The following is a 71,518-nucleotide window of genomic DNA, read 5'->3' as shown; positions in this document are numbered from 1 at the left end:
TCCCTGCCGCCTTCTCGCCTTGTCCCTGCCCAGCCGTGCTGCGGAGGTGGCCCCAGGCACTGGGGAAGCCCGCTCTGGCGAAGGCGTTGGCGCTGTGGGAGAGCTGAACGCCCGAGCCAAAGGCAGGCTGCTTCCACCCCTGGCCCGTGCTGGGATCCCCTTCCTCACAGCCCATGTGCCAAGTGAGGCGATTATCGGTTGGTGGCATCGATGTGCTTGCAAGCCCAGCCATTGTGAAAGGCTTGATGCTTCCCAGAAGCATGAGTGGCCATGGCCAAGCCATTTCCAGGCAGGTCGGGGGACTCACCGTGCTGCCAGGGTGGGGTACTGAGCCCACACTGGGGCTGCCAGTGCCACCCTGGCTCCTTCTGCACTGCAGTCTCCAGCTGTTAGACGTCTCTGTGGATGTTGTCACCTGGCCGGGGTTGTGAACCTTTCCTCTCCTGCTGCACGTGGCTGGGTCCTCATGGGGTGCTGGAGTTACTTTGGGGGTGCAAGTTGCCCATCCTTAGCTCCCTCCCCATCCCCAGCACGGCGAGGGCTGTGCTGGGGCGGAGGCTGTTGTGCACTGGCGGTGGTGCTGCTCGCTGCAGGGCCGGGGCTCTGCACTCTGTTTCTCCTCTCTATGAGGAAGAAGGGGTGCAGGTGATCCCACCCCTCGGAGCTGGGGTACCCCGGCTGAGGGATCTGTGCAGGAAAGGCGGCCTTGCCAGGGCAGAGGAAGGCAGCATGTGTGCATGTGCTGGGAGCAGGAGGGATCTGGCCGCAGCTGGTTTCTGCGAGAGGGGAACAGAAATCCGCGGAAACCTCAGGCATCCCATGTGCGGCTCCAGACCCCTCTGGTGCCCCTCCTCTCACTGCTCCGTGCCGGGGGCTCTGTACTGGGGGCTCTGCGCCGCCAACGCAGCCACACTCCTCGTCGGCTCCCCACACACCTCGGCTCCACAGGAGGCTGGCGGAGGGGCCGTGCTACTCCCCACCCCCTTCCCCGGCTCTAAAAGCAAATCTTTGTTCTTGTGGAGCCCTGGCTGCCGGCCGGCTGTCCGCCAGCCAGATGGAAAGGCACGGGGGCTCTCCTCCCTTCCCTGCTTGCTTGCTGCAGACGTCCTCTCTAGGTCTCCTGCTGGAGCTGTGCCAGGCACTTGGGGTGCGTGGTGCAGGCTGGAGCTCAGCTCTGCAGCTGGGCTGCTCCACACATGGCCGATGGGTCTCCAGCCCTGCCTAGGTTCCCCGACGGAGTCGGTGTATGCAGCCATGCTGAGCACAAGGGAGGATCTCCATGTCCCCAGAGCCTGCTGTGCCAGGGTGCCTGTGCCCAGTGCCGCTCCAAGCCTGCCCACACACCTGGCAGGCTGTGGGGTCTTGGAGCTGCAGGAGGAAGCCTTGTGTCCCCAGGGCTCTGGGGGCCCTTCTGTCCTCCAACTAGCCACACTTGCAGTGTCACTGAGTGCTCCTTCCAGCCCGGGGGAGGGCTAGTATCCAGCCTGCCACAGAGGAGCTGGAGAGCAATGAGCCCTTGTTCCAGGCAGGGTGGGGGCTGCAGCGTCCATGTCCACCTCCTCAAGGGCAGTGGATGGGTGGGAGGGACATGTGCCTTATGCCAGCCCCAGATGCCATCCATTCTCCAGCTCTGAGCTCATGGTTTCAGCTGCTTCGCTGCCTGGATGAGGGCTCTCATGCCGAGCGGGTCAGTGGGGTGGGTCAACAGCTCTCCCTCTCCCAGGGGCTGGCTGTGCCTGGGGCCCATCCTGAAGGTCTAAAAATGATGGGGGGGTAATGCATGGCCTGGCTGCCTGCAGCCCAGAAGTGTCAGGGCTCGGGGGAGGGTACAGGGGGGCAGCCGGAGGGCAGTCCTGCCCCAGGCTTGCCCAAGTCTGTGGGTGCCCGGACGCACCAGGCAAGTCGTGGCCATACAGGTGGACAGGTGCCTCCGGTGCAAAGTTATCTTTTCCTTTGTGTGCTCGGTGGTGCAGTTTCCTGACCCCAGCACGCGCCTATCTCTGGGGCTTTCACCTGTTTTCCTAGCACCTCCTTTCCTGTGCAATGCTTTGCTCGTCCTTCTTTGCTTAGTGCCAACTGTGCTGTGCTGATGGTATGGGTGAGGGCCAAAAGCTGTCTGTCGGGGTGTCCTGAGGTGGCTAGTCCTGTGAGCTGTGTCTTTTGCTGTGGCAGAAGGGCTCCTGGCTGCATTTTGGCACTGTGCCACCACATACCCACTCCAGACAAAGAGTATTTTGTGGGCACGGCATTGCCCTTTGAAGTTGCCTCACTTGTGAGGCTCCGTGGCTGTTACCGAGCAGCACTATCAAGGGAGCTGTTGACACAGCTGGCTTCCTCCAGCCTCTTATCCCCAGCTCCCATACCTGGGCTGAGCCATGGGTGCCGAGCGGGCTGGCCCTGTTGCTAGGGGACGGACCTCTGTCCCTTCCTGCAGGGCTGTGTGCCAGCCCAGGGTGTGCAGACCCCCCTTGCTTTGACACCTGCAGGGCTGGTGGCAATGGTGCTCCCAGCCTTGCTGTGATGCAGCCCTTGTTTGTGCTGTGCCTGCCTGGGGCTGCTCTGCCCTCAGCCCCTCGGGAAGCGGCTTTGTTCCCTGTCCTGGATCGATAGCCATTACCTTCCCCTGTGCTCTGGAGCGTGGCCAGGAGCTCCATTATCGCTGAGGGCAAGTGAGCGGGTGGCTGGGCTGGGAGGGAAGGTGTGCTGCCGGGGTCTGCTCACCAGGGGTGCGGGTCCCTGGTGCCATCTGTGCTATGGGCGAGCAGCACTGGGTTTGCTTTATGAGCAAGTGGCAGAGGAGCAGCAAGGGGCTCGCCTTGGGTACGCTGCAGGGGTGGGTGCTCCGACTGCTGGGTTCTGCGTTGCTACCCGGATGGCAGGGTCAGAGCTTGGGGAGGAACTCGGGGTCCCGGCTGCGCCACAGTCATGGTGGTCAGGGGCATGCTGCCTCCCCAACGGGCCCTATTGCCTTGGAGGGGGAAAGGGAGCAGCAGGCAGCCAGAGCTGGCTGGGGCACCCCTCCTGAGCTGCTGCTCCCTGTGCCCTGTCCTGCTGCAGAGGAACACAGCGCCTCATTCACGCCCCAGCTCCAGGGCCACTGCGGGGGCTGCATGGGCTGACATCAGGACTCCAGTCCCGGGGCGCGGGAAGGTGCAGCCATTGTGCTGCCCACTTCAGCCTCCAGCACCCAGCCCCTTCCCCTCCCTCTGATAACCTCCTGACACCTCCTTGCCTGGCCCTTGGGGCCAGTAGGGCGTGGTGGGTGCTGGTCTGGGATGCTGGCTCGGGCCAGGGAGGGGTAGAAGCATGCTCTGGGGTGTGAGGGGCTGCCCTGGGCTCCAACTGAGGCTGCCGGCAAGGCGGTCTGCTTGCTCACTGGCTGTGGGATACAGCCCCTTCCCATACCCATCCCCAGGCAGGCTGCAGCGGCTCTCCGCCTTGGTGGTGGTGGTGGGAATTTGGAGACTCAGAGGCCCATTTCAGCAAGGCTGGGATGCCATGGCAAGGGCAGGTCTGGCAGGGACTGCAGCAGCAGTGAGGTGGGTGGTTGTCTCCAGGTGTCCTGGGAAAACTGGCAGCGCAAGCACAGCGTGCCACGTCCTCCCTCTGGGAACAGGGTTGGTGGCCTGATCCTGAGGGCTCTCTGTGGACGCAGAAGGCAGCGTGGTGGCAGGAGTGGGACCGTGTTCCTGGCTGGCACTCCCTCTGGGCTGGGACACAGTGCCTGGGGGATGCCAGCGCAGGACACGGCTCTGCCCCGTGCCCTTTGTGGGGTGGAGACAGGGACAGGCCGGGGCTCAGTTCCCTCGTCGGCTCAGACACGAGGGCTTCCCCATCCTTCCTGCCCTGACTGATGGGCTCTGTCCCGCAGCTGCAGCCAGCAAGCTGGAGGTCTCCATGCCGGCAGTGGTCGAAGTGGAGAGTGGGGGCACAGCCAGGATTGAGTGCAACTTCTACATTCCTGGAAATGATTCCTACACCTACATCAACTGGTTCTACGTGAGTGCTGACCTGGGAGAGGAGTGGTGGGTGGTGGGCTGGGGTGGCAGCTACCTTGGGGCTTTCTCCAGGGCTCCCCAACAGCCTGGCCTTGGTCGCTCACCTTGCAGATTGACCACCGCAACAACCGTGTGAGGCTGTGCCACATCACAGGCAGCGAGATCCTGGAGGAGAACGCGGACTACAAGGGGCGGCTGTCGGTGGGGGAGGACAAAGCCCTGTCCATCAGCAGGGTGACGGTGCTGGACGCCAGGACCTTCGTGTGCCAGGTTGGGGCAGGCAGCCACGGTGAAGGCGAGAACCGCACTGAGCTCCATGTCTACAGTGAGTGATGGGGCAGGAGGGTAGCATGGCCATGCATCTACCCTGAGAGACTGGTGGGGCATCCCATCCCATCCCATCCCATCCCATCCCATCCCATCCCATCTAATACGCATGAGGTGGCTTCTCTTTCCAGAGGTCCCTGAGGCCCCTGAGATCACAGCGAACCCAGGAGGCATCTCCGTGCAGAGCAGTGACATCCCACAGGTGAGGAGAGGCTCTAGCTGTGCCAGGCTCCCCGCTCCCCTCTCACCATGGGGGCACCCAGTGCCCAAGGCTCTCTCTGACACCACAGATCGCCCAGTGCGTGAGCAGGAACAGCTTCCCACACCCCAACATCACGTGGCACAAGAATGGGGAGAAGCTGCAGCCAGAGGACAAGAGTGAGTTGGATGTGGATGGGGGTGGACATGAGGAACTGCACCTGCCTGCTGGGAGAGGGGCTGGGGCACTTGTGCTATCCAGGGCCTTATTGGCTGGGGACTGGCAGCCCGTGGCCACCCATAGGAGCCCTGTGCTCCCAAGGGAGCCCTCCTCTGCTCTTGTGGCCTCCCTGCGGGCTGGGAACAGCGTCTGTGTCCCCTGCAGTGGTGAAGATCCCAACCACTCTGACTCGCGAGTCAAGTGGGCTGTACACAGTGAGCAGCACCCTCTTCGCCCACGTCACCCGGGAGGACCGCAACTCCCTGTACTACTGCACCGTGCACTACTGGCTGCGGGGACAGATCCGCACCGTGGAGTCACAGCGAGTCAACGTCACTGTTTTCTGTAAGTCAGAGGCTGGGGGCCCTGTCTGCTGCCTGGTGCTGCATGGCAGGGCCCCACACCAACCCTATCCGCTCCCTTCTCCCCCAGACCCTGCAGAGCACGTGAAGCTGCAGGTCATGCCGTCCTCGGCGCTGGTGAAGGAAGGGGACGACATAAAGCTGGTCTGCGAGGCTGACGGGAACCCAGCGCCTGTCTTCAGCTTCTATAAGAGGGAGGTGAGGCCGGAGGGGACCTGGGCACCTCTCCCTTGGCAGACGTCTTGTATGGTGCTCCTTAGCCCCTGCCTGGAGGCCTCTGGGGAGTGGGATGCAGCAGCTGGGATAGAGGGTGCCTGTGTGGGGCTAAGGGCTCTGCTTCTCCCCACTGCTTGCAGCTGGAGAACAGCTGGCAGGACCTGACATCACTGGCAGACACCAACAGCGGGGTGCTGAACCTGCATGGTGTGAATAAGAGCAGCAGCGGCCTGTACAGATGCCAGACCCTGGACTTGGATGATATGAGACAGATGGAGAAGGATGTAGAACTTGTTGTGAACTGTAAGGCGGGGGACGGGACCCTGCGCACCTCGTGGTTGGTGCCCCGTTCCTCCTACTCACCCTTCCCTGGTCTCCATCCCTCTCCTAGACATTGAAGGGGTCCGTGTGAAGATGGAGCCATCCTCACCCCTTCAGGAAGGTGATAGCGTGAGGCTGAGCTGTGATGCCCACAGCCCTGTGGCCCTGGACTACCAGTGGAGGGATGAGAAGGTGAGCAGGCATTCGGGTACTGTCGCGCTCAGGCTTGGCAAGCCTGGGCTTTGCAGCAAGCCGGGCAGAGCTTGCTCCGTCTCTCCTGAGGGAGGCCAGGGGTAGGAGTCCCTCTTGTACGGACCTGTGTTGTCCATCTCTGCCTCTTCATCTCCCGGCCAGCACTGCAGGGTGGTCCTGTGCTTGCAGGCTTCCTCGCTGTGCATAGGAGGGACGGCTGAGCCCCCCTGGGACAGCCGCAGAGCCCGGGGAGCTGAGCGCAGAAGGGCCTGGTGCTCGGGGCTCATTGGTGGGGGGTGTCACTTCCCAACAGGGCAGGAAGGTCGCGGAAGGGAACCAGCTCTTCCTGAGCAACCTCACCTTCGAAACCTCCAGCAACTTCAGCTGCAAGGTGATTGCACCAAGTGTGCCGGGGCTGGAGCGGAGCAAGCAGGTGGCTGTGGCTGTTCAGGGTAAGAACCAGCATGTGTGCAGGCATGTTGCCCTGCCAGAGTCCCGTCCCACCCAGTATCATCCTTGTTCCCCCGCGAGAGCTGCAGGTGGTTGATGTGCCATCCCCACAGGGAAGCCGCGGATTGTGGCCATCAGCTCCCCGCTGTATGTGCGGCAGGATGAGGTGGTGAACCTGACCTGCAAGGCCATCGCTTTCCCCAGGCCCTCTGTCCACTGGAATGTCAATGGGACGGTGAGAGCTCTGGAGGGTGCTGGGTACAGGCCGTGGCCACCCAAAGAAGGGCTACGCATTGCTTCAGGCGCTGAATCCTTTGCTGCTTTCTCCCCTCGCAGGCTCATGAGTACGTTGAAAATCAGCACATCGCCAGCAACCTGACGGTGCGTGTGAACCACGACCTGCTGCGGGCAGGAGCCATGTGCAGGGTCTCTAACGCGCTGGGTGTCAGCGAGAAGCACATCCAGCTGCTGGGTGAGTCTTGGGCACTGCCCTCTGCCCCGGGAACCCAGAGATGTATTAGTGCCCCTCGCACAGGCGCCTGTGTGTGCCGTGCTGCCGTGGCGTGGCTGAGCTCTGTCTCTTTCCCTCCCTTCCTGCTCTACCAGTGGAGTCCATCAGAAAAGGTCAGTCTTGCACTGCGCTGGGTGTGTTTGTCTGTCAGCCCAGGCTCTGGCAGGACCGTGCCACCGAGGGAGCCGTGCTGGCCTTTGGCCGGGGGAGGGAGCCTTGGCTGCTGGCTCTAGCACCACGTCTGTCGCTGCTCCTCTCCCTGCCAAACCTCTAGGGGAACAGACGCTCCACCTGTTTGCGGCCGTGTCAAAGCTGCCTGCTTGTCCTCAGCCTGTAGCCCAGCGAGGCCATCAAATGCAGCTTCCTGCAGCCCAGAGCCACTGGGCAAGGAAGCAAAGGGATGGCCTGATGGCTTGCAGGAAACCCTGTAAGTCATCTTCCAACGGCATGCAGGGGCATGGCAACTGGGAGCAGAAAGCAGTACATTCATACAGAAACTGCTCTCGTGGAGCATTTTTGTACTGACATCTGTGTCCTGCAGGGAGCTGGAGAAGCACTGGGAACTGAAGTCTTCGTGGTGCTTTCTTGGGGGAAGGGATCCTTTCCTTGCCCCCAGGGAGGTGCAGTAATGCAGAAGCTGGAGAGCATCAGGGTGGGACAGGCATTAACTTCTTTCTCTCCCATTGTGTTTAGATCAAAAGACACCAGAGAGCAAAGGGGTGATCATTGTGGCGATCATCGTCTGCATCCTCGTGGTGGCCGTGCTGGGGTCTGTCATCTACTTCCTGCACAAGAAAGGCAAGATCCCATGTGGCCGCGCTGGGAAACAGGACATGTAAGCACTGCCGCCCGCCCTCCTAGGGAGCCCTTGGGGCCAGAGGTGCTTGCCATCACTCATGCTTCCCATCTCATTGCACCAGCCTCTCCCTGCCCAACGCGGAGGGAGGCAATAATGCAGCCTTGGGGGGCACCACGCTGGGGTCTCGGCAGTGCTTCCGGCTTCCCACAGCCTGGGGTCCACACTGCTCGCCCCGTCCACGCAGGGAGGCGCTGAGGAGGACAGCAGAGTGGTAGAGCAGCCAAGGGACCCCTCCCCAGGGAGGGACTGGGCAGCCCAAAGCTTTGTCTGAGCTGGAGCCTTTTTCACCCCTGGCCTTCCTCTGCCCTGGCCCCACTCCAGAGCATCCCCTGAGATGGAGCCCCAGGGCTTGGCCTCTCTCAACCGGCCACATGCCCTCTTTGGTATCACAAACATGTCTCAAAATTGTCACCTCCCTCCCCTAGCACAAAGCCAGAGGCACGTAAAGACAAGATTGTAGTTGAAGTTAAGTCAGATAAACTTTCCGAAGAGGCGGGGCTCCTGCAGGGTGCCAACGGCGAGAAGAGATCTGCCGCAGACCAGGTAGGACAGAGCGTCGTGCACAGCCCTTCCCCAGGGCCAGGGCTGCTCCCGGGGCTGGGAGCGGAGGTGAGGAGCGTAGGGGGGTGCATCGAGGTAAACGCTTTGCTCCTCTCCCGGCACTCCCCACCCTGCATGGGCCTCCATCATCCATCATCAACGCTCGAGAAGGGCCGTGGGAGGGAGGGGAGGTGACAAAGCCACGGCTCTCTGCTCCAAGGACGTAGGAGCAGCCTTCCCCTGCGCATGTGCGGCTCTGCTCCGTGCCAGCCCCTGGCACCTCCTGGGAGCACACTGACCACTGCCCAGCCTGCTCGGCACTGCCTCCTTCCGTCCTCCCTGGAGCAGGAGCCGGGCTCCCCAGGGGGGCTCTGGGAGAAGGAACTACATAAACATCTCTGGCCGGGAGTCAGAGCACAGGCTGCAGGAACGGGCCCTGCTCTGGCTTCTCTGAGCCAAAGCTTGCAGTGAAGGATGAGATGAGTCTCCCGAGCTGCGTGCTTACCTCTCATCTGGGGTCAAGAGCCACCAGGGGCTCGAGCAACTATCGGCAGTATCGGTGCCGGACTGTCACCATGCTAAGGCAGGGCTTGCCACACTTGTGTGTCCTGTGGAGTCACAGGGTGCGGCACCTGAGCCCGCTGCAATTTTATTTGCCTTAGGCCAAGAGATAACACTGCCCCCCACAGGTCCCGCTGCCCAGCAGCTCGCTCTCACTGCCTCTTGCCCTGGGACAGACGCTCAGCCACCACGGGGTGCCCTGGGCTGGCAGCTCCCCCACATCACTTTGCTGTCTGTCACTCAGACACCGGCAGTAGAGGACCTGGTTTCGTGTTCAACCCTAACTGCTGGTTTTTTCCCCTCTTTCTGTTTTGGCGGACTGAAGAGCGAGAAATACATCGATCTGAGAAACTAGAGAGGGAATCTACTAAGTGCTTTCTTCCTTCAAACCTTTCCTGCTCTTGGATTGCCGTGTCCCACCCCTGCTCCAGTACCTGGGGAGCACAGCCAGAGACGATTACTGCATTGCAGTGCTGAGACCCAGTGCGCAGGGGACACCCCCCTGACCCACCCATCCGTTACCTCAACCGTGGGCTTGCAGGTTGTCAACTTAGCAGCAGCAAAGCTGGACTTGCTTACTACTACAGAGAAGCCAACAGCAATATTAGAAAGAAATACCCCATTAAGCTACCTGGTGGAAGGATTTGAGGCTTTTTCAGGAAATCTGTCCTGTACGTGTGTGGGAAGGTTTTGATGCGTTTTGCCCCAAACTTGCTCAGAGAAGCTGGTGAAATTTTACTTTTACTTCTGGGATGTCCCAGGCACCTTAGATGTAGCGGTGTGCAGGTTATACGAGTGAAGAATGGAAGTGGTGTGTTAGAGCAGCATTTGCCAGCTGCTGGGGAGGTGTTAGTGCTTTGCTTTTCCTTTCAGCTGTTCTTGTCTCATTGGTTTAGCCCAGCGTGTCCTGGCGATGCTGTGCAGGCAGGGAGCTCCACGACGGGTAGCTGTGATCCTACAGGAGGAAAGTACCTGGCAGAGCAAGGACAGGGGCACCCATCTCTCGGGCACATGCCAGACCAAGCCCTTAGGTTCTCTGGTTTGTAGCGTGGCCTTGCTGACGTGAGGCGGGGAGGCTTCCCTCTCCCCACTTCCCAGGGAATTGGATTGCTTCTAGGGGGGCTGCGCAGCTGCTGGCAACAGCGGGTCCCAGACACACACACACACACCCCCCCCAAATTTAAAGAGTATTAGGCCAGGGCCAGTCGGCAATGTCTCAGGGTTCTTTTTGTGCTGAACAGTTACCAGCCCCGCGTAAAACTGGTTTGTTTCTGTGCTTCCGTGGCACCTCTGGCCCCACAGCTGTGCCGGTGCTACAGCAGCTGAGTGGTGGAGGGGGAGATGGGCAAGCAGCCTGCCTTTAGCTTCCGCTGCAGCGGCCTGTCCCAGCCCTCTGCCTGCAAACATGGCTCTGCCTCCTAGAGGGATCAGCCCCCGCAGCCTCTCCTTCCTCCAAGTCATGTACTCTCAGTGCTATGCTCTCTGCAAGCCTAGCTCCCCTGGCCCTTCGGGAAGGGGCTAACGCGGGGCGACAGGAGAGATGTCCCCTTGCGCACCCCCAGCATCCTCTGCCGGGAGCAGGGAGCCACACAGCAGCCCTGCAACCAGCGCCCTAACAAGCGGTGAGCTATACTCGTGAGCTACAAGTGTTGTCGAAGCAGAAGCTTTGGTTTATATATATTTTTGTTGGATTGTGTGTAAATTTCCAGAAGTTTTGTCTGAAACTTGCAAGGTTTTTTTTATATATGTGAAAATAAAGTACTAAGTTCAAAGCTGGGTTCCGAGTTTGTTCCCGCTGGCAGCAGCCCCATGGGGAGGGTAAGGGCAGTGTGTCTCCCCCGTCCCCGCTTGATGTCAAGGCTCCCTTCCCCAGGAGCAGGTTGCCAAGGCCAGGTGGCACCGTGGCACCCCCACCCACAGGTTTGCTTCCACAACGGCAGGACCTTCACCTCGGACACGGGCTTCATCAGATGAGTGTTGGGCTGGCGGACGCTGCCCCAGGGTCTCAGCCTGGCTGCTCTCAGCACACGCTGCCCCAGTGCGACTTTTGCCAGAAACGGGCCTTTGCTTCCTGGACAAAGGCAGCAGAAGAGGGTTGGCTCAGCCTGCCTTTGCACCGCCGCCAGGGCAGGAAGATGTGCTGCGTTTGTCCGTATGAGCTGGTGCTGGTAACGGGTGGTGCACAAGTCCGAAACCGAATACTAGGAGGTAATGGCTAACGAGTACTGGTAGCTACTAGTCCATAATCCTGTTGAGGTTCTGACATGACACATCTATACCCTCTGTAGCTGGCAACAGATTATTCTGTAGATTGTAATAGGTAATTGCATTAATAGTTAATATAGACACTAATAACTACCAATACTAGTAAGTCTGCTAAGGTATTCTAATAGATAATCATTGTATTAGATTGTAAGATATAATTATATTACCAGTGATGGTAGATACTAAAAGATAATACTGTCAATAGAATTTGATAGATCCCAACAGTAGAATCTGTTGGGTAGTTGTGTGGGTAGCTAATATAGATAGTAATAACTACTTACAGATAAGTCTATCACTGAATTCTAATAGATATCGAGACACTTATAGTAGATAATTGTATTGATAGCTACTATAGCCATTAATAGATATGAATGGATATCTATTTAATAGGTAACGGAAAAATAATGGATTTTTCCCTTACAGAATTTGAATAGATTCTAACTGTTATTCATATACTAGCTACTCTAGATCCTAATAGATAATTTTTACTGATATATTCTAATAGATTTGAATTGATAATTGTATTCATAGCTACTATAGATACTAAATACAAATAGGTAGTTAATTTCTTAGATGCTAATAGTAATCATAGAACCATAGAATGGTTCGGGTTGGAAGGGACCTTAAAGATCACCTAGTTCCAACCCCCAAATAAGAATAGTTTTTATAGAAATAGTAACATTATTTTGTTTATAATTTAATTTATATTTTTATATAATTATTTATAATATAAATATTGTATATTATAGTAAATAGTAATAATTTTTAATAGACAATTGCAATAATGCTAATACAGTTATGAATAGATAATTCTGTTAAAGATTCTCATAGATGATGGGACAAAATTGTATGGCTAGCTACTAAGCATACTAGTAAGGCATTCCATTCATGAATTCTAATGATTCGAATAGATAATTGCATTTATAGCTACCATCAATAATTCTATAAGTAGATTCTATTATAGATTCTACTAGACTATTGTATTTCTAGCTAATATAGATAATGATAACTACTTAATGAATTATTGTTATTAGATATTGGTAGATTATACAAGCAAATCTTATTACAGGCTATTGTAAATGCTAATAAATCTACAAATACAGTCTGATAAATTCTGATAGATAATTTTAGGACCAGCTAATGTAACTACTATTCTTAGATAACTATTGTTGTGTTCTAACAGATAACTGTACGGGTAGAAATAGCGATTTGCATTACTCCCTACTATAGATACTAATACCTAGTTCGATTATTAGAATCTATAAGAAAACTTCACTACTTGCTGCTGTTGATGCTAATAATTACTAATAGACTTGTTTTAGTAGAATCAACTCTAACAATTGAATTACTATTAGTAACTTAGTGTCTACAGAAGCTGTTATCTGATAACCTTAATATTCTAATCTAATATAACCAATAAACAGAATTCTCTGTTAGCAACAGCTGCTGTAAATGCTAATAATGCTAAAACCAACTCTGTTAGTGAATTCTGATGAATACCAATAACCCTAACAAATAACTCCAGCAGTAGCTTCTGTGGATACCAATAGTTACTCATCGATAATTGCAGTATTAGAATCTATCAAGTTCTACGAGAGAATCGTTTCACTAGCTATGATAGACACTAATAACCACTACTAAATAAATCCATTAGCAATTCTGTTGTTGCACTGTGCCTGATTCTATAACGCAGCTCTGCTAGCAGCTAGGTAGATGCTAACACTAAGAGACAACTCTGTCACTACGTTGGCTTTTGGAAGGCAGCAGCCTGCACTAGCTAACTGTACTAACACCTGAAATAGCCACAGGCCCGACTTAGATTCCCAGTCTAAGACGTAGTGCACGTTATGGACAGCACCACGGGACCCTGTGCACCCAGCAGGCTCCTTTGGCTTTTAATTAGATTGGAGGTGCTTGATACAACTGAACCCCACGTGCCCCCTCATTTGAGACCAGTTCATGTTATTTAACCCCTCATGGCCTCATGTGACACAATTAACCACATTCGACTATACAGTGACTTCTTTGAAGGGGCACTCGACCCAAGTTAACCCCCTATGTCCCCAGGTAACCTCCATATTGATATCTTTGAGGGTTCACTTGACCCCTCGTGTCCTCATTTGACCCCATAGTGATGTTTTGAGGGTTTGTTTCACCTTAAGTGACCCCTCGTGTCCTCATTTGACCCCTGTGTCCTCATTTGACCCCAATTCACCTCATTTGACCCCCACAGTGATTTTTTGAGGGGTCGTTTGACCTCAAGTGACCCCTCGTGTCCTCATTTGACCCCTGTGTCCTCATTTGACCCCAATTCACCTCATTTGACCCCCACGGTGATGTTTTAAGGGGTTCACTTGACCTCAAGTGACCCCTCGTGTCCTCGTTTGACCCCTGTGTCCTCATTTGACCCCAATTCACCTCATTTGACCCCACGGTGATGTTTTAAGGGGTTCACTTGACCTCAAGTGACCCCTCGTGTCCTCGTTTGACCCCTGTGTCCTCATTTGACCCCTGTGTCCTCATTTGACCCCACGGTGATGTTTTAAGGGGTTCACTTGACCTCAAGTGACCCCTCGTGTCCTCGTTTGACCCCTGTGTCCTCATTTGACCCCACGGTGAAGTTTTGAGGGGTCGTTTGACCTCAAGTGACCCCTCGTGTCCTCATTTGACCCCTGTGTCGTCATTTGACCCCACGGTGATGTTTTAAGGGGTTCACTTGACCTCAAGTGACCCCTCGTGTCCTCATTTGACCCCTGTGTCCTCATTTGACCCCAATTCACCTCATTTGACCCCACGGTGATGTTTTAAGGGGTTCACTTGACCTCAAGTGACCCCTCGTGTCCTCAAGTGACCCCTCGTGTCCTCGTTTGACCCCCAGGGTGAAGTTTTGAGGGGTCGTTTGACCTCAAGTGACCCCTCGTGTCCTCATTTGACCCCTGTGTCCTCATTTGACCCCAATTCACCTCATTTGACCCCAACAGTGATTTTTTTGAGGGGTCGTTTGACCTCAAGTGACCCCTCGTGTCCTCATTTGACCCCTGTGTCCTCATTTGACCCCAATTCACCTCATTTGACCCCACGGTGATGTTTTAAGGGGTTCACTTGACCTCAAGTGACCCCTCGTGTCCTCATTTGACCCCTGTGTCCTCATTTGACCCCACGGTGAAGTTTTGAGGGGTCGTTTGACCTCAAGTGACCCCTCGTGTCCTCATTTGACCCCTGTGTCCTCATTTGACCCCACGGTGATGTTTTAAGGGGTTCACTTGACCTCAAGTGACCCCTCGTGTCCTCGTTTGACCTCACGGTGAAGTTTTGAGGGGTCGTTTGACCTCAAGTGACCCCTCGTGTCCTCATTTGACCCCTGTGTCGTCATTTGACCCCACGGTGATGTTTTAAGGGGTTCACTTGACCTCAAGTGACCCCTCGTGTCCTCATTTGACCCCTGTGTCCTCATTTGACCCCAACAGTGATTTTTTTTGAGGGGTCGTTTGACCTCAAGTGACCCCTCGTGTCCTCATTTGACCCCTGTGTCCTCATTTGACCCCATATCACCTCATTTGACCCCACGGTGAAGTTTTGAGGGGTTCACTTGACCTCAAGTGACCCCTCGTGTCCTCATTTGACCCCTGTGTCCTCATTTGACCCCACGGTGAAGTTTTGAGGGGTCGTTTGACCTCAAGTGACCCCTCGTGTCCTCATTTGACCCCTGTGTCCTCATTTGACCCCACGGTGATGTTTTAAGGGGTTCACTTGACCTCAAGTGACCCCTCGTGTCCTCGTTTGACCCCCAGGGTGAAGTTTTAAGGGGTTCACTTGACCTCAAGTGACCCCTCGTGTCCTCATTTGACCCCTGTGTCCTCATTTGACCCCACGGTGAAGTTTTGAGGGGTCATTTGACCTCAAGTGACCCCTCGTGTCCTCATTTGACCCCTGTGTCCTCATTTGACCCCTGTGTCCTCGTTTGACCCCACGGTGATGTTTTAAGGGGTTCACTTGACCTCAAGTGACCCCTCGTGTCCTCATTTGACCCCTGTGTCCTCATTTGACCCCACGGTGAAGTTTTGAGGGGTTCACTTGACCTCAAGTGACCCCTCGTGTCCTCATTTGACCCCTGTGTCCTCATTTGACCCCACGGTGAAGTTTTGAGGGGTTCACTTGACCTCAAGTGACCCCTCGTGTCCTCATTTGACCCCTGTGTCCTCATTTGACCCCACGGTGATGTTTTAAGGGTGTCATTTGACCTCAAGTGACCCCTCGTGTCCTCATTTGACCCCTGTGTCCTCATTTGACCCCACGGTGAAGTTTTGAGGGGTCGTTTGACCTCAAGTGACCCCCTCGTGTCCTCATTTGACCCCTGTGTCCTCATTTGACCCCACGGTGATGTTTTAAGGGGTTCACTTGACCTCAAGTGACCCCTCGTGTCCTCATTTGACCCGTGTCCTCATTTGACCCCAATTCACCTCATTTGACCCCAACAGTGATTTTTTTTGAGGGGTCGTTTGACCTCAAGTGACCCCTCGTGTCCTCATTTGACCCCTGTGTCCTCATTTGACCCCACGGTGATGTTTTAAGGGGTTCACTTGACCTCAAGTGACCCCTCGTGTCCTCATTTGACCCCTGTGTCCTCATTTGACCCCACGGTGATGTTTTAAGGGTGTCATTTGACCTCAAGTGACCCCTCGTGTCCTCATTTGACCCCTGTGTCCTCATTTGACCCCACGGTGAAGTTTTGAGGGGTTCACTTGACCTCAAGTGACCCCTCGTGTCCTCATTTGACCCCTGTGTCCTCATTTGACCCCAATTCACCTCATTTGACCCCACGGTGATTTTTTTTGAGGGGTCGTTTGACCTCAAGTGACCCCTCGTGTCCTCATTTGACCCCTGTGTCCTCCTTTGACCCCACGGTGATGTTTTAAGGGGTTCACTTGACCTCAAGTGACCCCTCGTGTCCTCGTTTGACCCCTGTGTCCTCATTTGACCCCAATTCACCTCATTTGACCCCACGGTGATGTTTTAAGGGGTTCACTTGACCTCAAGTGACCCCTCGTGTCCTCATTTGACCCCTGTGTCCTCATTTGACCCCAATTCACCTCATTTGACCCCACGGTGAAGTTTTGAGGGGTTCACTTGACCTCAAGTGACCCCTCGTGTCCTCGTTTGACCCCTGTGTCCTCATTTGACCCCACGGTGAAGTTTTGAGGGGTCGTTTGACCTCAAGTGACCCCTCGTGTCCTCATTTGACCCCTGTGTCGTCATTTGACCCCACGGTGATGTTTTAAGGGGTTCACTTGACCTCAAGTGACCCCTCGTGTCCTCATTTGACCCCTGTGTCCTCATTTGACCCCAATTCACCTCATTTGACCCCACGGTGATGTTTTAAGGGGTTCACTTGACCTCAAGTGACCCCTCGTGTCCTCAAGTGACCCCTCGTGTCCTCGTTTGACCCCCAGGGTGAAGTTTTGAGGGGTCGTTTGACCTCAAGTGACCCCTCGTGTCCTCATTTGACCCCTGTGTCCTCATTTGACCCCAATTCACCTCATTTGACCCCAACAGTGATTTTTTTGAGGGGTCGTTTGACCTCAAGTGACCCCTCGTGTCCTCATTTGACCCCTGTGTCCTCATTTGACCCCAATTCACCTCATTTGACCCCACGGTGATGTTTTAAGGGGTTCACTTGACCTCAAGTGACCCCTCGTGTCCTCATTTGACCCCTGTGTCCTCATTTGACCCCACGGTGAAGTTTTGAGGGGTCGTTTGACCTCAAGTGACCCCTCGTGTCCTCATTTGACCCCTGTGTCCTCATTTGACCCCACGGTGATGTTTTAAGGGGTTCACTTGACCTCAAGTGACCCCTCGTGTCCTCGTTTGACCTCACGGTGAAGTTTTGAGGGGTCGTTTGACCTCAAGTGACCCCTCGTGTCCTCATTTGACCCCTGTGTCGTCATTTGACCCCACGGTGATGTTTTAAGGGGTTCACTTGACCTCAAGTGACCCCTCGTGTCCTCATTTGACCCCTGTGTCCTCATTTGACCCCAACAGTGATTTTTTTTGAGGGGTCGTTTGACCTCAAGTGACCCCTCGTGTCCTCATTTGACCCCTGTGTCCTCATTTGACCCCATATCACCTCATTTGACCCCACGGTGAAGTTTTGAGGGGTTCACTTGACCTCAAGTGACCCCTCGTGTCCTCATTTGACCCCTGTGTCCTCATTTGACCCCACGGTGAAGTTTTGAGGGGTCGTTTGACCTCAAGTGACCCCTCGTGTCCTCATTTGACCCCTGTGTCCTCATTTGACCCCACGGTGATGTTTTAAGGGGTTCACTTGACCTCAAGTGACCCCTCGTGTCCTCGTTTGACCCCCAGGGTGAAGTTTTAAGGGGTTCACTTGACCTCAAGTGACCCCTCGTGTCCTCATTTGACCCCTGTGTCCTCATTTGACCCCACGGTGAAGTTTTGAGGGGTCATTTGACCTCAAGTGACCCCTCGTGTCCTCATTTGACCCCTGTGTCCTCATTTGACCCCTGTGTCCTCGTTTGACCCCACGGTGATGTTTTAAGGGGTTCACTTGACCTCAAGTGACCCCTCGTGTCCTCATTTGACCCCTGTGTCCTCATTTGACCCCACGGTGAAGTTTTGAGGGGTTCACTTGACCTCAAGTGACCCCTCGTGTCCTCATTTGACCCCTGTGTCCTCATTTGACCCCACGGTGAAGTTTTGAGGGGTTCACTTGACCTCAAGTGACCCCTCGTGTCCTCATTTGACCCCTGTGTCCTCATTTGACCCCACGGTGATGTTTTAAGGGTGTCATTTGACCTCAAGTGACCCCTCGTGTCCTCATTTGACCCCTGTGTCCTCATTTGACCCCACGGTGAAGTTTTGAGGGGTCGTTTGACCTCAAGTGACCCCCTCGTGTCCTCATTTGACCCCTGTGTCCTCATTTGACCCCACGGTGATGTTTTAAGGGGTTCACTTGACCTCAAGTGACCCCTCGTGTCCTCATTTGACCCGTGTCCTCATTTGACCCCAATTCACCTCATTTGACCCCAACAGTGATTTTTTTTGAGGGGTCGTTTGACCTCAAGTGACCCCTCGTGTCCTCATTTGACCCCTGTGTCCTCATTTGACCCCACGGTGATGTTTTAAGGGGTTCACTTGACCTCAAGTGACCCCTCGTGTCCTCATTTGACCCCTGTGTCCTCATTTGACCCCACGGTGATGTTTTAAGGGTGTCATTTGACCTCAAGTGACCCCTCGTGTCCTCATTTGACCCCTGTGTCCTCATTTGACCCCACGGTGAAGTTTTGAGGGGTTCACTTGACCTCAAGTGACCCCTCGTGTCCTCATTTGACCCCTGTGTCCTCATTTGACCCCAATTCACCTCATTTGACCCCACGGTGATTTTTTTTGAGGGGTCGTTTGACCTCAAGTGACCCCTCGTGTCCTCATTTGACCCCTGTGTCCTCATTTGACCCCACGGTGAAGTTTTGAGGGGTCGTTTGACCTCAAGTGACCCCTCGTGTCCTCATTTGACCCCTGTGTCCTCATTTGACCCCACGGTGATGTTTTAAGGGGTTCACTTGACCTCAAGTGACCCCTCGTGTCCTCGTTTGACCTCACGGTGAAGTTTTGAGGGGTCGTTTGACCTCAAGTGACCCCTCGTGTCCTCATTTGACCCCTGTGTCGTCATTTGACCCCACGGTGATGTTTTAAGGGGTTCACTTGACCTCAAGTGACCCCTCGTGTCCTCATTTGACCCCTGTGTCCTCATTTGACCCCAACAGTGATTTTTTTTGAGGGGTCGTTTGACCTCAAGTGACCCCTCGTGTCCTCATTTGACCCCTGTGTCCTCATTTGACCCCATATCACCTCATTTGACCCCCACAGTGATTTTTTGAGGGGTCGTTTGTCCTCAAGTGATCCCTCGTGTCCTCATTTGACCCCTGTGTCCTCATTTGACCCCAATTCACCTCATTTGACCCCACGGTGAAGTTTTGAGGGGTTCACTTGACCTCAAGTGACCCCTCGTGTCCTCATTTGACCCCTGTGTCCTCATTTGACCCCACGGTGAAGTTTTGAGGGGTCGTTTGACCTCAAGTGACCCCCTCGTGTCCTCATTTGACCCCTGTGTCCTCATTTGACCCCACGGTGATGTTTTAAGGGGTTCACTTGACCTCAAGTGACCCCTCGTGTCCTCATTTGACCCGTGTCCTCATTTGACCCCAATTCACCTCATTTGACCCCAACAGTGATTTTTTTTGAGGGGTCGTTTGACCTCAAGTGACCCCTCGTGTCCTCATTTGACCCCTGTGTCCTCATTTGACCCCACGGTGATGTTTTAAGGGGTTCACTTGACCTCAAGTGACCCCTCGTGTCCTCGTTTGACCCCCAGGGTGAAGTTTTGAGGGGTCGTTTGACCTCAAGTGACCCCTCGTGTCCTCATTTGACCCCCAGAATGATGTCTTTGAGCGTTCACTTGGCCTCAGGTGACTTCTATGTCCTTATTTGACCCCTAACTGAATAATAATCAAGTAATCTAATTACTCGATTCTATTAGAATATGTTCACTCTTATCATTAGACTTCTTAGTATAAACTGTATATAACTCTTTCCTGCCCTCTGTTAGTGTCCATTACACGAACTGGAATTGAGCAGCTAATTGTGGTAGTAGTGCAATAGCTCAAGGCAGTGGCAGTCTGGAAGAGTCACAGGTGAGTTACTGACCATCTCCGACTCGGGCGCCCTGACCAAAATGACCGAGACAGGCTTGAGCAGGATATTCTTTATCCAGGACTCACAGAACCAACACGACATAGACGGTATGCTACAACAAAGGAAATTTTATTTAAAAATAAAACTTTGTTTTGTTTTCTTTTTACTGACACAGGTGAATGAAATCCCAAACAAAGAAGCTCTTAGTGGGCAGCATATAAGAATGGAAACAATTAATAAATAACATTAGTATAACCTCTAAACATTAACAATGCATCTGCAAACAAAATGAGGACTTTAAACCAAGTGAACCTTAAAGCTCAGCTACTCTCTGTAGGAATATTTACCTTCTGTTTTTCCTTATTCTTTACAGATCTGAAAGGATTAAATACTGCTATTATATTTTTATATTAATGACACTATTATACTTTTTAAAATATTTTGTGAAAATCTCAACATTTTTAACACTGATATTATACAAATTGGTATTTGTCATTCAAGAGAAAGAACAACTGTTCCTCCCCCACTGGGAATTTCAAAAAAGATTTCTACTAGGAACTTTAAAAATAAGTGTCCTTATTCCTCACTGATATTTAAAGTGGCACCTTTAAGAAAGTGCCCTGGGAGTTGCATTCTTTCTTGCTCAACTGAAAAAACGTTTACAGTAATGACCCTGCCTCAGGATTAGCTACAGTAATGTAATCAGTCTAGTGCAGGAAGCAACACGCTGTACTCCGAGCCTGTCCGGCTCCCCCAGGATAAGGGCTCAGTGAAGGACAGGCAGAAAAGCTGTTTGTAGTGACAGCAAGTCCAGTGGTTCCCAGCAGAGACACTGCATGCCTCAAGCTGCAGCACATGCAGAGACAGACAAGGCAGCAGACAAGATTTACCACACCCCTGGCAGGATATGTCTCATTGCAGATTCCCACGCAGCTACAGTGGCATTGGACACACTAAGTCAGGCGGAAACCCTGTTCAGAACAGATGATACTTGCCTGCTTTCCACAGCTACCTGCTGCTTGCCGTGCAGAGACATATACTGGACCCACACAGCTTGTGCTCAGCTCTTACTGTACAAAGTGTTTTCTGCTTGCTTTGTGTCCGAGGTTGACAGGCAGGGAGAAAACAAGCATTTTTTATGAGCAGAACTCATATTTTGTTATGAGCAAAACCAATCCTGTCCTACAATTCTACTGTCTCCACACCATGCTTAGTACAGCACCAGTCCAGACAAGTCACTGTTAGTAACAGGTAAAGTGGGAAACCTCCACAGTTGAAATGCTACAAAACAGTGTCATAGTAGAAGTGACAACTGCCCATCTTTCTTGCCCCTTCTTTTCACCCCTTTCAAAGCAGTCTCATGCTCAAAGGCAAATTTACAGCTTGTCTAATTTGGGCTCTTCATTTCCACAGAGGGACGGATACTCAGATCCAGCCTAGCGATGCAGCATTCCCTTAAGAAAGGCACTAGACCTTTAGGGTTTTTTTGTTTTTTTTTTTAAAGTAGCGTCATTAAGTTAACTTCTTCAGAATAAAGATCAAGGAGGTGATGGAAATAAAGAGAAATCAATCTTAGGCTTACCTTTCTGAAAGGACAAGAAGAAAAATACAGTGTACAGTGCCTGGATTGACTTCACAGAGCACAGCCACGAGCCATGGTCAGGACTCTGCTGCACTTCAGTGGTACTAGCAAACGCTTACATTTCTAAGGAAAAAAGCCAAGACTTAAATTTCTTAAATCAGTTTGAGACATAAACAGTGCACAGAAAGGACACATGCAGAAAAATTAGTGATACGTGCCACAAAGATTGCTCTCTCTAATCTCTAATACCTGGAACAATACCCATAGGACCCAAAGACAGGCCACTAATAGCTCTGCAAGGCATGATTTAATTTAACATTACAACAAGCCTGTAATAAAGGGCTTGTATGGGACAGGGCATCACTACTCTGATCACGCACACTGCGCAAGACAAGAGTTAAGGCTTTCTAGTTGGCTGGACTTGGCTCTTACGCGGCCTTGGCAGCAGCACCTCCCTCTGTGTGAACCAGTCACACGCCACACTTGGACACACTTGCACTGAGTTTATACAGCAAGTCAGAAATGAAGTAGCTCCATACTCAACACAGTTAGCAGCAGCACTGGAGAGAATATGAAAAAGAGGGAAATAAAACCGTACTGCTACCTTACCAAAGGGCTTACCTGGTTCTCCAGGACAAAGCCAGGAAACTACTCTCATACGCCAGGACTGGTTGCTCAGGCTCACAAGTGTAATGGAGATCCACTGAGAGAACAACCAGAGCTGTCCCCTGTCCCTGTCTCAGCAGCACCAGTGCTGGGCTTGCTTCTCTAGAAGCTCCCACAGACACACTGACCAAGGCTGCCATGCATATTTGGCAGAGCACTTCACATAGCAAGGATTCATGACACCGCTGACTGTTGCACGTGAGGGCAGAGGAACAAGAACAGCTCTTCCCCAAGTGCGGTATACGCTGACATCACCTTCTCTGCAGCTCAGCACCTTCTGCAAGGCCAGACTCCTGGCCTTGCTGTGCCCGACCTCTCTCTGCACCACTGCAGAGCACCGTACCCACTGACATAAATCTCATCACTGTGATGCATTTCCAATTTTCAACCCTGGCCTCAAAATAGCAACAGTGGTGATGGCCTGTAAGTGTTGCAGGAGATCTCCTTACGGTTTCAGGGAACGTTTTCTTTACGATAGAAAGATGGGGAGTAAAGAGAGACAGTTTATGCTTTTAAACTGTCTGGAACCCACTGCATCAATTTATAAAGCTGTAGATCTAGAGAGAAATTTATACCCTACATAAAACAATCATTTTATGCTTAGTTCCCTTTGCTAATACTTGTTACGTCCTCTCCGCCAACTGTAAGCCGTTTCTTTGAGATCTGGGCCCAGCTACTAGATATCCTTTAAAAGGCTAAAATGCATCCAACTGCCATAATCGCTCCAACCAAATTTCAAGTTGCAACCCTTTGCCTGGTGACTACTGCTGCCCTTAGAGAGATGCAAATAAGGTTAGACATGCTTCAAAAGGCTAATAGCCTCTCAGTGCACACAGAGCACTTGTTTGTCAGGCTTTGATCTGTGTATCCCTAACTTGATTTAAATCCTCTCAAAAGGAACCACACACTTCTCTCACATTAAGTATATATGAACAGAGTTAAGTAGCTGAGTATGCAAGTCAGGTTTTTTCAAAGTGACAGCTCAGTACTGACTTTTAAAGCCATGTGATCGTTTTACAAATACAGAAGTTTCCCAGATCTGCTTTAACACAAACTCTGGCAATACCTTAGAGTAATGGAAATGGAAAGAAGAGCCCCCATGTTGTTTGGATAGCCATGCAGAGAACTGCTGCATTTCTTTTACTGCAAAGCAGGTAAGATACCAACAAATACATCAGCTGCATCTACCAGTTCCACAAAACAGCCTGGCACAAAGACAGTTGGCTCCTGCAAAAGCTCTCTGAAGGAGATGATGGAATGTGTGTGAAGGCCACTAGTCTGCAACAGCCACCATGCAATTAAGATAAATAAAACATCATATTTACCAGGTGCAACATTCCTAGAGAAAGAGCACATAGGAGTGTCCAGTGACGGCTGCTCAAGCCCAGCAAGGCTACAACCAAGTTTGAGCACTGAAGCACAAAATGCTCAAGGCTATAAAAAGGAGAAGCAGCAGCCAGTCCTTTGCTCTCAGTCAAATTCTTCCCACCCTCTTCCACCCCTCAAAAACACGCAAAACTTTCAGCAAATCTAGCTGCCTGGAATCCGGTGCTGCCAGTGCTGCCGGCAAGAGGACACATATGAGAGAATTCAAACTCCCAGCACTGCCAAGATAAAATGCCTGACAGAAACTAGTCACGCTACTTCCAGGCAAAAAGGGAGGACTTGAATCATAAGTAATAAATGCTATTATTACAGGCAAAAGGGAAATGCCATGGCAATCAGGAAGCAATCGAAAGATTCTTCCAAGGTCTCCTATTTATTCCCAGCAGAAAGTGACCTCCCAGCTGCTCTAAAAAGCGTGAGCCAGACACACAGCAGCGAACAGATCCAAATCTAGTACCATGAACCACAGGACACACCACACCGACCTTGAGACTTCGTTTCTCAGAGCGTTCACTTAGAATTCACAGCACAAAACACTCCCCCCAGCCTCCAGGGTATCAGCTCGGGGATCCCTTGTTGCGATACCCTTCTCTACCAACACCCTGGAAATAAATCTGTTCTCTCAAACAAGAGGTAGGGGTAAAGGACTCCAAGACATACACTATAAAACACCATTCTGCTCCATTTCATTCCACTGCTTTGAAATCTGGAACCACAAAAACCTGATAACTGATTCTCTTAAGAGGCAAGACTGAACTCAGCACGAAGTCTCTAAAGGAACCCCCTTCCCCTTTGGTGCGTAGCTGGGCTACGGCTGCCCAGGCAGTTGGTCCACAGAAGTTGTAGGCGTGGAGGTAATGTGCTATGTGGCCACATGCGCAGGGGAGGAAATGGAAACAAACTCACGGAGAATATTCTTGGCCATTTCAATATTGTTATGCGCAATGACCAGTGCTTTCTGAATGTCCTGATATGAGTAGCCTTGGCTCATTAGATTCTCGATCTCACTGGAGAGTTGCAGTGACGCACTGGTCCCACTGCTGGCTCCACCTGCTTGGCAGCTCCCTGCTTTCCGCTCAGAATTTATTCTCCGTGGTAGCGGCTTCGGCGGCCTTTCTGGAACTTGAGAGCCATCTGAAAAACCTGGAAGGAGAAACAAATGCATCACATCAAAAAAGGACACGTGATTCTTGCTTGGAACAAAGTGGGAATGACATTAGACTGATAAATGGCACTTCAAAAACACGCCACTGAAAGCTATGCCACTTTCTCCAACCAGCCTATCCTCCCACACAACAGTACGGATTAGTTCAGCTTCCCCTCTCATGTGCAAAAATTGCTCTGGAGATTTTTTTTAATTAGAAGGCCACATAAAGCTCATTTATTAAGATAAGACCATGTAAATAAAAAAAAAAAAAAGCAGGGATGGATGTGTGTGTGTGAGCAGAGCTCAGGTATCAGCCTTAGTATAAGAAGCAGAGACCTACTGGGAAAAAATGACACAGAGAATATGCAACTTTACCAAACATCCCATTTCCTTCTAGAATCAGACAGCAACCCCCAGTTTAACTGTCCAGATGCTGAGCTCTCCTCACAGAACTGTGGTCTGCATTGCAGCGTGCTGAGGGAGTGTATGCACATAGCCAGATCCATCAGTTACAATTCATCCACCACAATCGTTCCAGCAACTGAATTACGTTCTCTGAAGGGTCTGCTCCTCTTCCTCTGCCAGCCCATCAGCAGGCCAGAGCCACGCGCCAAGAGCTCCTGCTGACGCTCACCCTACCTAACGGCTGGCAGCTATGGCAAATCAGTAAGCTCAGCCTGTTCTGCCTCTCCTCTTAGTCATTCGTATGTGTTACTCGGCAGTAGCCACATCATGCACTATTCCTGGGGAGAAAAAAAGAATAGCCAATAGACCAAACACGACACCAAACATTCCAACACATTGCTTAATGTCTTAATCCAACATCTGATCATTTTTGAGTTCTAACCTCCTGTATCATTGCAGAAAGCATTTTTTCCTACTTTGAAAATAACAAGAAACTTTTCTGCAAGAATATTTGACATCACCTTAAAGAAAATTTTATTTGTCTTTGGAGAAACTCCTCAAGGAACTCAAGAGAAGAGTTTTCAAGCAGTAGAACTGGTGTATAACAGACAAATCCATAAGACTAAGAATGTCCAAACAATCCCTTTTTAAGAGTGGGCATTGCAGTCCTCATCAGAAAAGAAGCAGTCACTGCGGAGTCTGTTTGAAAAACTCATACCAAAAGCACTAAGATAGAGAAGGCTCTTCAGGAAACAAATTCATTGAAGCTTCCTCACCAACCACAATGCAGTTCAACTCCCTAATCTTCAAAGTACAAGCTTCTTACACACAAAAAGCTTTTTGTACATTTGAGCAAAAGGACTAGCCACTTCTCTCCCCCAAATTGTCTTTTGAAATAGCTGTTTCAGCTTGAACTGGATCAAATCTCAGAGTCCATGGGGTCAATTTGAAAGGGCAACTATTAGCACAGCTTTTTTGGTAAATGATTAAGAAGCTAAACTGAAGGGCACAACACATGAGAACATAAATCTGCAAAAAGGCTAGTCAGGCTTGCTTAACACCAGGCTTCAGCAGTAGCCAGTACCCAGTGTTTCAGATAACCGCATGTGCTTCCCAGAGCAGTAACAATCAGCATTTCCACAGCGTTTTTCATTAGCAGATCTCCTAACACTACAAAGCAGGACAACAGCACTCTTGTTTCAGGGCTGTAGAAACGAAGAATCGTCAATGATTAAGCTCAGTACTTCATAGAGGAGGAGGATGCGAACCCTTTCTTATCCCTGTCAGCCACATTCTACAGATGCAATGACAGACTTAAGAAGTGAGGCACGGAGCAGGGAGGAGTGGCAAAAGCTAATAAACTTCTCTTCACTAGTAAACTCTTCTGTGTGCTGTACAAGGGCAAGCTCAGGGAAGAGGAAGTGTTGAAGCAGGTGAACAGAAGACTCACTGGGCTAAGTGGTCCTGGCTACAGGAGGCTCTACCTCCCATCCACCTCCAGAAGAAACAAAAAACTCACTCCTCTTACTTGGCAAATTGCCAGGGTGTTCAGACACACTGAAATCCCCCAACAAGAGGAGCTTCACCATTTCCTTTAGAGAGGACGCTGGGAGTTGCAGGGATAGCATTATTCAGAAAGGTTCTTGGAGAGTCAAAGCTCTGATTTTTCCCTCAGAGAATGTGCCTTGCAGCCAGAAGGACAAGATGTCCTCTACTCCCCAGGGACAAAAAGCTGACCTTGCTGAGTGACTAGGTCCCTGCTCAAAGGAACTGACAGCATCAAACAGTACACTCGTGCCATCTGCTGGCAACAACCGCACCCGAAACCCGAGCCAGATGAGCTGTGCAAGGTCAGCCATGTCATCTTTTACTTGGAACAGTGAAAAGCAGTAATGTTCTGAAGTTCGGCTTCAGGCTCTTGTACACTCTAGTACAAAAGGTATGCCATGCCCTGTAGGAAACACTGGCTTAAGGAATATCCTTTAAGCTGAGGAAAGGTTTTCCTAACTGTGATTTAAATGTGATTTGCTAGCTCAGTGATTAAATGACCAATGCAGCGCATTCAAGTTGTGAATCAAACTGAACACCTAAAAACCAGTGGAATTCTGCCTTGTAAACATGACTTCACAGCTTACATAAAAAATCTCAAGTTAGTGACAGAAATTTCAAACATGCATAGCAAGCCATCAGTACCCACTTCAACATGAAGAGTACAGGTGTTGTCTAACCTGTTACAGGGTCATTTTCCAAAGACATTCGGCTGAAGGCAGGTGTGGCATTGGAGATATCAGACAGTGTGCGACGAGCAATAGCAACTGGTAGCGGTGGTTTGGGGATATCATAGCCATCTTCTTCATTTTCTGACTCTTCGGGGCCATTGCTGGCAGCAGCTGCTGCCAGATCCCCTTCATCTAGAATAAGAGACACATTCTGAGCTCTGGGACTGACCACAGCCTCTGTCTCCCAAGGCAGACCCCTGTAGTCCACAAACACTGACAGGACACAGAACTAAGGTTTTGCTGCCAAAACCCCACATTCAATGGATGCTCTTTCCAGAAGGTAGTGTTGGATTAAAAATATAAATGATAGATGTGGGCCAACAACTGATGCCCAGAAAAAAAAAACCTTCAAGACAGCAATTTTTTTAACAACTGTTGAGTATTTTTACAGTGCATTCCAACTAGGCTTCTCAAAAACATCCCCACATGCAGTCTGCAGTACACAGACCCAGATGTTTCTACATACATCCTAGCTATTTTAACAGCAAATGCAAGTAACATTTAATTTAGCCTAAATGCTGTTCCAACTGGGACTGGGACCAATTCATTGTACCTCAGTTTCTTGGTTGTTTTTTTTTTAGTACACCCACTCACCAGAAGTGTTGACAGCCTCGAAAGCAGATGCTGCTGCTTGGGAGTGAATGTTGTACATTGCTTCATACATACAGCCATCCGTCTGCTGGTCGCAGTCTAAAACTCTGAGGGAGAGAAGACATATGTCACTTCAGACAAGTGACAGTGGTCAACCACCAACACTTAGTCTCTGTGAGATTCTGTACAGATCCCTGCTTCAAAGTGAAATCACTGATGTTCTGTGAAAGAATATTTGTTCCAGAAAATACTCTAGTAATGTCTATTGCAATACAGCATATCAGCTTAAAAGAGTTTGATTGATACCACCAGAACACAACCTTTTAATAGACTTTTGAATTTCAGTTGCTGCTGCTCTCAAAAGGTTAATGGCAGAAAAGAGCGCGGAATTGTTATCTGACTCCTTTAATACTGTATAAAGATTCTGCGAAAGAGCAGAGGTCGTATTTCATTTACAGTTAGTTATGTTAGTCTTGGTCTGGTGAATATCACTTGGGGAAATTCAGTAAACTGAGCATGCAAAATCTCCACCCTAGTGAACAAATATGCTTTCCCGGAGCTGTGAGGAGGAAGCACAGCACATACAAACAGAATCTCACCGTAAACTCTGAGTCATTTCCAAAGGCATTTTCATCTCCGTTTTTTGTACAGCAGGACCTGGAGGCACCACAGGCAGAGAGGATGGTGACATGTATTCTGTGTCTTCATCGCTTTCAGACTGTTCCCCAGGAGGCAGTTTTGGTACAGGCAGCGGTCTGGAGGCAGAAGAAATAAGATGTAAACATCAAAAAAACATTTATGCCAAATCTAATTAATATTAGAGTGGCCTTTAAAATCCACAGCAGAAGTAACAAGCAGTCATCTTATAGTGATTCTCTCTAAAGAAATAACCTGGCTTTCAGGATTCTCAGCAGACTAGCTGCAAGGTCACACTGGCACAAGGTCATTATGCAAAAGGAAGTTGACAATATCATATACATCATACATCACCTACTTCACATAAAGACTGACTCAGAAGTGAATTCATAAAAGAGCTAATGACAACAGTAGGCTGTTTCCTATTGCCACAGCCAAGGATAACTACCAGCACTATCCACAGATCTTCAGGATGCTGATTTCATCTACTTTCACCAGACTGTGTATTTTGAATCTGTCAGAGATTGAAACTAAGGCTGACAGAGTTGTGTCAAATTCTGTCCTTGGCACCAACATAAAAACAGCCCTACAATTATCATTCTGTAAGTTATAAAATAGCACCTTTGCTAGAAAACAACAGACCTGGCAGCTAAGGAGTAGATCGCATTGGCAGATGAGGAGGGTTTAATTTTGGGGTGTTCACACTCTGAGGTTGTTGTTGGACCACTGTTCAAGCTCTGAAAGAAAAAATTCCAAACCAGGAATCAGAAACACCAGTGTAGTTGCAAAGCTGTCATTCTACAGCACCTTAGAAATCCAGTAGTTTTGTGACAGTTTTCCCTCAGTGAGGGCACAAGCAGGGTTTTTCTCCTGTAGCCAACTGCTTGTTTACACAAAAACTGGAGGAACTTCATATCTTTTGAGATTCCAATGGCTTTGGCAAATTCAGCTGAAAGAGGCCAAAAGGCCAAAATCGAGGACAAGAGGAAAGGGATGCAGACAAGCACACACATACAGAGACAGAATGACAACTGTGCAAGCATCATTTTCTTAGACCATCTGGCTAAAAATGTACTTGCTTTCAGTTTTAGAAAGCTAGAGGTTTTAAAAGGAAAAATTAGGGGAATGGAATCCAAGAAAGCAGAACTGCCCGGGATTTCTTTAAGAGAACAATATGTTGGACTACAAAGTGACACACCATGACATTGGTAATAGTAACAGATCCAAATTTAACACAGATTTTACTGTTTCAAACTAATCATAGCTACTGTGTGCAGGTTTTACGGGACTGAAAACTGAGAAGAGTAAATTACACTTTTTCAGTATACCAGCTCCAATACAAAACATTTTCAGTTTTTCAAAATTGAAAGGTCAACAGTGATCATGAAATTGTGGCTCGTGACTGCTCAAACAGGGATTTCAGCCTTGCCCCCAAGAGGCACAAAAGCACTTCCCAAAGAAGTCCTCCCATTATTCTCCCTTGCTGGGCATTCATCAGTTCCTTTCAATCTCTCCCTTGGCACAAAATTGCCCCGTTCAGGTGTATACTATGAGAAGAGGGCACCTTGGAAGACTTAATTCCTCACAGATTACCTTCACCTCCAATAAGCCTACTCACCACTGGGTTGTCCAGACTGAGCGTGCTCCCAAGCCGATGGCTGTCAGCCCTGGAGTCCATCTGAGAGGGCAAGGAAAAGGGAAGCGAGTGCCTGTTTGACAGTTCTCTCCCAGCCCAAGGGTCACCAGGGCTGAGAGCTACAGATGGGGCTTTTGGAATCGGCCTGGATGGCCACAGATCCGCCTGACGGTTGGAGGGCACAGGGGGTGGTTTGTCTCTCGAAGGACAGTCTCCTGGCGTGCAGGGCAGGGGACGTCTCTGAGGTCGACCTTCAGTCCCAATGGAATGTGGCCTATCGGGAGGTGGTGGAGGTGGGAGATCTCTGAGCGTGGGTGGGATTGGCAAAGGTTTATCTTTGTGAAGAGTACCAGGTGCAGCCTGGAAAGCAGAAGAATGCAAAATATTGTTAAACAAACTAGTCTAGCCACAAAACATAAAAAGGAGGGAGGCAGGTGGCAGAAAGGTGAGTTTTGGCTTTTATCTATTTTTACAAGAAATTATCTCAAAGGATGTGGAGATAACTCTCCACGTCTCCACAAGTTAACCCTCCAGAGACACCTTCTCTACAGGCTTGAAGAGATAACACAGTAACTACGTGCAGCTACAGCTAGGCCCAAAACATCCCTGATTATTTTTCTTGAAGGAAGAAAAAAGGTTACAGCAGCATTAGATTGGATTCCCAACAAAGGATACCCATAATTTAAAAGAAAGATTCGATTGTGGGTTATTTATATAAGTTAACATTCATCAGTCAGCAATGAATATTCACCAAATTGGATATTTCCTTCTGCCTGACCTTTCAAGCATAATTTCATACTTAAGAGCTGCCATATCTCAACAGTCAATGACCAAATGCCACCAAGATCACACTGCTGCCTTCAGCTAGTCAATCAGAAAACCAGTTACTCTCTCTCAGTCACACACATTTCATTCCTTCCTTAGTTTTCAATCTTAAAAAATGCTCAATGGAAAAATTTGTGAAGAAAAGTTGGGACAGGAATATGACACCTTCCCACACCTAGCTTGCTAGCTAGAACAAAACACAAGCCCACAAATGCGTCTCCAAAGGGCATAGGCAACAGTGGCTGAGACTGAAAATCAATGAAGATACTGGTAATAACAATAACTTGGTAGTTAACAGGAGGCCACCCGCCACCCTAAGTGAGCGAGCACTTCAGCTTAAGACCAGCTTCTTTCTAGCAACTGCATGGACGACTGTGAAGAAAAGACAGGGCTTTTAAACAGCAAAAAGGGACTGTGTACCATGGATTCCAGAAGGATGCATTTACTTTCAGGACAGACTAGGCTCTCATGGGGAATGGAAGGAAAGTGGCTTAACAGGACTACAGAAAAGGAAGAAGTCATCTCGTGTGAAAGTGCTTAGGGACGTCATAAGAGAACATTAGCGTTCACCAGAATGCTCGTCTTTCCACTTGCCCCACCAAAATCATAGTTGAAACAGTGCGTTTGACCTTTGAAGTGGTCCCAGGACTGGAAGCCCCAGGTGGATTGGACACTCGCTGCTGCAAAAGATCCAGTCGCGGTGGCACGGGAGGAAGGGTGGCCTGTGGAGCTACTGAGAATGGAGAAGGAGGACGCTCAACCTGAAAAAGAAAAGAATGGGAAAATCAACAAATGACAAAACCCAGCAGAAGTCCTTTTCTCTAGAGAAGCTTTCAAGCACTGTGAGTTCTACTAGCTTCAATATCGCTATTGGTAACAAATTACTACATTAGTAACAACCATACACCAGTAAATGAGGGCACTTTCACAGCACAACAGCATTTGACTTGCATCAAGCCTTGAAGATCACCAATGGGGTTAGCTGTGGCATACAACTAAAAATGCACACTTAGCAATGGCACAATAAAAGACAAGCTGTTTTGCTAGAGCAACAAACCTGCCTTACTGGGCAGGAGCAAGCTTCTTTTCTTTTCGACACAAGAGGGCATATCTGCTGCAAAACCGACTGATCACTGCAGGCACCACTGCGCAAACTACCTTGACTACAGTATCATGGCTGTTGCAGCAATCACTAGTGCGCACCAAACCCTCCATTTTTGTCCCTGGAAAGTTGTTTGTCCACCTAACAAATCAGACCAGTGCCTGTTCTTCTCTTTTTCATAAAGTTTATTTTACAAGCAAGGCTAGTGCTTTCTAACTTTGAAAAGCTTTACACAGGTTTGAACTCACTAATGCCAAAGAGTACTAGCCTACTGCAAACCTCCCCAGGATGTCACACAGAGAAAACTGCTTTGCTTCTCCAAGCTATGTGTACGAAAACTACCTCCAGGAAAATGGTTTACTGTTTAGTACGCTACTTCACAGAGGGGAAACCAAAGAGAAATATGACCATAGGTAAACCAGTGTAGAGGATTCTTCCTGATCAGAAAAGGCAGCTTATTTTAGTAAATTCAACTATTAAAAATTAGCCAAATCCAAATCCACTTCCCTATGCAGTAAGACAATGCTAAGTGCAGATGTGCAAGAGCAGCAATGAGCTTTTAGAAAAAAACAGGCAAGGAGCTATAAAGAATGCCTGTCTTGTAAACATCTCCTGGCAGGAAATACCACGAATGGCAGAGAGTTATCACACCTTTATTATACAAATTTATCAGACACCGTATAAGAAGATGACAGTCGAACTGACTTCCTCAGCATAACAGCCTGCCCTCTACCCAGTTAGTCATCAGGACCTTTGGAAGACTGTATACATCACTGGGGAAGATGGATGAATTTTTGCTGATATGAGTGAACTATGGCTAATAAATCAAAAGCAGCGTTGCTAAGCACACAGAGAAATGTTATAAACTTAGACCTTACGTTCCAATAGGTCAAGCCAGACTTTTCACCCTCCAAGGACTCTCTCAAGACAACCCACAAAAGATCAAAGATTTCGAAGTGTGATCACCATTGCTTAATAGAACTGACAGTGTAAACTGAACAGGCAAAAGTGAACGTAAATCCCTGTTTTCCATAGTGAGTAAATCTTTCCTGTTATAAGGCCTGACAACCCTCACACGCACAAATCACTAAGACCACAGAAAACGGATGGAGAACATGCAGTCTTTGTACATACTGCCACATCTACTAGCACACGCTCTGGTGACCTTACTTTGGTACCAGCGAGCTCTTTCATCATGAAGAGGGAATCATCAGCTCTGTCATCATCATCATCGTCATAATTGGGTGATGGAGTTCCTTCTGCCCCTTGCCGTGATAATCCTCCTCCTCCTCTGGGGTCAAATGGGTCTACTACAATTGGCTCCGTGCCTTTGATTTCACAGCGGCAAAAAGGACAACCCTGGCCTTCTGATTCCTTCAGGGAAGAGAAGAGATACGTTACAACAGCCACTATGATACAGAAATGAAACACACAGGTAATATACAAAGACACAAAGGCAAACTGTGCTACAATTATGGGGAGTATTTTCCCTCTGAAGTACAAACCCAGCCTTTTAGCAAGTCCTCACACTTCTTGCCTATTCCTAGATTAAGAGATTAGGCATCTAACCAGTTTCTCCCTGAGCTGGTGAAGCTGGCACTGATATTACTGAACTATGAGCTTATGTCCTCAGTTATGCTATATCATCTCCATACCTGAAGGAAACTGAACAGTTTTGAGGAGAGAATGTACCGCTTCTGTAAAAAAGCAACTAGCTTCACTCAGAGAGATGAACAAGAGGTAATGTTTCACCTGCCATGCAGTGAGACAGGACGTGCACATCAGGTGGCCGCATGGTTCAATCTTCACATCCTTGTCGTTTTCAGCACATATTTTACACAGCTGAAATGTGGAGCCCATTTCGCAATACAATTCATATTGTTCCTTGGGGAAAGACAGACAGACATGGTTGATACTGTAAAATAACAATCATGAAAAGCCATAGCTACAAGAAACCCAACACAAGATTCACAGGAAAAAAAATTTCCAAACATAAGAACACATTGCAAAGGAGAAAAGAAGTCTGCAAAGACTTCACTATAATTTATGTATTAGATACATCTGTCAAGCTCTGAAAAAAAGTGGGCTTCAAGTTATCCTAGATTTTTATTTAGGTGTCCCAAGAACAGTCTAGGAAAGCAGGGCTCAAGATATGCTGGATGGCACAAAAGAATGCGTATCTGGCAGAACATTTTGAAAAAAAATCTTGAAATCTGTTAGCTCAGGTAAAGCTTTACCTAACCTTTGCAATTCCCTCTACCCATTCCTACCATTCAAAGATTTCTGTAACTCCTGTAAAATACAATACATCAGCCTTAAAAACAAGCCTTGGGGATACCAAGTATGACAGAATTGTATAAACAGCTAAGGAGGCTAGAAATTAGGAAGAAAGCAAGCAAGTTTGATGAGATAGAATGCTTTGCTCACCTGGGTAACTTTAATGTGGTCCTGAGGTGTGGGCTCACACAGGCCAGTCAAGTCAGGATTCTGATTCCGGCCATCAGGAAATAAATAACTGTAAGCAGTCGCAGGGAAAAAAAAAAAAGATATCTGTTTATATCTATTCATATACAGATGTACACAAACACACACACAAGGTTCTTTGGGGGATGGTGGAGGAAAGAAAGAATGAGGCTGAAGAAGGGTGGGAATTCAAGGTATTTAAATTCAAAAGAAGTTTTGGAAGAATCTTCCTATTGGACAAAACCTAAACATGTCATTCTTAAAAATAAGAAGCTTGTCTTCCTTCCTGGCGGCAATTTTTATTTTAAACAGGATGTCATATGTGGTCCTGGATTACTACTCTTAAATCATCCTATAGTGAACCTGTAATATCCAGAGTAAGAAAACTGATGCCATAATATCACTTGCAGTGGCTCAAATTAAGGACTCGACTGGAAAAGAATCTATGACAAGGGAAACACTGACGCACACTTATCGTCTGCTATTGCAAAGGACAGTACGGCTCTCCAGTGCAAAAGATAGCTGTCTGAGTATTCTCGAGGTCCAAAACAGTTCAGTATATGAATTTTTCCACTGACATCAATGGCACTATTCACATAATTGAACGGTTTTGCTGAATCAAGGTCTAAATAAAAAGGAAGAGCTGAGACATGTCCAAAAGGGGCTCAGTGATGTCAATAGTGATTCTTTGACCTCTACAACATGCTGGCTCTCCTGGGAAGCAGATAATGTGTGATGAACTCAGAGGGTACGTTTTACCATTCAACTGACTTTGAGACCTCACCTCAGGATTAAGATTTCTAAAACAAACTCACAGTGAAAGAGGGCAAAAGGGCAAAAAAACTTAATTTTGATAAAGTTACTTACAAGCCTTCCCTGAAGCCATCAATCAGTGCTTGAAAAAGAGGTTTGTTGTGGGGGATTGTCTGAAGAATGTTCCCATCTGCAGTGACATAGCCGATGGCCCACTGACCGAGTCGTGTACAACTCAATCGGAAAATATAACTAAAAACACACAAAGGAAAAGAAACTTCAGTTTGGACTGTAACAGACAGAAAAGATTAAACGTCAAGTAGGCAGTCTTTGTCTGGCTATCTCAACACAGCAAACAAAAACTAGTAGGAATAACTTGATGATTTATACTGGCTTTCCTCAATTTACCCCCGGGCAGATCAAAGGAGAATTTACAATCTGATACAAAGTGAGAAAAGCATCCAAGCACTGGCCTCCAGGTGAAATTAAACCCAGAATCCGGAGCAAGAAAAGTTAAAATCATTTGTTTCAAATTAACCTTAAAAAAATCAACAAAACCAACAAACAGACTACACAAGGTTTCCATTTTTAAAATCAGCACAGAACTAACAGTACAGTAGCAACCTCCAGAAATTGACACTTGGTCCTTCCTGCATAAAGAGAAACCCATTAGCCATGTTGTATTGGGCCAAATTCTACCCAGGACATTAGGTAACCCAAAACTGCTCAGGTCCACAACCCCTGCAGAAGCATGTGTCGCCCTCAACACCTTCTGAAGTCCACCCAGTCTGCAACATTACCTTGCAGCCTACTCTGCCTACCGTGCTGCTTTCTGCCAGCACAAATGCTGGCCAGCTGCCTTGTCTGTCTGAAGTTTGCTTCAAACATACACACTGCTTCTGGGGGCTGCAATCCCCTCAGCTCTCCTGGTTTTATGCATGTACACCAGAAAGTTAAGGGACCTATAGATACATTCCCTTATTCACGGTCCTAAACAGCCCACTGTTTAGGCTCACTCTGGCAGTGTCTGCCTCTGTGTTCTGCTCATGCCTGAGGGAGCTGTTGTGACAATTGTGGGGGTGGACAGGAGGTAAGCCACCACATGGAGGATAATTTCCAAATACAGGGCAAGCTAGAGTTTTTGCACAGTTTAAACTTCTGAGGAAGGAGGACAAAGATAAAATAAACCAAATCTCCTCAGTCAGTGCAGTGCAGTAATCAGCAACGTTAGCAAGAACGATCAAAAAAGCCACTGCTGCCAAGCACTAACCTGCCAGGTTTGTGAATGAATTTCTGAAGCCGGGCTTTCACCTCATCATACGTTAGGAATGCCATATAACCAGGATGAGTCACCGCTAGGCTATTCCAGTTCCTGAGCAAAGAGGACCATGGCTAGAGAAACAACAAAGAAATACATTAACCAAGCACTTCTACGAGATATCACACATACAAATATTCCTTAATCAAAGGGATCAGTTCCTGAGTAAAGACACAGGTCTCTTATCCCACCACAAATCCAGTAGAGGAACTAAAACCTACATTCTCATGCAGGAGCCTTAGCATTTGAGTTTCTCTCTTGTCGATGATAAAAACATCACCTAAGACAGACCTTAATCAAAACTCCTTTAATAAATACCAAGGGAGAAGTCACTAAGGTCACAAAAAGACAGCTCAAGAATAGCTACCAATTTGTGCTGCTTCTGCAGAGAAAATGACTCATTCCTAAAACAGGGATAAAGACAGGAGATTAAAAAGATTACGCACAGGACCAGAAACCACAACTAGTCTGATCTCTAACGCTGACTTCCTATATAGCCTCAGGAAAGCGACCTCCCCTCTCTGTCTCAGTTTCACTGTATGTAAGATGCTTGTGACTATTCCTTAACCACCTAACCTCACTTGGGTGTGGCAAAGATTACTGGCTAGTCTAATATTTGAATAAATAAACCAGCACATACATGCTAAATATTCCTGAAAATGATGCATAAAAAGTCATAACAACCCTTTGAAAGCTCTCAATCCTGAGAAGGGCTTGAGTGTCTAAATCGCAGCCAATTTTTCCAAATTTCTCAGCTTGTCTAAAAGAAGATATTAGCTCTCCCTAAGAACTTTGCATCTCTTGGAAATCGCAGCAACTCTTAACTTGCCCTTTATGTACTATGGTTGGAAAAAGTACTGAATGAGATCAGCTACATTGCAACACCGAACATGGGAATTTTTCATCTAGACATATCTTAATTACAACCCACCCTATCACATGGGAAAAGGCAAGTCAGAGCCAAAGAAGTAAGTGTTTGTTCTTGTAAATACCCAATTGCACCATCAGAAGCTGTGTTTTTGAGTTTAGCACTATTAAGGACTGTGGGTTAGAATTTTACCTACTGTTAATATCACTTCAGTAATATAGATATTTCTTGTGCACAGAACACAGACATGTCCACAACATCCTGGCTGTGTCAGGATGTTCAGGATGTTCCCAGCCACATTAGCTAGGAAGCCCAAATTTCCATGCTTGTGTTCCATCCTTAACACCCACCCCCTGGAAAATAAATCTGACAAGAAAGTAAAGGACAAGGAAAGACAGGCTGATAAACTAAGCTTCACATTTCCTGCCTTACAGAAGTTGTGTCAGAACTTCAGTCTAAAAGTGACCTTTGAAAGGAAAAAATTGATTCATGGGAGGATACTGAATGTGCCTTACAGTTGCAGTATATATTTAGACAGTTTTTTCTTCTACGACCAGAAGTATCACACACTTTCACTACAATATAGGGTCCTAAGTATTACTAGAACTGTTTAGGGGATGAAGGGCAAGATGATCAAATCCTTTACAGCATAAATAATGCCATTCTAGTGCGTAAAATATAGTTTGTCCTGGGAAAAGTGTCTAACCTGAAGCACAGAGACACATTTCAGTTGATTCACATTCTTCAATTCTTACCTGAAAAAGTCGTGTGAAGATATCAAATTCAAATACTGAAATGTAGTCATTGCACGTCAAGTCAATCGTTGACTTCAGGGCCATGGCCTCCAGCCCTGAACTGATGGGATGCACTTCATGCAAGGCCTGACGGAAGCTTTTCCAAGGAACAATAGTCCTGGGGAAAACCAAGTCATCTGTAAATGTGATATGTCTCAAGACCACCACCGCATACATGCCTTACACATTTTTTTGTGAGTATGCATTTCATGATACGGGAAGAGAAGAAAATCAAACTTAGCCACAGGCTAATACTATTATATATATACTACAATACTATGCAAGCACAGGATTTCTTGGTGCTGCAGGAAATTAGCAGCCAAATGAACTTCAGACAATCTTCTCTGCATATGCAAAATTTTGGCATCTGAAGTCCAGTTCCGCTGTCTCCTTTCTCTTTTTCTGCAGTCCGATCATGTCAATGCTTGTATGTACTCTGGTCTGTATACAACACCATCATTTGATAAGAATTTCATAATGTTGCAGCTGGCAGAGGAGGAGTTAACAGTAAATCTTTTAGTAGAGGTCTAGATAGTTTAAAAAAATAATACAGAAAGAACAAGTCTAGCTTTAGACAACTGTGTCATTCATGAGTAAATATATTATTACTTTTTGTTCTGACAGCTACTTATTACATTCTTTACGTGAAGTATCTTAGTTTCCTTAGTTAGAAAGCAGTACCCAATTCCATTAACTTTAATCATCAAACATTGCTCTATAGTTCATTTAGTTAGTGTTTTATTACATACAAAAGTTAAAATGACTTTTCAACAGTCTGCACGCAAACATACATTGCACTTTGCTTTCTCCTTCATTCTATCTTAACAAAGCCATTATGCAAACCGACAAAAGTTCAGAGATGCCAGAAGAAAGGTGACTAAGTGATTGGAAAGACTAATTGAAGGGAAGATGAAAAGAATTTAATATAATGGCTCAGCTAAAGGACAACTAATATTAGGGGCATAGTAACCTTTGTAAGAAGAAAGCAGATTACTTTGCATAGTTCATGGAGCTTATTACAAGTTAAGGAATTAAATTAAGGAGAGGAAAATTTAAGCTGAATAATCGAGGGAAACTCTGTGACAGTACAAGAGTCTCCTAGGAAAAATGGGGAAAGACCCATCACTTGACACATTTAAAACAAGACAGGACAAAGAACTGGGAAATATAATGTAGGAATAATCCTGTATCTCACACCTGACAGTGGACCAAATGACTAGTAGGTCTCTCTCATCATTCATTTTAACCTGACAAAGACCTTTCTGAACTGCAAAAAGAATTTTTAAAAATACACAGTGCTGTGTGCAATGTTTTCCTACATCTCTATTTTTAAGCAGTTTGAAACTTACTTTTCACCAAAAGCCTTTCTCCAAAATTCTGCAGCATCTGCCTTGGTGATCCGGAATGTGTCTCCCTGGAAAAGGCCGCTTGGGAAAATACCTTTGAGCTCTGCCAGCATATGGCTGAATATCAGGGATAACTTTGTCAGGTTACGCCTACAAAGGACCGCAAAAACAAACATTTATTTTAGAAAAGACAGATGTGGCTTAGCACTCTGAACAAAACAGAAACAGTATCTACTGCAATTCAAGAAGTATCCCAGCCTAGAAAACTCCTCTTATTTGGGACCACCTTTCAAGTCTTTACCCGGCATTCAGACCACATCCATCACATGGTACTTATCAGCAAGGCCTGTGTCTGTCAAGACATTTTCCACAATGACTAACTTTGCATAACCTCTTTGAGGTGGGCAGGTTACTTCCAAGGCAAACTGCCCCAAGGAAACACATTTACAGAAAATATCCAAACCCAATATTCAGACCTTACTTATGAAGTAACAGCATAATCGGAGCCACAACATCATCAGGCTCCTTTGCTCTTGCGTCTGAAAATTCCTTATGAGAGCGCATTAAACTACTACTGCCTTGGATCATGTAAGCTGAATGTCTTTCCAAGTTTCCAGAGGGTCCCAACACAGTATATTTGCTCAGAGAACATCCAACCAATAATCACAGGCCCAGATCACAAGGTAAGGTCAAAACACCTGCAGAGTTTTTCTAAAACGTTAATAAATTACATAGGGTCAGGGCGCTCAACCATATTGTGTTGAGTAATTATCCAATTTGAATTACCAATTGGTACCCCAAGTCTGTTCTCTGCCTGATGACATTCATGTGTCATCAGTGTTCTAGTCCATCAGGGTACGCCCTTTCCTAAACTGAAGAGGGAAAGTGGGAGAAGATGAGAAGAGATATTCTCTGCTTTGTATTTAGTCGATGTGCAAAGCATTTCCAGAAATAGATGTCAGGAGGACTACCGCCTAGCAGAGAGGACACAGCATCACTGGAAGCATTTTGGGTTACATGCTTCGCAAGAAACTAGCATTGGATTGGCACCACACTGGCAACAAACTGCAGCCCAGGACTGCTTCTTCCCTCCACGTAGTCTTAGAGACTACATTAAGGAAGTAAGCTCTATGTTGTAACTGTGCTATGCAGAAAGAGAGCTAGCTTGGGTACCTTAAAGCATTACTGCCTGTAGCAGTACAGGAATACCAAAATAACAGTCTTCCTACTTAGGAGTCAAACAATAGCACTATTACACACTAGAGAGGTCATCTTCCTACTTGTAGTTGGAAAAAAAATACCTATTCACCAATGGCACCTCTTTCTCTCATTCCTTTATCCAAATAAAGGATGACACTCTTCTCCTCGGCTCCATTACATTCTCCAGATGCTAGGAAAATGGAGTTCCTGAACACAGACAGGGGTATTTCTAGGCCAGAGGCTTTTTTTCACCCCTACGTCACATGCTTGAAGATAAAAGAAGGAACTAGTATCACATGGGAAAGGATAACTTCTAAGATATGTCCAACAGACCGGAGCTGGTCAGGAGACTGCATCAACCACCAAGGCACTGCTCAGACACTGAGCAACAAGTTATTTTGCAGACTGCAAAATACTGAATCATTTAGAGAGGGGCTAGAAGCATCCCCAGTCACACAGTATTTTCTTAATGCCTTGTTTCCCAAGCTCTCTCAATAAGTATACTACTACTGTAGTGTGCCATCTCCCTGAAGACAGTTGTGCTTGGCAGCAAACTATGCTCCCCCCAGGTTTCAGCCTTTCACCAATTTCTAGTATTCTGGTTGGATTGGTTCCAATTTACTTTATCTTGGTCATTTTTCAGATACCACTTGCTTCAGACATGCTATTCCTAGTTGAAGTACTTATCCTGGTGATCTGCCTGATTGCAGAACTGACCTCCAGCTAAAGGAGACAGGTAACTGCCTCCAACATTTCTGAAAAAAATTCCCTGGACATTTGGGCTTAGGTCTTCTAGCTCCATATCATACTTTCAGAGAGTCTAAACTCAATTGGACGTGACCTACTTTGCTTGACATACATCCTACCATTTACTCAGTGAACCCTTTCTCCATGCTTATATGATACAGTCGAGGCAGACCAGAAGATAACAGGACTCAAAACTATAAGTCTTCTTTGACAGTAGTTCTCCTCTCTTATTTGTTCAACTACATTTTAATTAGCAACGAAAGCTGCTCAGAGTGTTTATAGAAGGTGCCAGCTTTATAGCAAGAGATGCTGCTTTTTGCAATTTCATACACATCTAATAACAACAGGTGCTCAAGATTAATGTAAGTAAAACCACCCAGGTGCTGGATGTGTTACACATCCAAACTGTTTGTATTTTAAAGCAGCTATACAATGTGGTTGGTTGATTCTATGAACACAAACTGAAAAGCTTTATTGTTCACTACTCTCTGTCAGTTAACTGACCACCACAGAGGGAGGCTGTCAGAAAGTCCGCTTGCCTTACTACTGTATCACAATTTCCAGTCACCTTGCTTTTGCACTTCTGTTAAACCTTTGAAGCGCTACTGCAATTTCTCACCTTCTGCTTTTAGGAAGAATGTCTTAAAAAAACCCCCACAAAACTGTACAGGATACTGCACATAGGAAAAACTAGGCTGTATCAGAACAGCAAAGTAATGGCTTCCTATGTGATCACAATCACATTTATGAAGATCAGTGGCTCAGGACCTAGCTGTATGGATACACAAAGAAGCTGCAGCAGTACAAAACCAGGCTGTTACCTTACTAGTAGTATCTGATTGTGCATCTCCCTACCCTGGTGTAATGTATAAGTAATTCAAAGTTGTGTATTCCCCTTTTCCAGTAGCAGATAAGCAACATTGAGTGTACCAGGAGGAGGCTCAGATTCCAAGGCACAGCCACAGAGATGATTTAACTGTAAACTCACACCCCAGCTCCCTCACTCCTGAGGGCAGGTTCCCACCATGTCCCTGCAATGCCTTTGGCTGACAAACACTAGAAAAAATGCAAATCAGATGTTCTAGCTGCAGAGCTTGTTCCCGAAGCTGTCTTCTGAAAGTCCTCACTTCCATAAAATCACAGAAAAGATGAGAGTTTATGGCAGTGCAAGGAAAATAAGCAAACACCACACTATTGTGAATCATTTAATCCATCTGCAACTCAAGCAAAAAAGAGGTGCTATTTGTTTTTACTGAGTTCATAAAAATGGAGGCTGGAGCAAAACCTGCTAATTACTTTGTTACACTAACACGGAAGTAATTGATAAGAATTAAATTCTGAATCCTTTCCTTAAAGGGTTAGTATGCAGAATTCATGTGCAATCTGACCCTCAAACAAGAAGCTAAGTGATCAAGCACAGAGTTTAAACACAGCAACAGTTAACACTGCAAGAAGTCAAGATGTATTTCTGCGTCCAGTTGCGTACCACTTCTGCCTAAGAGCCTTCTCCCTTAGCTGCGTTACAGGAAGTGCTTGCATGCAGCTGAGCACATCATTTCAGCAAGAGAAATAAGAACTTCCACAGGCATAAGGATGGATAAACAAATGATTTTTTTTTTTTCCTTCTTTACACACACACTGAGGGACTCTTTACAAAGAAGTTCCTAATACCTGAACATTTTCCATTCTTAAGGTCATCATATTTTACAAATATTCAGATGTATCTTAGATAAATAACAGGAAAAACACAGGAAGTAAACATAAAGAGCAAATTACAGAACATTTTATGTTAGTAACTAGCTTTTACATACAGCAACTAGTTACCCATCCTGTGCTAAAAGGACAAACATTTTTTTCAAGAGTGCACTCCTTTATTTTAACAAGCCAAGTTACACATCTGTAAATTAATACAGATCAAATAAATGCTTGCAATTACAGTGAACATGTTTTATTGGACTATCAAAGTTCAGTGATTAAGACTGTATTTTATTTTTAGTAACATCAGCAACTGTCCTCAGCTCCATTGTTTCAACTAAACAGAAGCAAGAGTTCTTCCAGAAAAAAAGGTAATATTTTCAAAGAACACTTAAATGACTTAGACCAGAGATTCCCAAACATTTTTGGTCAGACCTCCATCAATCTTCCATTTTCTTTTAGACCACGATGGCCCTCTTTCAAACTTTTAGCTAAACACCAGAGGTACGCCAACTGCAGTTTGGGAATCACTGACTTAAACACCTAAAGCCCGCTGACAGTCAGTGGCATGTAAACGTCTGTCATATAAGCACTTTTGAAAGTGTCACCCAGGGACCGCAGGCCACATCAGTTGGCTCTCCTCACCGTTTGCAACTGAGCTGAAGGCAACACCTGTACCAGCTTCAAACGAAAAACTACAGCATGTTTCTGTTGAGAGACAGAGCAACAGCTACAGTTTATGTAGAATTTCATGTTCCTGCAAGTGTTTTCACACAAACATAGAGACTATTCAGTTTATTGTTGTTAGATAGTGAATTAAACACATACATAAAAAGTGAAAGCTTAGAAAGCCAAATATTCTTCCACCCTATAGAGTAACCAAATATTTTACTAAGAAATATCTGCAGCTCTAGCATGGAGGCATTATTCCTTCTGCACACACAATGTTAACAGAGAACTGTTTCTTTAACAACCCAGAAACATCACCAGAGCCTGTTCAGCTTCTGTACTGAAGAAGTACATACTCTCTGTAATTCTGTACATACTCTCCTGTAAAATTGCACTACCTTGTCACTGACAGGGCTCTAAAGATGCAGGTCTTGAGCAACCATTTTGGGGAACAAAGGCCAGCATGAAGCAAGACTGTTTCTTCAGTTACCCAGTGTCCCCTAAGGCTGGGCCTGCCGGCAGCTCTGCAGGCTGAACAGGCATGTTTCTTCGTCCTCCCTCCTCCGTGCCCCCTCTGCTGTGGTTGTGCTACTTCCTTCCTGCTTCATGACTGTTTTTGCTCCACACATCTTAGCGGAAGTCAGAAGGTCGAGCAGGCACTTCCATTTGCACCACAGCTCCCGCTGAAGCCCCTCCACGGGCCGGGCCCCAGCTGGGGTTTCTGGTGCTCTTGCCTCCCCCAGACCTGTAGCAGATTTTTCTTTTCCAGTTTCCTGTTTGCTGGACAAAAGTGTTTTTCCACCATACAGGCTCAGTCTTGCAAAACCATTAACAGCAGAGGACACTTTTAATCAGAGCATTGCCTCTTTCAGCTATGTTGACACGATTAGTTAAATTCATTCAAGTTACAAATGACTAAAACACTTTTCTCACCTCAAGGCAATGTTAATATAGTACTACCATTTCTGCCACTGCCAGCTAGATTTTTTTCATTTTCTTCCAATATCTCTCAACTACTTACAGCTAACCAACTGACACAGTATAATTTTGTTCCTCACACATAGCAAGGAGACTGCCCCACTGGATGATTTAGTCACAATATTGTTCTCACATGCTATAATTTGACATGTACATACTGTCACGTCTGTAAAGCTCATTCAGTTGAAAGCATGCTACAAACATGACTGTACAGAGGAATTAAGAGTAACACAAAACAGCCAACTACGAAAGTGCACATTTCTTATATAGGACTGAATTTTCATAGGGATTTTTGTATTTGCAATCCCACTGACTTCAGTTACACATGTGAACACTGAGTTTTCACAAATAATGTTCAGCCGCTCTAAGAATAGGCCGTGCTTAACAAAGATTCTTCACGGGAAGCTAAGGCAAACAGAGCCACACCTCCACCTTATCCCCAAAACAAAATTAAACTGAACATGACTCAACTGACTTCATTTCAACACACTTTCAAGAAAATGCTTTATTTCATAAAATCAGTATCAGACTGTGTAAAATTACACAGCAACAGTGAATGAATGAAGATTCAAGAGGGTAAAAAGAATACAAATCAGAGGACCTAAGTTACTATAAAATCATCCTATTCAAAACTCAAGAGAAGGCTCTGCCTACATGTCAGCTTGGCTGTTTCAAGGGGCATGACCCAAAAATGCAGCTCACAAGAAATGCACTCAGTACATTGGAGTAATGTCTACAGAACATTTTCTAAGAAGTACTTATTTATTCTAATGGAATATTAAGGGAAAAACATTACACAAGATGTGGGAGTGTCTGACACCTTAGCACTAAACTTATTGACTGAAGGCTCCTACAACAGATGACAGTTTCTAATTGCTTCTGTCCTCACAGAATTGCAGAATTAACATGTTCACCCAAGACAACTCAGATGCACCGCCTCCTTTCTTCAGAAATTCTCTGTTTACTTGCTGAAAGAATTATAAACTTGTGGCTTGGAAATGAGATGATTGCTCAGTTAAACTGAGCGAAAACACACTAATCACTGTACTATTATTTATTCGTTGCTACTGCTGAAAACTTGTATTTATTTTTTTTAAACAACTCACAAGTCCAATTGGCTTCTGTAGTACCACCGTCTTATGTCTCCAGTAACTGTCCATGTAAGTTTATGACATGCAGAGTTGCAAGTACACCCTAATTATTTCACTAGTTGAGCAATTAATGCTTGCTTTTCTGTAAATCAGAACTCAAAAGCCTACTGATGGATAAGACTTCCTTCAGGACTTTGTGCCTCAGAAAATTTAATATCTCATATTCAGAAGAATTTCAAAAAACCTCACTATGTTTTTTACCTCATTTTACAGGTGAGGCAGCTGAAGAAGAGAAAGTGCTGGAAGGTAGAATTACAGCTAGGGAATTTCTAATTCCTTATCACATGCTCATTATTGCAGAATACTATCCACCTACTAAGTACTACTGCAAGAAATAGTAACTAACGAAATACAAGTTTCCTACCCTCTCACTTCCAGGGTTACTTTGGAATTAAGACACTTGGCACCAGATGATGTTTAGGTGACAGGGTTAGAATCCACTAGAAGTAAACGCAAGATCCAGTACTTAAGAAAAAAACCACACCCCAAAAACACAGTTCTTGGGTCCTGCAAGGAGCCAAACATTTTTTCCTGTAACTACTTTACGTCTAACAATTTTGTATTTTGAAGATTTAAGAGCTAAAAAAATAATCAAAAAACTTTTTAAAAAAATCAGCTCTTTTAATGAGTCTCCAACAAGTAAAATGCACCTTTCAGAAACCACAAAGCTGCAAGGTTATCATATAAGGCATGCTTTTCAGATGTTACGAACGATGCAGCAGACATGAGCAGTCAGACGCAATTTCAGCAGATAGGTGGCTGTGCCTGGTTCCAGAAAGAACAACTGTACCTTATATCCTACTACCACACCAGCAAGAATTTTTCTGCGTGCTCTTCATGTTAACATAGAACTCTAGCCTATGCATATAAGCAGTAAGTGGAAACGCTTGAGTTCATCCCAAGATATCTTTTTTATAACTCTGAGACAGCTTCATAGTCTTCTACACACAGTAATCAGCTTTAAAAATAGAAACAGCGGAACTACTTTCAACAAAACTTGCAACACAGGAAGTGAATGAAATTCCATTTAACTATTACTGGCTCAACAGAAGTCACCTTACAAAGTTATGCTGGGCCACTGCTCTGTAACATTTACAGTACTTCCACAGGAAAACTAATATAGCAGACTAGCAGCAAAGCAGACGTTTTGGAATCAGCAAATTAATTGCTTGTACTATAGAATTTTACAGCATCAGCTAATGCTGCATTGATTTTGTAGACTAGCTCATCCCAGCACCCTTTGGAAAAAGAGAAACACAGAACATGTTTATCACCTCTGGTTAATAGGAGGTTCAGCTCCAAACATACTTTTTCATTTAAAGAACTACAGGCTTTACTGTTTCGTTCTTTGTAGAGATGGTTAATTCTGCAACTTCGAGACTTCACTTACTAAAACAGCAAAATGGGTAGGGGAACACAAACCACAGGACCAGATATTTCTGTCCATTCTAGATCTAATCCTAGTTCCATCACACGCTCTCAACAGCAGGCTTGAATAACCTGAACGCAGAGTAGCCCTATTGCCTACTCTGCAGCAGTGGATGCCATGGGCACAAGCGTGTCTGGCTAAGCATGCCAGCTCATGCACAGAACACACACCTAGCTGCATCTGGAAGCTAAACTGCCACATTCATAAGATACTGCACCTGAGCTAGCCCTCCCAACACCAAATCAGAAATGACTGCAACCACTGCATTAGACTCTTATTTTGTTTAATATCTGCAACAAATCTGCGTACAACAGCTACGACTGCTGTGAAGCTTCCCTCTACTCTGTCTCTCCCCCCTTTTTACCATTATGTCTAGGCCCAAAATGTAACACTTAACTAGCAAAAGGCATTCTCCGCATGCAGTATTTCTTACCATTCTACTTTTTTTTTTTTAAATAGCAACAATTGTTGCTTTAAAGAAGCAAGAAATTCTATAGGCTAACTCCTTTATCAGCGCTTTAGATATTACAGGACAGAAATATTACTCTATTTCCTTACAGTCTTCTGAATCCTGTCACTTTTCACATAATATATATTTAAACACCTTGAGTTGTGCGAGTAGAGCATGACAATTAAAGTGTCACACAAAATATACTGTAGGCCACAAGTGACCAGAAAACTTTGGCATGTTTATATCATTATGCAAATGGATGTGACTGATCTGAAGCAGAAAGGACAACACAGCCCAGTGTCCTGACCAGAAGCACCAGCCTACTGGCCTTTGAAGGATCTGGACTTATTATTCTAGGCACAAATGCTTGCGTTATATTTTTAACAAGCTAGACTTCTTTCAATGTTAGGAGGGTGAAAATCCATTTCTTTTTCTGGATTTAAATATTACAGAAAGCACTTTAAAGAGAATAATTCATTTGATATGATTAATGGACTTTAAAGAGCTCAACATGGCCTCAGAGAATTAACAAGATACAGGACAACCTCTCACCTGTGTAACAGATTAATTCTTTTACCAGATTCAAGGGTCAATACAACAAAACTTACTGCTCAGAACTCCACTACTCATTATACTTATATTTGAGCTCTCTGCACTGCAGTCAAAGTTTATATTTCAGGGGCCATTTGCTTCAGTTAAAGGGAAAAACAAAGCACAAAATCCCTGTTTCCAAATCAAGGAAGACTCAATATTTGACACCTGATTTTCAGCTGCCTCAAAACAGTACCATAACACCACTGGGCTTTCCTTGGCAGAAGTACCTGTAAGCTCTATTGCTTCACTCCCAACTCCCATCCTGCCAAAATACTAAACCCGAGATATTTTGCAACATACACACTCCAGTACAACATACAACTCCATCATACATTTACTTTCCAAGCTTCAGACTCTAGGATTGCAGCTAATGGCAGTACTTGCACAGCCTGTAGCTGTCCTGCTGAGAAATTTAGAAACAGATCCCCCCCCTCATTTACCGTAACCTACTTATCCTCTACAGTAATTTTACAGTCCTTTCCACAGGATGGTTAGCAGTCAGCAAGTCACACTACCTGAGCCAGCTGTGGCTGGCACATAACTGAGTGCCATCTGATCCACCTTCCAGAGATGGAAACAGGGCAAAGCCAGCAAGTTCACAAACTAACACCACAGAAGGTACTGCTTCAAACCGTTGGGAAGCAGTTGGCCTAGTTTTCCTCAGTACCTTCTAGCAAGCTGAGTTTTTTTTCCAACACTATCTTATAGTTCACAAAATCTTTCACACACCAAAACACAATTTGTTTTCTGGCTGAAAGGGCCATGACTTCAGACTTCTTCAAATCAACAGAAATCCAAAACATGGCATCTTGGCCCTTAATACACAAGCCAAGCACCCAAGAAACACAATACAGTTGCCACGTAGTAGTAACACATTTTTGACAGTGTTGAGAAATCTATCCACGTTTCAAAAGATAATTACTACAAACTAAATAACACACTTGCACTTCCATCTACAATACCAAGTCCACAGACTTAATCTTCCATAAAACTCTACAATTTTATAGATTCTGAGAGCAAAGAAGAATAAAAATCTTACTTCCTTACTATGTAATAATCTGAAAGCTTAAATTTGCCCATAAGCTTATTTTCAAGACAGTGATCCCATTTTTGACAGAAAGAAAACTAAAATAAGTGCAAGCTTATGCCAATTATGCGAAGTGTTATTTAAGTTCCACAGCTATCACCTAAACTAACAATTTAAAGCCAAATTAAAGAGAAATAATTCACATTCCTCTCTCCAACAACATTTAAATGATAATGAATTTCTTCTTGGGTAATAAGCAGTTAGTTAGTGTTCATATGCTGGAGCCTGGCAAAGAAACCTTTCTTGTGAGGAGCTTTGGAGCCTGTTCTTTTCTTTAAGATGTTCTAATTTAAATGCAGATGTAGACTTCACACTAGTGGGTTTTGTCAAAAAAAAAAAAAAAAGAGTGTTAGCTGTATTAGAAGGAAGTGACAGAAGGAGGACTCACACAAACCATGCACCATTTGAGTTCCACATTCTATACTATGTCTTTTTCACTGGACAGGAGTGTGTGCAACCACTCTAAAATATGAGATTAGAGCACTAACCCCCCTTCCCCCAAGAGGGCTTTTCTGGTTCATGGCTTAGCACAAGTGTTTTCCAACTTTTTCCTCTTTAAAATCTAATTTTTTTTTCCCCAAGTCATTCTTCATGCATTTCCTTCCCCTTTAGAGATATGCATGGCCATTTCCATTAAACATTAAATACTGGTAGCTTTTTCCTGTGTAAATTAGAAAGTCTTTACCTTGGAGCTGTAAAAGAATGTGAAATCCTGCTGAGCCAGCATCCCATAAGGCTATTGTCAGAAAGACAACAGTTAAATATGGATTAGCTTCCCAAACCTTTTTTGCAACTCCGTGTAATATGAAAAGGTTTATGATATTCCCTGCCTAGCCCCATTTTCTCCTCTACAGATATGTTAGTTTTGTTAACTGTGTTTGTTAACAGTTTGTTTCCAAAGTATGCAAGCTGAACTAGTAAAATAACTTGTGCTATTTCCTGAACATCCGGTCTACATCCCAAATAATTGATTACTTCTCCTCAGCCTTTCACCTAACTCCAGCTTGCATAACTTCATTCTCACATGGAAACATTTGCAGCTGTCTGATTTTATTTAGAAAACAAATTTTCTGAATTTTCTCTCATAAAAGACTGTTTTAACAGAAGCAGTAAATTTGACTCATTCATGAAAAATGGACTCTTCAGCCTAATTCATCCTTTCCCAAGTAACAGACAATTCCTATCCCTAGCTTGCTGATCAGCAAGCTATTTTTCTGTTCTGCCATGTGAAGTATAATTTATTTACACAACTGCAAAAAAGCTGCTGCAATGAGTAATTTATGCAGTGAGGAAAACTGACAACTGACAGCTCCTCTGTGCAAGTAAGGGGTCTGGAGAAGTAAAAGCTTTCTGCAACAGAAACAAAAAATACTCCAACATAACCACTGGGTCTCTAAATTAAACTGTAATCAAGAGCTTAGCTAACTTCAGCATGTTCAGAGTAGTTGTGGCATTAGCATTAACAGCACTATCAATCAATGGAACCATCACGTTGCAGGAAAAATAGTATGTATGTTTAACCAGTTTTTGTAACCACTAGTTAAAAAGTAAACTTAAGAAATGCACAATGTTTACAGGGTCAGAGAAGTCACATGTTTACCGCTGTAGGCAGCATGGCAAGCTACTCTGTGCAAAACAGGTGTATGTTTCTCCTTTGCATATAGATCTGCTAATTACCCTCTACATAATTTCTTTTATTGCACTGTTTCAGCTATATAGGCTACAAACTTCACCTTTGAGTGGGTTTTTTGTTTTGTTTTTAAAACTTCAAGTGACAAGTCTTAAAAAACCTTTTGCATTAGAAAGCACAGTGGACCTATAAAGAATAGGAACCAACAGCTTTGGAAATGTGTATAGCCTCAAGAATACCTGCTAATTACTGCAGCACAGCCAACCAATTATCAAATGACTTACCTTTAGCTTACTGCAAGCATATAACAAAATACCCAGAATGATTAACTCTTGAAATACTATTTGATTCCAATATCAAAGCCTGCAGAGGTTACCATTTTATTTTACCAGATCCGCCAATACATAGTTTGTTTTAAGAGACAAATAAGCTCCTAAGCTGTCAAAACTCGGAGGAGCAATATAGTATCTCCACTAAAAAACCCACTAAAAAACGCACACCTACTCAAAAGTCACGAAGTAGAATGCGATCTAGTTGCTAAGACTCAGTCTTTAAACAGTAACTAGAAGTTAATGCACGTACTTATTAGTTAGTAAGTGCATGCATAGCTTTAAAAGCACTCTCAAGAGCATTAGTTTTTAAACAGATATGGAAACAAGCTAAAGCAGAATTTAAATAGCATCTTTAAAGCTCTTCTAATAAAATGAGTTCTCTTCACAAAAATCGCAGTATGAGTTTATGCAAGAGTAACAATTTCAGCTGAATGACTATACATCAAAACCACAGAGTTAGAGACAAAAAAACCATTACAGTCCTAAGAAAAGAAAGGAAGCCATTGAGCATTCATAGCATTGGACGTGAGGCTAACTGTGGTGTTAGCCACAACAGGAGGATGCTTTCAGCACGCTGATGGTTAAGGTATGACATAGGAGAGCTGCATTCCCTTTTAACAACTCTATGAGTGCAACTAGTTTAAAACTGAAGGAACACACACTCACCCACATCCGCAAGCACAGTGAGTGTTAACACTAGTCTTTTCTAACCCTGTTCTCAGCAGCTCCGCTCCTCCACTGTAGTTTGAAAGGCAGAGAATACACCAAGGCTTGTGTTCTCTTTACATACACACCTTTAAACATTCAATATGCAATTGCAATCTTATTTTCTACTACTGGATTTTAAACTGCCTGCCTTACAGCAAGTGGCAAATAGCATCCATATTATACTCCCACACAGCCTACTCTAAACATATACACAACACAGTGTACCAAACCACTCAACACTACATGACACACATCTTGCAGCTATTACGAGCTCTCAAAGCAGCACAAGCAGCTACAAGACATGGTGCTCTCCGCAGCTGTGCTCCAATTCTGCCTCAATCCACCTTGGAGCATCACACTGGCGAGTCTCTAAAAAGCTTGAGAGGAAATACACAAAGAGCAATTTAGAAATAATAAAAACAGAAGGTTCAAGCGATCAAGATAATTTTGATCCTACGATCTAAGAGATTTCAGTCATTTCTAATGACTGGTCTGTTTGCTAATAGCAAACACCTGCACAGCTTTCACACTCGTTATGCAAACGGAAAAATAGTGCATTTGCTCTAAATCAAGAGATATTTGGGGGAGGAAAATAAAAGCATACGTAACAGGAAACAAAATTAATGCTAAATCTGGAAGACAGGAAGAAAGAAGCTTCAAGGACAAGAGGAAAAAAGTCAGAAAAAGTCAGACAAAACGATTATTCAGTAAAGCAGATTAGATTTTTAAAGGCATTAGCTGTAAACTTGCATGAGATCAAAAGCAAACCAGAATTTTTTATATATACACACATTGCCACAAGTACATTTCCAGTGAATACCAGATTCAGGTCATATTTGTTTGCTTCACAGGCTGCTGACAATCTTCCAGAAAGCTTCCCTCCCACTTTGAATACCTGAATTCATTAATTCTTACAAAATAAAATAAATTAATATTTTTCTTCAACTCCTAATAAGGTGAGAAAAATCTTTTAAGTTTATTCACCTTAAATTATTATATACATTTTAAATCTAAAGGTGAACTTATAGCAAAAATTCATTTACCTAAATTTCAGATGAAATAAATAGCTCTTTAGGTGTTCAGGTTCCAAAAGCTCACACAATCATGAAGTCTGACACTGGATGCGCAGCATTTAAGAGAATCCGTCGCTGAACCAAAAGTGCCATTCTTTGTGCAGATATCTCTTGCAGATATACAAATTATATGCACTGACTACTCTAAACAAATTTGAGAATTAAGAAAGTTACCATGCTCACTACCAGCACCTTCAGGAAAAGGGTGCCTGGTATTTCCCCTTTATGGCAAAACAGTAACGCTTCTTCCTGGTCTGAGTGAAAAGCTAAGGAAGATGTAATGAGATTAGCCAGGATGTGATTCTGCTTTTACACTTGTTTACAAATCTCACCACAGTTGCTTCCCTGCTAAGCTGTTTATTCATAAATGGTACAATTAGCAATTCCCCAAAGACTCCCATCGCCTCTGTGAGAAAGCAAGCCTCTACTGGAATCCTGTTTCTGAAGTTCAGATCTATTGATTTGTGTTTTCCTCCGCCCCTTTTTGTCAATTAGTTTGACTACAAACTGACTAGGATGATTAACTCTCTGGAATTATTTCTCTTTGCTTCTCTCTGAAAAACAAGGGACTGGAGGCGAGATGTTGGACTTATTATTGACGTAGCTATCTATCATTTACTCATCAGATGTTCCATACTTAATGATGGAGAGATCACAATACACACACAGTTGATCAGAACAAATATCACAAATGAATTCTAAATAGTTTCATATACCCTTTTAGCCTACTTCTGGAGGCAAAAAGCAAGTGTTCTAGAAAAGAACATCAACTATATGACATGGGAGCAATAAACAAAACCATTTTCAAGACAAATGCTACCCACTGCACTGTGGAAAAAAAAAAAATCACTTACAGTCTTGAATGATAATCTGTGTTGTTAATATCTCAAAGGAAGATACGAGAAGATGACCAGTTCTAGCAGAAGACCCAGAGATTAATTTTAATCAGTCTAATCAATTTATTCACAGTAAAAAATGCTTTACATACTGTGGCTCATTTTGATCCGAGTGAAGACTAAAAATAAAATGCAATTTTCCATTAAATATCATCTCATCCACAAAACGTGCCAGGCTAATGAACTCTTTTCTCCCCGTATTTGCTGTATCCATTATCTTCGATAACGCTTTTTGAAAATTCCAGCTAGCACCATCTTCCAAAACCCATTTCTCACCTGCAACAAGCCTACTAACCACAGTCTCCCAAAGCCAGGGGAAGCAGGGCAAGCAGATCACGTAACATCTAACTTTTGAGTTCGCACGTTACATTGAACCCAATTCCTGAAGGCCTCATACAGATAACTAAACTTTTAAAATAAGGAAGTATACCACGTGAAGATGACATATTTACACTCCCCAAACCCTGTCTCAAACAAACTCTGAGAGTTCCTCTAAGTTTCTGTTATAATCTCAAAGACATGATGCTAAACAATACAGAAAAACTTCCATTTCTTAATTCTTCAACACCGTCAATGAAAAATAAAACTGTATTAACAATGCTTTCTGGAGCCATTATCAGTCTTCTGTTGGAGTTCAGTATTATAGAATATGCTACATGGAGTTCACTATACCAGAAACATGTGCCAGCACTTCTCCACTCCACCCCTCCAATATTCTCCCTAGAGCAATATATTCAGCCATTGGGTGGCTTTCATTTTTTTCCACTTTTTTTTTTTAATTCAGCACCTACTCCAAAATCCTGAAATAAGTTTAAAGTTACAACTGTATGCTTTGTACATCTCTGTCCATTAGGCCTGCTGCCAACAGTTAGACAAATATGAAAGATTAACCTTTTCCAGAGCTTTATTCTACTCTTAAATCAACTTGGCTCTCCTTTCCTTAAAGCTGGATGAAAGAAAGCAACACCTTTTCAAGTACATTACAGTGCTCATCAAATTCATGCTCTTTTGTTCAAGAGAGCCTTATATTCAGATACAATTGCAGTTTCTACCTCCACCTATCCCTAGTAAGTGCTGTTCACCTTGAAGATGTCCCTTGATCTCAGCTATGCCTTCTGAACAAAATGAAAGAGAAGTTCACAAGTGTGGGACCCTGATCTACCTTAAATATGAAGCTTCCAATGTATGAAAGTTATGGGGTTTTAGTAAGATGTTTTATTGCCACAAAGCAAGGTTACTTCCCCACCCACCTCTGGAAATACCAGAGTTTCTGCTTCCAGAAAAATGAGAAGTTCTGTAAAACCTAAACACTAATTACAGCAAGTTTTAGTCTGGATGACTCTTTCCCTATGTAACAAAATATTCTACTGTCTCCTAAAATTGCCAGAAAGATCATCATGAACCTTATCATCATCTCTCACAAGGCATTCTCTATGCCTTGGACTTGCTCTTTGCCAGGACTCTATGCTCTTTGCCTAGGACTGCAAAACCTTTTCATAGCAGACTTCACTGTTTATATTAACCTAGCACACCTGAACTACACAACAACTAAGGCTATATAGGCTCTGAACACTTACTCCACTCTCAGATTTCAATATACCCAAGTATAGTTTACTTAAAACTCTACACTTAGACTTATATCTCTTCAAAGTCTGTTTTCATGTACAGATAATGTAGCAACCAGCAGACATTTGTTCAAGCTCTTATTCACTAAAGCAAATTTATATCAAAGATTTGAAAACATTCCTACACGTTACCTAGGCTGAGAGTTCTCTTCATACATCCTCTCCTTCCCTTCCTTGAAGAGGCTGATGGTCTGCTTGGTTTTCTTCATCAAGTTCTCCATGAACACCCGGAAATACTCATTTTCTCCTAGGGTCTCCATCTTCCCCTCGTAGCGTGAGAGGATGGTTCGTAGATGCTGGTAGGTATCAGGCAGCAGATCTAGGATATAGGGCGGGCTATTCTTCAAAGCCAATTTTGGGTTCTGACACAAACGCACCACCTACGGTTAATGAAGAAAATACCATTTTGAAAACTTAAAAATAGCAAGTCATGATTAGTTACACAATTCAGCATTACTTACAAAGACAGTACACTGAAACACTCCCTCTCAACAAACCACACCTGTTGCTCAAGTCCAGATAGGGAGCCCAGCTACCATAAAAGAATTGAGTTTATGGACAAAGTGCACATGGACTGACAAAACTCCCAACATACATGTGATTATATTTCATTAGGTTGCATTTCACTGCCAAGAGCATTTTCAAAAATGAAATTCAAGAAAATTCAATTGGAGTTTGTAAACAGCAAGGATGTAACTTACCATACACGTGTCTAGTACTTCCTGCCACATTTCAGACTCTGAACATGCCCAAAGGCAGAACTTTACCTGTCTATCTGCCCTGATTTTGGCTGCAAAAGCGACTTTTCACACCGATTCATATTTTCGGGACAAATGTACCCACAGAGGAAGCTCCACTGCTACAGATATCACTGATGCCAGTAAGTGTTCCCAAAGTGAAAGTCTTTGGAAGGCAACAGTGCTAGAAGAATCTCCTTTTCTTCCTCCTTGAATACATACAAGGACTAAGAGGAACAACAGCTTTTATGAATAATGACAACCACCAAGAAAGAATGAATGCAGAGGAATTTTTCTGTGCAAGAATGAGAAATAAGCTGTAGCATAATAGATATGGTATGAGGAGTCTGGGTAAAAGTTTAGCTCCCAAGAACTTGTGTCCTGACTTATGCATCAATTTTGCTTCTAAATTCTGTTAGATGAATCTCATAGCAAAACTAGATTCTTCACAATAATTGCTGAGGGTTTCTTTTTTGTTTGGTTTTTTTTTTGCCTTTTTTTAATAAAAACACATCCACAGTGATACTAGTAATTAGATTAAAGAGTTATTAGATTACCTCAACCTGTCTTCTGCTTGGTATACAACTAAAAAACTCATTTTTCTTCCTTCCAAGCCATATGTTCTCTATTTTTTTTTTTAGCAGCAAAATCACATATTCTCAAAGCTAAGAGCTTGAGTCTATCAACCCAAATTTTTGCTATCTACAGTGAATTTATTGGATCATCAATAAAATAATTTTAGGTGCTTACTTTTCCATTATGTTACTTGTGCCTTAACTACAAGTAGAATATTCCTGTTCAGAACTCACAGGCAATACAACAGTTGTATCTGTACACAAACAACTCGGGATGCAAACTGAGCTTAATATAGGTCTTTAACCTACAGGAACATAGAGCTTACATGCCAAAAGCTCAGGATAAGTTTATGTGCTAGCCAAAATTTTCCATTATCTAGACAGAGAATGATAGAGAGAGGTAATGGCAAAGCAGCAATTTGAAAAATTAGTGGTGCACTTTCAGTTATAAAGAGGGCTGAAACTCTAGAGTTGCATGGTCAGTATCAGATGAAGTTTACAAGCTAAGAACCAGCAGCTGGTATAGTCTTACTGCTGTCCTGCTGGCTAACAGCTTCTAGCTTCTGTGATTTACATCAAACTTGAGAGGAAGGCTGGTACAAAATGTAGATACAGTTTCCTAAAGTTCTTCACCAAAATGAATGTTATCTGACTGCTTAATACCAAGCACATGAATAAGGTCCAAACTAATCACACTGCCAGGTGTAGGGGTATTACAGGTATCAAGCAATGTAGCACTGCAGAATGCAAAGCTTAAGGGTAATGGGTAGGAAAAGGTAAAAGAACAATCTAACAAACTTTTGCAGTACATCACTTCCATAAAATCTTGTGAAACCTTCAAGGGGAATTGACTAGTTCCCCACAATGCATAGTTAAATACCTACTTCCCTTAAACAAAGTAATTTGTTCTGAAACAGTGCTTCAGCATTTAAGTTTGCCATTCAGGGTACATGCAAAAAGCAACCTTGTTGAGTTAACTGACATCTCTGATTTTATCCGACTTGCAGTAGTGCCTCTAATAAGAGCTGACTGAGAAAGACTCAATTTCAGCAAAAAGCACCCAGTGTATCAATACTCAAACAGAAAAACCTGACTGTCATTAAAAGAATTACCTGCCTGAAAAAGCCTCTGCAAGAATACACTGAAAAAACCTAGCAAAATTTTCCCTCCATTTTGAAGAGGCTGCCAAGGATTAGGAGGTCTAGATAATGAGATGGATGGTCAGACGACTGACTTATCCAATTGATTCTGATGCCTCAACTGCTGCTTCCGTGGAGCCTGTGAACATTGTACAATGAACCATATCAATGAATTGAGTCAACACATTTATCCCCTGAATAAGACTAGTTTCACTACGCAGCATGCATAGGTTCTAAATGTGCTCCTCAGACACAGCTGAACTGTGCTATGGAGAGCAAAAACTTTTCTTCAACAGAAATCGTTTAGTACACAGTGAGTTTAAAACCTTAATAAAACCACAGTCAGCTCTTATGAGGAAGCAACATTAAGCAAGCATACAAGTCAGAGTATGCACTTTTCTCAGTCATCTGTAACAGAAAAGTTTGGCTGTTACCCCTTGAAAATATCCAGCTATAGAAGCAGCAGACCCACTGTGTTTCAGTAATGTAACAAACTTCAATATAAATTAGAAAGATTTCCCCAGAGCAGAAGCAAGCTCTGCAAACCACTCATTCTCATTGTCTCTATAAGAACATTTCCCCAAGAAGTGACTTGCAAGGATATCTCAAATAGTTAACAGAAAGGCCCAAACTGCTGTAATTTTATTATCAAATGAGTTTCTTTATTTACCAAGTAGACCAAAATTAGCTAAGATAAGCATTCAAACAAAGCTACGTAACTAGGAACTGCTGCCTCTTGAGCAAATCTGGTCGTTTTATAACACAGCAGCAACAAAACCAGTTGCATTTTGCTTGTTTCTCTACGTGTGCACTTGCAGCATCGTGACGACGTCAAAAGGAATGTTCCCAGCCCTGGGAACAGCTGCCCCTCAGCAAGCTACCCTGCCTACCACAAGGATCAGCAACATGGAAGGAAATTGAGCAAAACGCAGCAAATATTTTCAATTAGGTGTGATGGCAACAAACATAACCAGTCCTTGTTTTTAAACTACCACCCAAACTCATCCAAGTTTCCCTGGCTTATGCTTTGTTCTCTCAGGAACAAGCCTTTTACAGAGACATTCTGGGGTTTTTAGAAATACCAGTAAAGCATTTTAAGCTTAGCACAAAGATTCTAAGAGGCCTGTGAAGGGCCCTAAAATTGAGTTCACCGATTTTCATTTTCCAAACTCACGAGAAGAAAAATAATAAAAAATAGTTTCCCCTCTCACTTTTGAGGAAAGAATCTGTTATCTATTTGTTCAAGGAAAAAAGAAATCTCATCTAGATTTTCTAGGCCTGGAATTAAGTCTTTCCCCTCAAGATTCTGCAGCTTGCCTTGACTGATCTCTGGTTTTCAAATCTCTCTTCCTCAGCACTGCTTCATTAGACTTGCACAAATAAAGGAACTGGGTAACTATCATAGGAAAACAGCAACACTATATACAGAGCACTGTCACAGGCACAATGTATGGATAACCTGAGAAATAGAGCAAGAACCATGAGCTTTTTTAAATACTGCAGTCAGGTTACATAGTTGGATTAGGTACATGTTAGTAGAAGCAAGGAATAAGCATTCAGGAAAAATGAGATACCTAAGCAAATGCACTCATTTAACAATACACAGTATTTGTTAGGCAGGGTGGAGTGTGCTCTTAACAGAGGGCACAAACCTACACAAATTGTGGCCCCTCAAGGGAGACTCACCAGCTGCAACACTAGCAGGCTGTTTCCTCCCTGAATCGCCCTCCCTCAGCTTCTCAACCCATCCTCTTGGTTCATTATTTTCCCCATTTTGCTCATCCCCAGTCCTACCCACAAAAAAGCTAGTGCCAGCCTGTTTGCTGCAGCCATTGATACGACACCCCATTTCTTGTTCTGGCAGAAGGTCCCCAGCACAGACAGCACCCACCTGCTTGCCTAAGACAAGGGACAGTGTCACAGCATTCCAGGCCTGACAAGCCCCCAGGTGCTTCTGTGCCAGATAACAGTTTTTCCTTTCAGCTCAGTTCTGAAAAGCCATAGTTCCTTCCTTCCTTTAAGAGCTTAATAGCTAACTTCTTATTGAAATCACATCTCATTTCATCTTGAGACAGCAACAAAAGAAAATCTACTCAAATGCATCTTACCTCCCACTGAATTTGGATTTGGCCTCTCTTCTACTTACAACGAAGGTGACTGTCCTGGTTCCGGTGGGGATAGGGTTAACTTTTCCTGGTATTCCATGCCATGTGAGCCACGCCCACCCTGAGCTGCCGGGGGAGGGGGCAGGAAGTTGCTGCTTAAAAGCGGGCTGGGGCGGCCCGGGTCGGCCCGGCGAGCGGCGAGCGGCGGGGGGAGCGGCGGTTCCGTAATCGCGTTTGTATATTCCCCTATCCGTGTTGTTGTTGTTGTTGTTGTTTGCCTGTTCCCTTTGCTGTTCTGTTAAACTGCCTTTGTCTCAACCCAAGAGTCTTGCCTTTTCTTACGATTCTTCCTGTGTTTGGAAGGCACGAGCGAGCGACACGTGGTTCTTTGTTGCCATCTGAGGCTAAACCACAGCAGTCCTTTTGGCGCCCAACGTGGGGCACGAAGGGTTGAGATAACGACAGAATCCAACTAGAACGTGGAAAAAACGGTTTTGGTTTTTTTTTGTATGCATTTATTTTATTAGGTAAGTAGTCACTGGTCATCATGTTGCTTGGTTTGTTCTCATGGTTGTGTTACATAAATTCCTATATGGCTTATGTACTCCCTGCGATGCTGTTTACCATGTCTGGAACAGGGATGAGGATTATCATTCTGCTGTCCTGTGCGATATCTGTTTATGATATGATAACATCACTGTTCAGACGGCTATTTTGGGGTGTTTATGCGGTTTTGCTGTCCTGTCCGTACATTGGACACCGTCTCTCAGAATTTGTTAATAATTTCCCCAGCCCTTTTGCCTCCCTTTTCTCCTTCGGGTCAGGTATGACAGCTTTTGAGAATTTTGAATATCCTTGGGATACTCAAACTAGCGTGTTCGTAGTGCTATGTCTCCTGAATACGTTCCAGGTCTTGTTTTGGGTTAAGCGACTATTTAAGACTACCACCCGGAGATCTGCTCCGAGGCTGGATAGTCAGGGGTGGCATGGCATGTGGGAGAGCATGGGCAGGTACCTAGAGAACTACTCACCTCCAATGGTCTGGGACTTCACCCCTGAACAATTACAGGACCCTGATAAAGTGGTAGAATATTTGAAGGGAAAATGCTGTGGCTATTCTAGAGAGGCACAACTCACCGCGCTGTGCTGGGCCCTGGCCAGTATCTACCAGGCACTGCTCAGAATTATGCAGCACCCTCAAGGGGAAGAGATGGAAACCAGACCTGCGGCGGCCCCTGTGGCTGCTGCAGCCCCTGCTGCAGCCCCTGCGGCGGCCCCTGCGGCTGCTGCAGCCCCTGCGGCGGCCCCTGCGGCGGCCCCTGCGGCTGCTGCAGCCCCTGCGGCGGCCCCTGCGGCTACTGCAATCCTTGCGACAGACACTGCGGCTACTGCAATCCTTGCGACAGACACTGCGGCTACTGCAACCCCCGTGGTAGCCACTGCCACTGAACCAGGGAACCAACCCATGCCAGTATCAGTTGCCCCCATACAGAAGAAGAAGTACACAAAGAAATCAGTTCGCTTAGTAAGAGATGATGATGAACCAGGGCCATCACGAGAGCAGGAGGAAGAGGCAGAACCAGAGATAATTACTCGATCCCTATCCTTGAGTGAGCTGCGGGATATGCGAAAAGATTTTAGCCGACTTTCAGGCGAGCACATTGTCACCTGGCTGCTCCGGTGCTGGGATAATGGGGCCAGTAGCCTGGAATTAGAGGGTAGGGAGGCCAGGCAGCTGGGATCCCTGTCTAGGGAAGGCGGCATTGACAAGGCGATCGGGAAAAAGACCCAAGCCCTCAGCCTCTGGAAACGACTCCTGTTAGGCGTGAGGGAGAGGTACCCCTTCAGCGAGGATGTTGTATGTCAGCCAAGCAAGTGGACTACCATGGAAAGAGGTATCCAGTACCTGAGAGAATTAGCCGTGCGGGAGATGATTTATTATGACTTGGACAATGCAGACTTACCCACAGACCCTGATGAGGTGCGATGCACAAGGCCCATGTGGCGGAAGTTTGTACGGAGCGCACCATCGTCATATGCCAACTCCCTGGCAGTAATGGAATGGAAAGGTGAAGAGGGACCAACGGTGGATGAGGTAGCTGGCCGGCTCCGGCGATATGAAGAAAGTCTCTCTTCCCCCCTTGTCTCAGCTGTGGAGAAACTGTCGCGGAAGGTCCAGCAACTTGAAGAGAATATGTCCTACTCCCCACCTGCACGGGCCAGCATCTCAGCTATTAGAAGCAGGCATTTCCCCACTCAAGAGAGAGAGTACAGAGGGTACACACCACGAGGCACCCTGTGGTTCTACCTGCGGGACCACGGAGAGGACATGAGGAAGTGGGACGGACAACCTACTTCGATCCTGCGGACACGGGTACAGGAGTTGCAAGGAAGGACAACCACAAAAGGGGATCCCTCCAGGAAAAGTGCCGCCCCAGTTTCCAGTGGGCCGTTCCCCAGACAAAGCAGAAGGCTTGATCTTGCTTCTGATCCTCTTGAAGGAACTTCCAAGTCATTTATGCAAGAAGTGAGTAATGGATACTATGACCAGTATTAGGGGGGCCCTGCCTCCGGCCAGGTGGAGGAAAGGGATAACCGGGTTTATTGGACGGTGTGGATTCGATGGCCTGGCACATCAGACCCACAGGAGTATAAGGCTCTAGTGGACACGGGTGCGCAGTGTACTTTAATACCATCAAGCTATAGAGGGGCAGAACCCATTTGTATTTCTGGGGTGACAGGGGGATCCCAAGAGTTGACTGTACTGGAGGCAGAAGTGAGCCTAACTGGGAATGAGTGGCAAAAGCATCCCATTGTGACTGGCCCAGAGGCTCCATGCATCCTTGGTATAGATTACCTCAGGAGAGGGTATTTTAAGGACCCAAAAGGGTACCGCTGGGCCTTCGGCATAGCTGCTTTGGAGACAGAGGAAGTTAAACAGTTGTCTGCCTTGCCTGGTCTCTCAGAGGATTCTTCTGTTGTGGGGTTGTTGAGGGTCAAAGAACAACAGGTGCCGATTGCTACCACAACGGTGCATCGGCGGCAGTATCGCACTAACCGAGACTCTCTGATTCCCATCCATGAGCTGATTCGTCAACTAGAGGTTCAAGGAGTGATCAGCAAGACTCGCTCACCCTTTAACAGTCCCATATGGCCGGTGCGAAAATCTAATGGAGAGTGGAGGCTAACTGTAGACTATCGTGGTCTGAATGAAGTCACGCCACCGCTGAGTGCTGCTGTGCCGGACATGCTAGAACTCCAGTACGAACTGGAGTCCAAGGCAGCCAAGTGGTATGCCACAATTGATATAGCGAATGCATTTTTCTCAATCCCTTTGGCAGCAGAGTGCAGGCCACAGTTTGCTTTCACTTGGAGGGGCATCCAATACACCTGGAATCGACTGCCCCAGGGGTGGAAACACAGCCCCACCATTTGCCATGGACTGATCCAGACTGCACTGGAACAGGGTGAAGCTCCAGAACATCTGCAGTACATTGATGACATCATTGTATGGGGAAACACAGCAGAAGAAGTTTTTGAGAAAGGGAGTAAAATAGTCCAAATCCTTCTGAACGCTGGTTTTGCTATAAAGCGAAGTAAGGTCAAGGGACCTGCGCAGGAGATCCAGTTTTTAGGAATAAAATGGCAAGATGGACGCCGTCAGATTCCAATGGATGTGATCAACAAAATAGCAGCTATGTCTCCACCAACTAGTAAAAAGGAAACACAGGCTTTCTTAGGTATTGTGGGTTTTTGGAGAATGCATATCCCAGATTACAGTCAAATTGTAAGCCCTCTGTATCAAGTAACCCGGAAGAAGAATGATTTTAAATGGGGTCCTGAGCAACGACAAGCTTTTGAACAAATCAAACAGGAAATAGTCCATGCAGTGGCCCTGGGGCCAGTCCGGGCAGGACAAGATGTTAAAAATGTGCTCTACACCGCAGCCGGGGAGAACGGCCCTACCTGGAGCCTCTGGCAGAAAGCACCAGGGGAGACTCGAGGTCGACCCCTAGGGTTTTGGAGTCGTGGATACAGAGGATCCGAAGCCCGCTACACTCCAACAGAAAAAGAGATATTGGCAGCATATGAAGGGGTTCGAGCTGCTTCGGAAGTGGTTGGTACAGAAGCACAGCTCCTCTTAGCACCTCGACTGCCGGTGCTGGGTTGGATGTTTAAAGAAAGTGTCCCCACCACACATCATGCAACCGATGCTACATGGAGTAAGTGGATTGCACTGATCACGCAGCGAACTCGAATGGGAAACCCCAGTCGCCCGGGAATTCTGGAAGTGATCATGGACTGGCCAGAAGGCAAGGATTTCGGAATGTCACCAGAGGAGGAGGTGACGCGTGCAGAAGAGGCCCCACCATATAATAAACTGCCAGAAAATGAGAAGAAATATGCCCTGTTCACTGATGGGTCCTGCCGTATTGTGGGAAAACATCGAAAGTGGAAGGCTGCTGTGTGGAGTCCTACACGACGGGTTGCAGAAGCCAGTGAGGGACAGGGTGAATCGAGCCAGTTTGCAGAGGTGAAGGCTATTCAGCTGGCTTTGGACATTGCTGAGCGAGAAAAATGGCCAGTACTTTATCTCTACACTGACTCATGGATGGTGGCAAATGCTCTGTGGGGATGGTTACAGCAGTGGAAGCAGGGCAACTGGCAGCGCAGAGGCAAACCCATCTGGGCTGCTGACCTATGGCAAGATATTGCTGCCCGGATAGAGAATCTGGTTGTGAAAGTACGCCATGTAGATGCCCACGTACCAAAGAATCGGGCCACGGAGGAACATCAGAACAACCAGCAGGTGGATCGGGCCGCTAGGATTGAAGTGGCTCAGGTGGATCTGGACTGGCAACATAAGGGTGAACTATTTATAGCTCGGTGGGCCCATGACTCCTCAGGCCATCAAGGGAGAGATGCGACATATAGATGGGCTCGTGACCGAGGGGTGGACTTGACCATGGACACTATTGCACAGGTCATCCATGAATGTGAGACATGCGCTGCGATCAAACAAGCCAAGCGTTTGAAGCCTCTTTGGTATGGAGGGCGATGGCTGAAATACAAATATGGGGAGGCCTGGCAGATTGATTATATCACGCTGCCACAAACCCGTCAAGGCAAGCGCTATGTGCTCACAATGGTGGAAGCAACCACTGGATGGCTGGAAACATACCCTGTGCCCCATGCCACTGCCCGGAACACTATCCTGGGTCTTGAAAAGCAAGTCCTGTGGCGACATGGTACCCCAGAGAGAATTGAGTCGGACAATGGGACTCATTTCCGAAACAGCCTCATAGACACCTGGGCCAAAGAGCATGGTATCGAGTGGGTGTATCACATCCCCTATCACGCCCCAGCCTCTGGGAAGATAGAACGATACAATGGACTGTTAAAAACTACACTGAGAGCAATGGGTGGTGGGACTTTCAAACACTGGGATACGCATTTAGCAAAAGCTACCTGGCTAGTTAACACCAGGGGATCTAACAATCGGGCTGGCCCTGCCCAATCAAAACTTCCACGTACTGTAGAAGGGGATAAAGTCCCCGTAGTGCACATGAAGAATATGCTAGGGAAGACAGTCTGGGTTAGTCCTGCCTCAGGCAAAGGCAAACCCATCCGTGGGATTGCTTTTGCCCAAGGACCTGGGTGCACTTGGTGGGTGATGCGGAAGGATGGGGAAGTCCGATGTGTACCTCATGGAGATCTGATTTTGGGCGAGAATAGCCAATGAATCAGATTGTGTGCTGTTATAGCAGTTTCCTCAAGATCTACATCTTCAGCCTACAGACTGCGTGCATGAGCCACACCAGGTGCACCAGTCACAAGCTCCGAAAAATACAGCATGCAACAGACCAGCACCACCCAGCATCTCACCTGCCCTGAGAGACTGTTCTAACAGATGGAGCCCAAAGCCGTGGATTAAAAGAACTCAACGGACACTTTGGAGGGATGACCCATAAACTAAGGGTATTATATGTGTGTATATATATATATATAACAGGGGAAAGTAGTGGCAATTCATTGGAACCTGCTGGGCATGGCATAGATGGTATGGAATAAGGGGTGGATAATGTCCTGGTTCCGGTGGGGATAGGGTTAACTTTTCCTGGTATTCCATGCCATGTGAGCCACGCCCACCCTGAGCTGCCGGGGGAGGGGGCAGGAAGTTGCTGCTTAAAAGCGGGCTGGGGCGGCCCGGGTCGGCCCGGCGAGCGGCGAGCGGCGGGGGGAGCGGCGGTTCCGTAATCGCGTTTGTATATTCCCCTATCCGTGTTGTTGTTGTTGTTGTTGTTTGCCTGTTCCCTTTGCTGTTCTGTTAAACTGCCTTTGTCTCAACCCAAGAGTCTTGCCTTTTCTTACGATTCTTCCTGTGTTTGGAAGGCACGAGCGAGCGACACGTGGTTCTTTGTTGCCATCTGAGGCTAAACCACAGCAGTGACCTACAGTGGCATTTCTCTATATGATCTTTGGGAACTGAATGACGTCAGTTTGCTGTTTAGAGATAAGCTTTATCTCAAAGTTCGTCTTCCTCCTTCATGTCTTACTACATGTACTGTACCATTCTTCTGCTACATCCCTTATACCTCATCCCAAGCAGTTCGTGACTATACCACTTATACCATCCACAGCAATGAACTCAAGTGGTCTGCATTATCTGCTGCCCAGATCGCATTTGCAAGAACTGAATCCTAATCTTATCCTTTTGCGTGAAAAAGTACAAACTGTTTTCACCAGTCAATACATCATACATTTTCTTATACTAAGCAATGCCTTATTTGCTAGACAGTGATAAGATGAGCAAGCATAATAAAAACAAATTAAGAGCAGTTCCCCCCTCTTGAACCAATCTATGCACTTTACTGGGTTCAAGACACTGCAAGGTAATTGCTATGTTGCCTACTGTGCTATTTGTCACTGCAAGCTTGCAGGCTCACCAGACGCCTGACAACACATTCAGCTTCCAAACACACATTCAACTTCTATTCCATAGATAAATGCATAAACATCACCTAATTCAGCTGAAGGTGAACATCCTGCTGCACATTGATGAAAAGGGCTGTTTTACATCCCTACTATATGTGACCACATGCAACTGCAGGAGGAACAGTTAGTACTGACAGAAAAATCAGAACTTTAAGCAAAAGAATCTGAAAAACAGAAATACATCAGGCAGCTTATGGAGAACATTATGGGGAAAATATTTGGACAAGAATCAACTTGCATAGGAAATTCATCAGTCACATCTGAAAACAGAGATGCACGAATAAATAATTAGCTGGTGTTGTCAAAGCAGAGTAACAAATCAGGTTGTGAATGTACTGTATGCACACAGATAGAGCACACATTTCTAAAAGGCAAACACATAATCTATTAAACATGCACACAAGTGTTTTGGTGTTTTTTTATCTGCACCTGCAATTTCATTTACTTGGCCCAGAAGACTAACCCATTTTCAATACCTCCCATCCACTTAACCCTTCTCACCACTAGTTTCACGAGCACTGGCAATTTGCTACACAACTAAAAAGATTTTTTAATTCAGATATGCTTTCATAAGTGTGCATAAGTACAACTAAAGTCTAACTGAAATCTGAAAGGCTTTTCGCAGCCAAACTTCTCCTCCTGTACAACTCAGACTGACCACCTAATTCTTTAAGACTTTAAAAATTAAGCCTACACCTATGAGCTTTTTGGATGCTGCCTACAAGCAAAACTATGAAGTCAGTGCACATTTAAAAGAGGTTACTTTAACTTGTGACAAATACAACAGCAGCCTTGTTTTTTTTGTAAGTGGTATTATGGTGGAGAGGGTATACAGCCAAAGACTGGCTATGTAGATCTGAAACCAAAAATATGCCCCCCCACCCCCCCCAAAACCCATCCCACTGCAATTCAAAAAGCTAAGGTAATCAGGCCAACCTTCTCCTTTGAACAGACCAGGCTATGAGGTCAAACACAGGTTGACATTCACAACTATATCACATGTACATGAATGAAGATGTGCATTCTCACAAGCTGTATCTGCAAGTTAAACTTATTTCTAAGAGGATCGCATTTCCATGCTCAAACTACTTTTCCCACATTAGCACTTATGCTTGCCCTCAATGTTTATAAGAGAGCCATTGGCACTTCTCAAAAGACTTTTTTCTTTATCCCAATCTCTCTCTGTAGAAAGTGATCAAAGCTCATCACAAGCACAGCAAGGCACAACTATAAAGCATGCCTTTTGTCGAGCCAGCCAACACAAAGTGATTTCTTGGCATGAACATAATTTAATATGTCTTTAAAAAAGTCATCTACTCTGCCTGCTTTAGCACTTACTGCAGGAGATTCAGACACTGCATGCATAAACAACGCAGGGAAAAGAGAAAGAAAAGTTGAAATGCATAAGCCTGCAGGGCAATTGGATGAGGTATGCCCATCAGCCCCGCTTCTGCTCCCAGAGGGGAAGAGGTGACACTCCCCAAGGACTGCAGGCAACTTTGGCAATGCTCTTACTCTGCACTACTTTCAGGGCCCTGAACCCAGCATTATAAAATGCACTGCACGTTTTAGACTCCCAACACGTCGAGCCTAGCCTCAGTTCTCAGGGGTGAACAGTAATAACATCAGAGGATCAATCAAAATACCATGAAAAGTGTTAGAAGATTTTTATTTTATGCCCACTTCTGAATGCCTACGCTCACTTACTAGGTCATTCTATAAATAATGCTAGCATCCACTAACAACTCACCCGGATTTCTTAAAACAATGGATTTACCAACACACCTAGCCAGGCTACTAAATCAACTGCCGTACCCCAACACACCATCAGGCCAAAGTTTCTGGTGTCTGCCCCCGGCAACAGCTATTTCCTGGCATTTTAGAAGGTGGAGGAGGGGAGAGAGTCTTAATGACCCCAGAGTGCAGTGCCCCGCATAAAGGCGTGGGACTGGAAGATAGCCTTTCCAACTCCAGCATCACAGGTTTTCATTGTTTAACATTAGATTTCACATGCCTTATCTTTGTGTAACTACATGCATTTATTGCAGAAGGCTTTATTCAGACTTTTACAGTCTTTATCTAGCTCACAGTTTTAAGGAAAAGGTTTTGTGCTGACCTCGGTAACATGTCCCTATTAATTCAGAAAAGAATAACCTGAACTGCCACAATAGAAATGCTCAGGCTCACCGTCCAGTACCCACACACCAGTCTCTATCACAGGCTGAGGCTCACCTTCAGACAAACAAATCCCAAATTCTTCCCTCATGCAGTTATACACAGGTAGGACTTATTGCTGACACCACCAGGATGCACCTGCAGCTCCCAACCAGGCCCTACCCGTACCCAGCCTCTCTCCCCCCACCAGCACCACCACTGCCCACCCCAGCCTCTACAAGAATACAACCGTACAAATTCCGGATCCTCTTGAGCAGGTCTGCACCTTCTGCCCCAAGTCTTCCCCTCTTTCTCCAACCTGTTTCCCCCACATCCCTGCACGCAGCTCATCCCTTGCAGAGCTGCTGCTCTCCCCTCACACCTTCCAGGCTTCACATCCTACCCCGCCTCTGGCCTCTCCTCCACCGCACACCTCTCCACCAACTCCCACGTCCTCCCCCCGCAAAAACTGTGCCACCCTATCCTGCGCCCGCGCAGTTCTCGCCCCCACCCAAACATTTCACCCCAAGCCACACAGCTCTCTCCCCCGCCAGCCAACACTGTAAAGCCCTGCAGCTCCAAGCTTACCCCACCCCAGAGCCCCCTCTGCCCCCAGAGCCACCCCACCGCCCCAAACTCCTCAGCCCAGCCTTACCCCAGCCCTGCACAGCCCTGCCTGCCCTAGCCCTCACTGCCCTACCCTAACCCCCGGCCCCTCCCAGTCCCCTACCCGGCCTAAGGCCCTACCCCAACCCACAGGGCCTGCTCTCGTCCCAGCCCGACCCCCCGGAGCCGCCCCACAGCCCTCCCCGCCCGCCCAGGCCGGCCCACCTTGTCCATCAGCTTCCAGCACTTCTCCACCATCTTCTTGTCCACGGCGCCGGGCTGGTGCGGGCCGAGGTGGTGATGGTGCGGCTGGAAGGCGTCCTTCATGAGCCCGATCAGCCCCCCAGGGCCCTTCTTCAGCGGCGCCGACATGAGGGCGGCGCGGGGGTGGGGGGCAGCCGCGAGCGCGCCCACACCCGCGCCCGACCCGTCGCCCCCGTCCGGCACCGGGCCGCAGCCCTGCAGGGCAACCGGGCGCGGGGGCGCTCCCGCGGGCAGGGCAGGGCCGGGCTGGCGGCGGCAGCGGGAGCCGCGGGCGGTGGCGGCGGCGGGGGAGCCCGGTTCTATCGCCGCTCCGCCTTCCGCCCCGGCCACGCCGCGCGCCGATTGGCTGGCGACGCCCGAGACCGCCCCCTCCGCCGGGGAGGAGCCGGCGCCGATTGGTCGGCGGGGGAGGGAGAAGGGCGAGCGGCGGCCCTGCCGGGAGGCCCCGCCCCGCCGCCGTGGGACAGGCGCAGGGAGGTGGCGAGGGCGGCGCGGCGGCCATGTTTGGTGCGGGCGGGCGGGGCGGGGTCACCATGGGAACGGCGAGGGCGGTGCCCGGGCCGCGCTGCCCGGCTCCCGCCGCTCCCCTCCAGGGATGGAGCCGGGCCGCGGCGGCGGTTCGCTCGCCGTGCCCTTCCCCGCGGCCACGGTCTCGCAGGTTGCGAAACAGGATCGTTTCCCCTTTCTAGCAGCCGGGTTCCCTTTTCTTCTTTCGGCCCGAAAACGGGGAAGCGGCCCCGGGAACGGCTCTGCGCGGCTGCCGGGCGGACTCTGCCTCCGCCCCGTCCCCCGCGGCTGCTGCCGCCGGCGGGCTCCTCCGCCCTCCCCACCGGCCTGGCGAAACCTCCTCGCCCCGGCCGTGGGAAACCAGAAGCGGGCCCTCCGCCCGCTCGGGCCGCGGCAGGACGAGGGCTGAGCCCGGCCCGGAGCGGGGACAGCACCCCAAACGTGAGCCCCCGGCAGCAGGGCTGCCAGCCCCCGCGGCGGAGAAACCGACCCCACTCCGCAGCCACCGGGACCACACTCCCGCGATGCAGGGTGCAGGGTGAAAGGTGCAGGATGCAGGATGGAGGATGCAGGATCATCCCGGGCACTGGTCCTGCTGCTGGGACTGTGCTCAGTGGCAGATGCCAGGCAGGAGCAAAGCCAGC

The 71,518-nt window shown here is 46.4% G+C and overlaps 2 protein-coding genes across 3 annotated transcripts in view; one reads left to right on the top strand and one right to left on the bottom strand.

The window, feature by feature from the left end:
* MCAM (melanoma cell adhesion molecule) overlaps window positions 1–10,527 on the top strand; it is an 11,555-nt gene extending 1,028 nt beyond the window's left edge. Inside the window, exons 2-15 of one of the 2 annotated variants that reach the window (XM_054223116.1) lie at window positions 3,872–3,999; window positions 4,110–4,323; window positions 4,457–4,527; window positions 4,616–4,703; window positions 4,909–5,088; window positions 5,176–5,303; window positions 5,462–5,624; window positions 5,713–5,834; window positions 6,148–6,286; window positions 6,398–6,519; window positions 6,621–6,756; window positions 7,489–7,630; window positions 8,080–8,197; window positions 9,081–10,527. In XM_054223116.1, coding sequence (XP_054079091.1) covers window positions 3,872–3,999; window positions 4,110–4,323; window positions 4,457–4,527; window positions 4,616–4,703; window positions 4,909–5,088; window positions 5,176–5,303; window positions 5,462–5,624; window positions 5,713–5,834; window positions 6,148–6,286; window positions 6,398–6,519; window positions 6,621–6,756; window positions 7,489–7,630; window positions 8,080–8,197; window positions 9,081–9,110 — 1,781 coding nt within the window. In that variant the 3' untranslated portion in view covers window positions 9,111–10,527. The remainder of the gene's footprint in view (window positions 1–3,871; window positions 4,000–4,109; window positions 4,324–4,456; window positions 4,528–4,615; window positions 4,704–4,908; window positions 5,089–5,175; window positions 5,304–5,461; window positions 5,625–5,712; window positions 5,835–6,147; window positions 6,287–6,397; window positions 6,520–6,620; window positions 6,757–7,488; window positions 7,631–8,079; window positions 8,198–9,080) is intronic. The other variant, XM_054223117.1, reaches the window with a different exon arrangement.
* Window positions 10,528–19,832: 9,305 nt separating this feature from the next.
* On the bottom strand, window positions 19,833–70,608 carry CBL (Cbl proto-oncogene). The gene is made up of 16 exons (XM_054222986.1): window positions 70,329–70,608; window positions 55,924–56,171; window positions 39,530–39,676; window positions 38,142–38,298; window positions 36,471–36,592; window positions 35,315–35,452; window positions 34,412–34,499; window positions 33,737–33,868; window positions 33,155–33,358; window positions 31,512–31,643; window positions 30,040–30,417; window positions 29,064–29,158; window positions 28,385–28,540; window positions 27,789–27,892; window positions 27,144–27,326; window positions 19,833–24,506 (listed from the first exon to the last, which is right to left on the bottom strand). The coding sequence occupies exons 1-16, from the start codon at window positions 70,473–70,475 to the stop codon at window positions 24,226–24,228; spliced, it is 2,712 nt and encodes a 903-aa protein (XP_054078961.1). The 5' UTR covers window positions 70,476–70,608; the 3' UTR covers window positions 19,833–24,225.
* Between the last annotated feature and the right edge of the window lie 910 nt (window positions 70,609–71,518).

The sequence above is a fragment of the Rissa tridactyla genome, chromosome 17 (genome assembly GCF_028500815.1).
Source record: "Rissa tridactyla isolate bRisTri1 chromosome 17, bRisTri1.patW.cur.20221130, whole genome shotgun sequence".
Classification (NCBI taxonomy): Eukaryota; Metazoa; Chordata; class Aves; order Charadriiformes; family Laridae; genus Rissa; species Rissa tridactyla.
This window is presented reverse-complemented; position numbering and strand designations above follow the sequence as displayed.

Coding starts and splice junctions, on each gene's coding strand:
- CBL (XM_054222986.1), bottom strand. CDS start 70,475: ATGTCGGCGCCGCTGAAGAAGGGCCCTGGGGGGCTGATCGGGCTCATG. Junction 56,172..70,328: donor GCTGGAAGCTGATGGACAAG/GTGGGCCGGCCT, acceptor CATTAACCGTAG/GTGGTGCGTTTGTGTCAGAA. Junction 34,500..35,314: donor GATGGCTTCAGGGAAGGCTT/GTAAGTAACTTT, acceptor GACTGCTTACAG/TTATTTATTTCCTGATGGCC.